We start from the raw sequence: 72,089 nt of genomic DNA, 5'->3' as shown, positions 1-72,089 counted from the left end.
GTGCTGGAATTCCCTCTCCTCGGCAGCCTCATCAGCATTCGTTCATTTTTGCCTTTTCAATAATAACCATTCTAACCGGCATGAGAGGAGACCTCACTGTGGCTTTGATTTGCATTTCTCTCATGATTAGTGATATTAGGCAATTTGTCATATACTTGTATTTCTAATTCGACACTATTTTCAAATCTGGATATTTTAATAAACTCTTCTCAAATTTGAATATTTCCCAATTTTACTATTGTATAAAACTCAGCAGATCCTGGACCTCTAAGAAATATTCCTTTCATATGTCATCATGACTTAGGACTCTGTGACATTTGAAAGTCATCACAAGATGGGTCACATTTCCTGTTTGTACGCAGACTTGTTCTATGTCACAGACTCGGCTTCTGTGTATGACTTTTAAAAATAGACCTTTCTGGTTCCCAGCCTGAGCTAGCTCATCACTGCTCTGCCTTCCCTTGGAGAAGTTCCCAGGCCCAGGGCCAGTGGGGACACAGAGGAGCTGGGGAACCGTCCAAGCAGAAGGGCCCCAGGCTTAGGAGCCCGCCGGGACCCAGAAGTCATTGGATCTGCTTTTGCTGCCACCTGTGAAGTCTTTCTGTGACAGTGTTGCCACTTAGGAGCCTGTCCCTGAATCCAGGGATGGACTGATGCGTTCTGAGGCTCTTCCGCCTAGGAGATGGAGGAGCAAAGCTGACCCTCCATGCTGGCAAGTGGCCGGCCACAGCCCAGGGCCGCTCCCTTCCTGAATTTGCCCTCCTTTCTTGCTGTCCTCTCCCAGAGCCCTTGGGGCCTGACCCTTCCACCTTCAACAAGACAGAGGGAAGGACAGGGGAGGGAAGACCTTTCTATCTCCCCAGGTGCAATTCCCCAACGCCCATCTGGGAGGGGAGGGACAGCGAAGAGAAGGGGAGGCCATGCCCCCTCCCTTTGGGTCCCCCGACATCCTCCACTGAGACCACAGCTTCCTCCATCCGCACAATCTCAGAGGTCATTTTCAAGCCCCAACAGGTGCCAGGCTTTGCTGGCCATTAAGGGGTGCAGAAGAGGAGAAGGTGAGAACCCTGTGTTACAGGCTGTTTGTAACCTACTTGGCAGGAAAGAGTAAGCAAAGCCAGCTATTACATGAAAGTCTTCAAACACAGGAATGGAGAAAGACTTTAAGGACCCCCCTCCCACACCATCCCAGATCCCAGCACCTTGTGCTGGATGAGCCCAGGAAAAGCCCCAGGGGTACCAGCAAAACAGACAGCAATGTAGCCTTCTGTGGGTGGGGACCAAGTCTGTGTGTCAGATGGGTTGAGAGAGAGGACATAGATCAGCCAGGAAATAATTCTATCTATTAGGATTTTAAAAGCCACTGTGTAGTGGTTTGGGGACCTAATTGCTGTGCATAACAGCGTTTTAAGGACAAACACAGTTTGTTTTCTAACAGACTTAAAAGTGAGCCTTGGGGACACAGCCTTTCCCAAAGTCAGGGTCTGCCTGTGTTTTATGCCATCAACTACAACTAGCTTAGGCAGGGAGGCTGAAAATAGAAGCCACTGCCATCTAGACTTGGCAAGGAAGCTTTGCTCAAAGATATCTCCCCTCTGTGTTGTGTGAAATGCCACTTGGGTTATCAGATTCCTGGAGCGGGGGTGTGTTAGTCTGCTAGGGCTGCCGTTACCACAGACAGGGGGCTTCAGCTACAGAAATTGATTGTCTCACCATTCCGAAAGCTGAAAGTCCAAGATCAAGGCATTGGCAGGGTTGGCTTTTTCTGAGGCCTCTCTCCTTAGCGTCCTCCTATGTCCTCCTAATTACCTCTTATGATAAGGACACCAGTCACACTGGGTTAGGGTCCACCCCAATGGCCTTGTTTAACCTTAATTACTTCTTTAAAGGCCCTATTTCCAAGTGCAGTCACCTTCTGAAGCACTGGAGGTTAGGGCGTCAATATATGAATTTAGAGGGGGCACAATTCAGCCCTGAACAGGGGACATTCTGTGTGTGTGTCTTGGAGGGACACAGCATTTCCCTTACCCCCAGTCCATGCTTATTTAAACCCAGTTGAATGATCCAAATAATCCCGCACTCCTGGGAGACCACAGGTAACTGAGGAAGGGGAGGCAAGGGCATCTCAGGGACAAGCAAAGCTCTTGACTGGTGGTACAAGAGTGATCATGTCCCAGATCAGAGCATGTAAGTGGTCCGGGGACAAGCAGAACCCAACGTGGAGGAGGCCTGCAGGAGGGAGGGACACAGGGGACCACAGAGCAGCCTTGCCAGTGGGTCCCACCCACATCTCATGCAGCCAGAAGCTGGCTTTGGGGTTGGGAGTCAGCAGCCAGTTCAGCACGCACCCTTGACGAGAGTGACATGAGTGATATTGATCAAAAAGGACCTGGCTCTCAGCTTACTCAAGTAGCTCCTCCACCTCTCGAAACCCTTTAGAAAATATATATATCTTTGCAAATGCGCTGCCCTGCAATACAACCTTCTATATTCTAAATTCCTCTAGCTGATAACCAAAGGGCTGTTTACATAATGAGTTTGAAAATAAAAGGAAAATATTAGAAGGCATTCCTCATGAATTCTGATAAGGATATTATTCTGTTCAGAGGCATCCTAATTATAAAACTACACAATAAACCTCAGTTCCAACAGAGTTATTCTTCTCTATCGGGCAGATGGTAATTGCTTTTAAAATATATATATGTACAACTTGTGTCTTATCTGTTTTGAGAAAGTAATATCTATCTTTTTAAATTGCCTAATTTTTTATTCTGCAGAGGCTAACTCTGAATAAATCTCTCTTCAAAAAGAATTGCCAGCCTAGGCAAAAAAGCAGCACTTAAAAAATAGAATATTTTCTCAGAAAAGATGAGATTGCAAAGTGATAAGACTCAGAGAGAAGTATTATAAGCTTTTCTGCAGCTACTTGTGAATGCAAAGTGCAAAATGAAGTTTTCTGGCTGTTCTGCCCACACATGCCCACAGGGTAGGTTAGGACTGGGTGAGCTCCAGGCTGACTCACACCCCAGTGGGCAAGGAGCGGGAAGGCTCCGAACGGTTTAGGAATAACTGAGGGTGATGACTCCTGAAGTCGTACTAGGTCCACTCCCTTTCTTTAAAAGATGGCTTCGTCTCGAGTGTTCCAGTCATAGCCCAGAATACTGCTTTCCTACCTAGCAAAGCTTTCGATGAAACAAATATTTTGTGGTGTGTGCAGGGAGAGAAGGTTCTATTTTATCAGCAGAAGATGATACACAGTAGAATTTTAACACTGCAAATCAAAGCGTATTTGAAAGAAGTGAAATCAATTTAGCATTTTTTTTTTTTTTTTTTTTTTGAGATGGAGTTTAGCTCTGTCGCCCAGGCTGGAGTGCAGTGGTACCATCTTGGCTCACTGAAACCTCTGCCTCCAGGGTTCAAGCAATTCTCTTGCCTCAGCCTCCCGAATAGCTGGGATTACAGGCATGCGCCATGACGCCCGGCTAATTTTTGTAATTTTAGTAGAGACGGGGTTTCACCATGTTGGCCAGGCTGGTCACAAACTCCTGACCTCAAGTGATCCGCCTGCCTTGGCATCCCAAAATGATGGGATTACAGGCATGAGCCACTGCGCCCGGCCCAATTTAGCATTTTCTAAAAAATGAAATACTAGAATATCCTAGACTGGATTAGATAGGAGAAATGAGGAAATATCCCAGTGCTGTGCACATAGGAAGGGTAAATAACGTGTAAAACTTGAACTCTTTCAGGGTCAAAGAGCAGTTACTCTGTCGTTCACTCACCCATCCATCACCCACCCTCTTGACAGAAAGGGTTAATGCTGCCCTGGTGGCATTTTATGCTAAGAGAGAACACACAGGGAAGATCTGGAGAGTGACTCACATGAGCAAGTGTGACATCCCAGGGAGGACTGGGAAGCTCTATGGGATGGGAGGACCGTGATCAGATGGTAACACCACAGTATCTCTCCTTGGGTACCCAGAGAGCAACAAACAGGCCAATCTAGTTGCTTGTTGTCTCATGAGCTGATTTCAATAAAGATGCAACCAGAGACAAAGAGGAAAGGAACGTCACAGTATCAATGTGCACTGAAGCAGCCCACCTTTTCCAATGTGAAAATGGAACGTTTTAGACATTTTCAAAAACAGTTGATTTACTTCTAGTAAAGTACTATAGATTTTTCTTGTGATTGTGCCTGTGTGCGTGAAAGTCCACCCACATATCTCATGCGTCCAAAACACATACACTTTTTGCAGAAATAGTTATAATTAAAATGTATGTTTTAAACAAAAGACAAAGTAAAACACAAATACGGGTATAGAGGTATAGAGACAACTCAGACCAAAAATATCACTGACCCTAAAATAAATATCTGGAGTCCCTAATCAGCAGTGCCTACCATCCCCCATATCTAGCTTTCTTTCAGCTAAATTAATACTCTTGCACTTCAGAATAGTATCAGATCCTAAAGCCATGATGGGATGGGAAGAGAGCACACCTTAGTTATTACTCTGCATTCCCTTGAAATCGCTATCATGTTTGACACATTACATTTTTCCTATCTTTTTTTTCCTAGTAAACAACCTAAATTAAGCTAAAATATCACTTATTGTTTTCTAACTGCAGCCTGTTCCTTCCATTTGAAAGAAGTCTGTGCCGCAGCTCTCCTGTGGATGAATGTATCTCACACACTAATGATAAAACCCTTCCCTGAGCCCCATGTCAGGGATTCTGAGCTCAGGGCAGATGCGTCGTCCTCATGGTCTTTGCTGCAGTCACAACTCCTTCCACCGTGGGGACCAATCAGTGGTGGTTTCTCTTCCACGTATTGCCTGACTGTCTGTGCACTCACATCTCTCAAAGCAATGTGGGACTTTGCCAGAGCCAGCTGCCTGAAATGTTCTTCCTCCCTATCTGTAGTACCTGGATCCTCACGAGAAAACCTGCACAAATATGTTTCTGGAAAGGCGGTATCACCAGTGGAGATTGCTTTGATTAGGGCACAAACTTTTCCATCTAAATATCCATTTCTGGACTAATTTATTTATGCACATATTCTATCATTCAGTAAAACTGAATTCAGAAATCTATGCACTGAGAGAGACTACATTTATCTCATATATCTCTTGAAGACATTCATTATATATATTTCTCTCTCGTTCTTTTAACTTTGTTTCCTCAGGTGTTAATTCTTTGCTTAAGTTTGCTTTTCATCAAACGTTTCATTGAGAATGAGGTACACACTTCCAGAAGGAAGGAACTGGTACTTGTCATCAAGGTGACCAGCTCCCAGCTCATCCTGTGGGGTCCCTGGCTGCATCCAGCTTTTGTCCTAAGCCTGGGTGCTTCTCCCAATGCTGCCTCCTGCTGGCACAGCCAGGTTCACCATGATGAGGATCTGCGGTCCGTGCCCTGCTCTTCATTCCTGCTTCCTCCGGAACAGCTCCAAGCTCTGTGTCAGGACACACCTGCTGTGGATATTCTGGGCTACCCTGTCTGCCCATCTGCTTCTATCTACTGTCGTCTTTCAGGGATTTCTCCCAATTCCAGGTCCACTGGTGGTTCTTCTTCTCATTTTCTAAGTTTTACAGGTGGGAGTGTAAAATGGTGCAGCCAGCTTAGAAAAGAGTTGGGGAGTTTCTTACAGATTTAAACATATACCTAGCCTTTGATGCAATAAGTCCACTCCTTGGCATTTACCCAAAGCAGATGAAAATAAGTGTCTACAAAGACTTGCACACAAGTGTTCATTGTTCATCTGCACAATGGCCAGAACCAAAGCAACCCAAATGCTTTCCAAAAGGAGGATGGATAAACAGATGGTGGAATATCCATACAATAAATACTACTGGCCAATAAAAACGAACTACTGACCTATGCAACAGCATGGGCCAATCTCACCATGAGATTACATGTGGATTAGTGGAAGCCAGATATGAGTACGTACTGTATCATTCCATTCATGCAAAGTTCAGAAATCAGCAAAACTCGTTTTTGATGAGAGAAATCAAAACAGAGGGTGCCTCTGGTGGATGGGTGGGGTGAGCATGACCAGAAAGGAACATGGGGGAACTTTCTAGAGTGATGGAAATATCCCATGTCTTAATTGGGGTAAGTTACACAGGTGAGAACCATTTTTTAAAACCCACTGAGTTGTACAACTAAGATGTGTGCACTTCACTGTATGTAAATTAATTCTCTATTTAAATAGTTTTTAAAATCAGATACTATCTTTTTTTCTTTTTGAGATGGAGTCTCACTCTGTTGCCCACGCTGGAGTGCAGTGGTGCAATCTCAATTCACTGCAACCTCCACCTACCATGTTCAAGCAATTCTCTTGCCTCAGCCTCCCAAGTAAGTGAGACTACAGGTGCACGCCAACATGCCTGGTTAATTTTTTGTATTTTTAGTAGAGATGGGGCTTCTTCACGTTGTCCAGGCTGGTCTCGAACTCCTGTTCTCAAGTGATCTGCCTGCCTTGGCCTCCCAAAGTGCTGGGATTGCAGGCGTGAGCCACTGCACCCAGCCTAATTATATTTTTCTAGGTTGACATGGGAGCAAGAAGGCATTTACTGTCATAAACTGCTGGCAAAAAGATTCAAAAGATTTCATTACATTCTAATGCTTTAAAAATGCTTACTATAAATATAATACATGCTCTCAATTTCGACTAATTATACTATTTCACTCACCACCCCACAGCCATGTCAGGAAGCAGAATTGACTTTTTCTTTCTCAGAATACTATATTTGGACCTATATTTAGACCTAATATTTAAGGTAGCATTGAATACAGACGCTACCTTGACATGCAATATCAGCTGTCATTTTACACTTCCACACAACCAGAAAGTAACTGCCTTTGCCTCAAGCAAAGATGAAAGGGACAGGAAAAATTAGATTATTATCTCTGGAAATCTCTTTAGGACCAAGCAGTTTCTTCTTCAGAAAGGAATGCATGACTCATTTCATCACTCAAGAATTCCTTCAACTGCCAGAGAAAATCTATACTCCATAATTACAAAAGCCATCTCAGGTTCCTTCTCTGCTGCAAAAGCTAAGAACAGTATAGGCCAAGAGGAATCGTTCAGAGATTTTCACAAAGACGGTTCCAGGCAGTCTACAAACCCACTGTGTTGGATTTGAACACTGGACATTTGGAGGTCAAAATTCACAAACAAGTTATAATGTTACGCCAGTTCCTGGCAGTTGCTGCCATGATCATGGAGGTGAAGCCACTGTGGGTTTCAGCAGTCCATGTTGACAACACCTCTGCAGCCATGCTAGTACCAAACCAGCACAGCTCCAGGGGTAAGCTCGTGCTCCGAAGCCTCAGGCTAGTGCCCCATTTCTTCTTCTGTTCCTTGAACATTTCCTCATCTTTATAACCAATTATCTGAATTAAATGTTTTCTATTAGCTGAGCGTGGTGGCTTGAGGCTGTAGTTCCAGCTATTCAGGAAGCTGAGGCAGGAGGATTGCTTTAGCCCAGGCTGTAGTGAGCTATGATGGTGCCACTGCACTCCAGTCTGGGCAAGAAAGTAAGACCCTGTCTCTCTCTCTCGCTTTTTTTTTTAATTTTGAAATTAAAAAGAGTAAGAACAGGTGAAACTCACTCTGTCACCCAGGCTAGAGTGCAATGGCATGATCTCGGCTCACTGCAACCTCCGCCTCCCAGGTTCAAGCAATTCTCCTGCCTCAGCCTCCCGAGTAGCTGAGATTACAGGCATGTGCCACCACACCCGGCTAATTTTTGTACTTTTTTTTAGTAGAGATGGGGTTTCACCATGTTGGCCATGCTGGTCTTAAACTCCTGACCTCAAATGATCCACCCGCCTCGGCCTCCCAAAGTGCTGGGATTACAGGCATGAGCCACTGCGCCCAGCCGATCCTGTCTCTTAAAAACAACAACAACAGGCCGGGCGTGGTGGCTCACGCTTGTAATCCCAGCACTTTGGGAGGCCAAGGCGGGCAGATCACGAGGTCAGATCGAGACCACGGTGAAACCCCGTCTCTACTAAAAAAATACAAAAAATTAGCCGGGCATGGTGGCGGGCGCCTGTAGTCCCAGCTACTCGGAGAGGCTGAGGCAGGAGAATGGCGTGAACCCGGGAGGCGGAGCTTGCAGTGAGCCGAGATTGCGCCACTGCACTCCAGCCTGGGCGACAGAGCGAGACTCCGTCTCAAAAAAAAAAAGAGGTTGTTTTTCTCTTATAGATTTAAGTTCCTTATAGATGCTGAATATTAGACCTTTGTCAGATACATAGTTTGCATATATTTTCTCCCATTCTGTAGGTTGTCTATTTACTCTGTTGATAGTTTCTTTTGCTCTGCAGAAGTTCTTAATTTTCCTATGTCCAGAATGGCATTGCCTAGGTTATGTTCCAAGGTTTTTATAGTTTTTGGGTTTCACCTTTAAGTCTTTAAGCCATCTTGAGTTAACTTTTGTATATGCTGTAAGAAAAGGGTCCAGTTTCAATCTTCCGCACATGGCTAGCCTGTTATCCCAGCACCATTTATTAAATAGGGAGTCATTTCCCCATTGCTTGTTTTTGTCAGCTTTGTTGAAGATCCTATGGCCATAGGTGTACAGCCTTATGTCTGGACTCTGTATTCTGTTCCATTGGTCTATGTGTCAGTTTTTTCTACCAGTGCCATACTCGAGCCCTGTAGTATAGTTTGAAGTCAGGTAATGTGACACTTCTACCATTGTTCATTTTGCTTAGGATCGCCTTGGCTATTCAGGCTCTTTTTGGTTCTGTATGAATTTTAAAATAATTTTTTCTAGTTCTGTAAAGAATGTCATTGGTAGTTTGATAGGAATAGCACTGAATCTGTAAATTGCTTTGAGAAGTATGACCATTTTAATGATATTGGTTCTTCCTATCCATGAACATGGGATGTTTCTTCATTTGCTTGTGTTATCTCTGGTTTCTTTGAGCAGCGTTTTGTAATGCTCATTGTAGAGATCTTTCACTTCCTGGTTAGCTGTATTCCTAGGCATTTCATTCTTTTTGTGGTAATTGTGAATGGGATTGCATTCCTGATTTGGCTCTTGGCTTGATGGTGGTTGGTGTATAGGAATGCTAGTGATTTTTGTACATTGATTTTGCATCCTGAAACTTTGCTGAAGTTGTTTAATCAGCTGAAGGAGCTTTTGGGCCAAGACTATGGGGTTTTCTAGATATAGAATCATGTCATCTGCAAACAGGGATAGTTTGACTTCCTCTCTTCCTATTTGTATGCTTTTTATTTCTTTCTCTTGCCTGATCTAAATCTGCAATATTCTCTTTGATCTCTCACAGTATCTGTAGGTGAGGAATTCAGTCAGGGCACAGTGAGAATGAATTGCTTCTGCTCTATAATGACTGGGACCTCAGCTGTAAGACTCAAAGACTGAGGTCCAGAATCAGCTGAGGACCCACTCACTCACATGTCTGGTGGGTACTGCTGGCTGTCTGCAAAGACCTCAACTGGGCTGATGGCTGGAAAACCCACACATGCAGCTGCTCCATGTGGCTTGGGCTTCCTCTCACCACGGTGTCTGGGTCTCCCTGGAAACATCCTGAGAGAAAGCTGAGGAAAGCAGTGTCCTACGATGACCTAGTCTTGGAAGTCACATGGCTTCCATGTGTCCCGACACTGTCAGAGCAGTCTGAGCCACTGCTCAGATTCAGTGCCACAGAACGTAGAGCCCAGCCTTCCATGAGAGGAGGCCAATCAAAGTCAGCTTGGCCATCTTTGGAAAATACAATCTGTCTCAGGAGAGAAATTCTGCAAGCACAGGAAGGGTGTGCCAACGGTGCCAGAGGACGACAAGCACGACAGAAGTCCTCGCCACCCATGTCAGGTTGCAGCACTTGCCTGACCTCCTGCCCTGCCACCCTTTCCCCTTTTCGGGCCCTCTTCACCTTCCTCTCTTCCTTCCCTTCTGCCCTTCCCCCCATAGAGGCCCAGCAGCCTGTGCACTGTGGCACCATGAGAATAGCCTTGGACAAGGTATCAGGATCAGGGACCCAGCTTCCTCTTTCACAACCTCCTGCGTGACTCTGGGCAAGACTCACTGCTGGGACCTCAGACGTCTGTGCTGCGAAATAAAGATTGGGTTGGGTTTTCAATTCAACAACAAAAATGTGTGTGCACCCATGTGTCTTGAGCAAATGCAGAGGTGAGCCTGAGGCATTCCTTGACATCCCCAAGCTCTTTCCTTCAACATCTGGAGCCATTTGCTGCAGAGTGATTAGAGAATGAGAAAGGCGTCCTCCTAGCGCCCCAGCTGCAGGAGGCTAGGATCTCTTCATTGCTGTCTCTACAGCAACTGCATGCAGTGAGTGCCCTTGAGCAGTGGCCACAAGCTCTGTCTGGAGCCAAAGCTGGGTCTGAATCCGTGCTCCACTGACTGTTCACTGCATTATTTTGAGCCAGTTGCTTAACTTCTCCCTGCTTCAGTTTACTCATCTATAAAGTAAGGATAAGCACAGTACCTTCTTAATAGGGCTGTCACAAAGATTTAATGGGTGCATACATGTAAAGTGCTTGGGATGGCGCTCAAGATATGTAAGTGCCATTTAAGTGCCAGGCTTGGTGATGGGAAGTGAATGGCATAAAAGGACACATGACCTGTAACATCACAGACCCACACTGTGCTCCCTCGCAGTGAATTATTTTAGCAGAAAGTGTTTTTTTAATTTTGGCAGTGATATTAACACCTTAGTTCAGGAGAGTAAATAACCTGTACACATTTAGGGCAGGTATTTTGAGGCAATGTCTTGGTGACTTTAGGAGACTGGGGCTCATGAGGAAATAGGACCAACTGAAAAACTGGGAGGCAGGTTTTGAGACAGGTAATAAATGGGCAAACCACAGCTCTTCATGTCTTCATAAAAGCTGCAGCTGGAGACAGCGGCACCTGGGACCACTGGATGAATGTTCATGGAGGAGTCATTGACAGATAGGACTTATTCTCAGATGATGGGCCTCTTGTGATGACCAGCATCGCTCTCTCCCTTCCTTTCTTCCCTTCATGCTAGACTGCTGCAGGCTGTCTGCAGATTCCCTAACCACTCCCCTTCCCCACCCCTCAGTGGCTTGGGTTTCCTCTCAACATGGTGTCTGGCTGTCTGCAGATTCCCTAACCACTCCCCTTCCCCACCCCTCAGTACTCAACAACATAGCAGGAGCTAGATACCCACAGTTGTCCTTAGAAATTATTTTATTTAACTATGATAAATGCGCTTAATTCAACTGTCTCAATATTATAAGTCTAATCTTCAATAAAATGACAACATTCGGTAATAATTTTTTTTCATTTTTACTGGTATACATTCCATTTTAGAATATTTGAAAATCAAAATGGAATAACCACAACACAATGTAACCTCTACACACTGCTGGGCTGGGTAAATATCTGTTCATGCCAGGGGTAAAGCAGAACTTTCTAGAATCTTCTGGGATGGAAGAAGGAGGGAAGTTTACAAACCACACAGGCCCTTCTGCCCACCCCTGACCTGACCATCCTGTCACTGAAGGAAATGTTTGGATCCATGGGCTGGAGAACTGAGGAAGGACTAAATTGAGATGCTCTACCTGTACTAACATGATAATAGTGATAACATCATTCAAAATTTATCCTTCTAGTCTTTTTTCCTGTGCATAGTTATATGTAGTTGTAGCTGCCATGTGGATATAATTTTGCACTCTACTTTCTCACTTAAAATTATTATGTAGATCATGAATATTTCCATTTTGTGATATAATCTTGATAACTGTAACGTTCTTGCTGCAAAATATATTCTAAGTGGATTCAGTATGATTTACTTAACACTTTCCTTCCTATTGTAAATTTAGGTTGTTTCCAATCTTTAACTAACCTTCAGCTCTAGCCTTTTTAAGAGTTGATCCAAGTTGCTCTAAGTGTGAGGGACAGGAACAAGGGAGGTGATGACCATCTCCATGCCAGCCTGTTCTGGCTTGGCCTCTTGTCTCAGCAAAAGTTTCTTTTCTTTTTTCTTTTTTTTTTTTTTTTTTTTTTTTTGAGACAGGATCTTGTTCTGCCACCCTAGGCTGGAGTGCAGTGGCCCAATCTCAGCTCACTGCAGCCTCCACCTCCTGGGTTCAAGTGATTCTCCTGCCTCAGCCTACCAAGTAGCTGGGGTTACAGTTGTGTACCACCACGCTTGGGTAATTTTTGTATTTTTAGTAGAGATGGGGTTTCACCATGTTGGCCAGGCTGGTCTCAAACTCCTGACCTCAAGTGATCTGCCCACCTTGGCCTCCCGAAGTGCTAAGATTACAGGCATGAGCCCAGACCCAGCATCAATATTAATTGTGATCCTTCCACTTACAAAATAAATATCACAACAAGACAGTAAGGTATTTGATCTCCTAGCAATAACTCCGTTCAGAAACAGGCCTCACAGAGAGCTGCCTGCAATTTCAGCTAAACCATTCCCAAACCACATCTGATGACGTGTCTGCTTCAAGTAGGATCAGTTGCTGTCACTGCTACAAAGAGTTTCTGAAGCCTCGGCCCAGGTCAGCGGGTTCTGAAACCCGGACAATCAAGCCCAGGAGACGTTTTCTCACCTCCCAGGGCAGGACGGAGACCGCACCTGCGTCTGAGACCCAGCAGTGCAGCCGGCGTGGGGCATCAGGTAGAGAAGCACGGAGCTGGCGTAGGGGGTCCCCGCTGAGTGTGGACTCCAGCTGGGCTTCCCAGCACGTGGCTGAGCTGGAGAAGCTGCTGGGCCTCCCTGAGACTCCGTTTCTACACCAATGAAAGGGGTCAGACGAAACCTGAGAGGGCCTCTGTGGAAGTTAAATCAAACACGTAGAGCCTGCCGACCTGCCCGTTCCCTCATGTTAGATGAGCTCACAGGACTTTACAGACAGACACTGTCATCCTTCTCGCCTTATCTTAAAAACACATACATACATACATACATACATACATACATACATACATACAAAAAACCCAAAAAAACACAAACAAAAAAAAAAACAGGGCTGGATAGAGCAAGGTCTCAAAACAAAATCAACCATGAAACCAGGGCAAATAGGCCCTCCCGTCGCAGCCGAGATACCCACTGCCAGGGCACCCACCTGACAGCACAGGCCCCCAGGCCTCCGCAGACGCACCTGTCTGCCGGTCGCCTCTCGGGGACCCAGGCGTGCAGGCACCCCTGCTCTTTTAGCTCACGCTGTCAACTGGCTCTCCCGCAGACAACCCAAATCACCCGACCCCAAACCCTTCAGGCCTGAAACGGTTTCCACAGTGGCCAGAAGAGTTATTTTTCAGTGAAAATTTCTAATAACTTAGAAAAGGTAAAAATAGTAAAAGAAGTTAAAAACAAGAAGTCACCATGACGGCACCCAGAGTAAAGGGCTTTCCTGGAGAACTCGGACGCTCCTCAAGTTCAAAGCCAAACCGCCAGCAGCAGCGGGAGCAAAGTTTACAATCCTAAACCATGCAGGCTTCCGGGGTAATCGCTCCTGCACTTCACCATCACTACAGCCTCACCGCTGGGCAGCTCGGCCGCACACACACACCACACACACCACACACTCACAGACACGCCACACACTCACACACACCACACACCACACACACACACACCACACACACATCACACACACCACAAACATCACACACTCATACCACACACATCACACACACACCACACACACCACACACATCACACACTCACAGACACGCCACACACACACACCACACACCACACACACACACCACACACATCACACACTCACAGACACGCCACACACACACCACACACACACCACACACACATCACACACACCGCAAACATCACACACACCACAAATATCACACACTCATACCACACACATCACACACACACACCACAAACATCACACAGACACACCACACACGCACACCACACACACACTCACACACCACAAACATCACACACTCATACCACACACATCACACACACACCACACACATCACACAGACACACCACACACCACACACACATCACACACACCACAAACATCATACACTCATACCACACACATCACACACACACACCACACACATCACACACTCACAGACACACCACACACACCACACACTGCACACACTACATACGCACACACACCACACACACGCACACACTACACACATTCACACATCCCACACTCATACACCACACACACCCCCCCACACACACCACACACGCACCCCACACACACCACACACACATCACAGTCACACACGACACACACAAACACCACACACACGCACACACTACACACACATCACACACTCATACACCATGCTCACACCCCCAACACACACCACACATATCATGCATTCACACACACCACACGCACAAATCACACACACCACACACAAGCACACACATGCACACACACTACACACACACCACACACTCATACACCACACACACCCCACACACACCACACACATCACACATTCACACACACTACACACTCATACACTGTGCTCACACACACCATGCAAACACCACACCCACACACCACACATTCACACAAAGCACACCACACTCACACACCACACACACACCACACACACTATTCTCACACACCACACACACACCACACACATCACCCTCACACACACCACCCTCACACACACATTACACACACACCACACACACACCACCCTCACGCACACCACATACACATTCCACACACACCACACACATTCCACACACACCACATCACAGTCACACACCACACACACACACTAACACCACACACACGCACACACACTACACACCCACATCACATACTCATACACCAGGCTCACACACCCCACACACACACACCACACGTATCACGCATTCACACACATCACACATACCACATACAAGCACACACATGCACACACACTACACACACACCACACACTCATACACCACACTCACACACCCCCCACACTCACCACACACACATCACACATTCACACACACGACACACTCATACACTATGCTCACACACACCATGCAAACACCACACACTACACACCACACTCACACACACACCACACCCATACACACACCACACTCACACACACAACACAGACACATACCACACTCCCACATACCCCACACTCACACACACACCACTCACACACACACCACACTCACACACACCACACATACACACACATCACACACCACACTCACACACACCACACCACATGCACACACACACCACACAGTGCAGAGCAGGATGCTTCCAGCAAACATGGAAGCTACGCGGTTCCCAGTCCTTCCAGCTCCTGGGGATCTAAACTTGGTTTTTGCTTGAAATTTCGCCAGATTAATAAAAAGAGGGAGAGAGAGTTTAATGGGTTCGAGGAAGAAAGGGAGGCGCGGATGCAAGCATCCCAGTGGAAGGCAGACCGACCCCGTGCCGCGGGCACTCCGGGGTCCGCAGAGGGGGTGCCCTGCCCCCGAGCCCCGACCGCCCGCGCTGGGCGCGCTTCTCCGCAGCCTTCAGAAAGGAGTCACCAGGCAGCGCTCCACGGGCCCGTCCTCCCGGGACCCCTCTTGGGAACGCGGAGGCCCTGGGCGCGGCAGGCGGAAGGGGAGCGGGGTCGGCGAGGAGAGGTGAACTGGCGAAACAAAGTCGGGACTCAGGGGGCTTCTCTTCGGGGATCGCGGCGGGCACGCTCCGGGCATCCCATTCCGCGGCCCCGATTCTTGGATCGGTCCTCAAGAAAGCGGCCCCCGCGAGCCCCGAGCTGTGCAGAAACGCCAGGCTCCTTCCGACCCGAAGGCATCTGTAGGCTGCCTCCCAACCTTACCCAGATCGCGCTAACGGGGTTAAGTGGGGTCTGAGGCTCGGGCTGGGGGCCGCGGCGACCCGAGATCAGGGCAGGAGGGTCCCGTGCCTGAGACCCCCGCGAGAGCGCCAGGCTCACCCCCCGCGCCCCGCCCCCGCCCGGCTTCCCCGGCCTGGCCTGCGGCCCCAGCAGCCCCCAGCCCGGCCGGCCCGGCGCGCACCGCGGTCTCCCCCAAGCGGCCGCGCGCGTGTCGCCGCGGGAGCGGGCGGCGGGGGCGGCTCGGCGCAGGCAAGCCGGCGGCTCCGCCCCGCGCCCCCCCTCCCGGCCAGCAGGGCCGCCCCCTCCGCGCCTCGCTCGGCTCAGACGGAGCAGCAGCCTCTGCAATGTCAGCAGCCGCAGCGGCGGCGGCGACGCGAGCGGCAGCGGCCCGGGCCCCGCGGTAGCCGCCAGCGCGGCACGGCCCGCAGGAGCGCCAGGCGCGAGCCCGCGGCCACTCGCTGCCTCCGGGGCACTGCGAGAGGCTTTGCGCTCTCTGGCGCGGCGTTCGGACTCGGGGCCAGCGCGGCCACCGCCGCGCACAAAGGACAGCAGACGCCGGGACTCGGGGGCTGTGCCCAGGGACCGGCCCGGGGACCCCCGCCCGCGCTGCGTCCACTCCACGCCTCCCCTCCCCGGGCGGCCAGAGCGCGAGCCGGAGCGGGCCCCGTCATATGACAGCGGCGACGCCGCAGCCGGCAAGCGCGCGTGCTGCCTGCTCCGCTGCGCCACGGCCGCCGGCGCCTGGGGTGGCCCTTGCCTCGCCCCGCTGAGCGGTCGCCTGTCGCCGCCGCCCCGCGCCCCCCGCGCCCGGGCTCGCGGGCTCCGGGGGAGGAGCCGAGGGGAGCCCCCAGCCGCCGCGGAGCCTAAAATGGCCACGCTGCTGCGGAAGATCGGGCTCATCCGCCTGCATAACCGGGACACCGAGGACCCCAAGCACCACCACAACCACCGCGGCGGCGGCCAGCAGAGCGCGTCTCTGCGCGGCAAGGGCGGCGCCAAGAGCGGCGGCCACAAGCAACAGCAGCCGCAGCAGCAGCAGCAGCAGCAGCACCCCGGGGGCGCGGGCGACGCCAGCCCGGGACCCGGCAAGGGCAAGGGCAAGCGCGCGGCGGAGCTGGCCCCGCGCGACAAGGCGCCGGCGGCTGCGGCGGCGGCGGCGGTGGCCGGGGGCCCCCGCGAGAGGGCAGCGGGCGCCAGGGCGGGGCCGGGCCCGGCGGTGGCGGCGGCGGCGGGCGGCAGCCTGGTCCCCGCGGCGCGCCAGCAGCACTGCACGCAGGTGCGCAGCCGGCGGCTCATGAAGGAGCTGCAGGACATCGCGCGCCTTAGCGACCGCTTCATCTCCGTGGAGCTGGTGGACGAGAGCCTGTTCGACTGGAACGTGAAGCTGCACCAGGTGGACAAGGACTCGGTGCTGTGGCAGGACATGAAGGAGACCAACACCGAGTTCATCCTGCTCAACCTCACCTTCCCCGACAACTTCCCCTTCTCGCCGCCCTTCATGCGGGTGCTCAGCCCGCGCCTGGAGAACGGCTACGTGCTGGACGGCGGCGCCATCTGCATGGAGCTGCTCACGCCGCGCGGCTGGTCCAGCGCCTACACCGTGGAGGCCGTCATGCGCCAGTTCGCAGCCAGCCTGGTCAAAGGCCAGGTAAGGCGCGCGCGCCGGAGCTGCGGGGCTGGGGGCGCGGGGCCGAGATCGGGTCTGCAGCGCCGCCGGGCGCTCGGGCCCCGAGGTGAGGGCCAGCGCCGGCCCCTCCGGCCATCTCGCTCCTGGCTCTGTCTACACCAGCGCCCCACGGGGATGCTCCGAGCGCCTCCACCTCTTTTCCCTGAGCGTTTTCTTCCTGCCCCTGCTTTCCGTCCCGTCTCTCCCGTCCCCGTCTGGTCTCCGTCTCTGCCCGTCTCTCTGGTCTCGGTCTCTGCCGTCTGGTCTCTCTACCTTGCTCATTCTCTCCTCATCCCTCCATAATTCTCTTCCTTCCCTCTTCCTTAGCCTCCCTCTCCCATACCCTCCTCTCCCTTTCCTCCTGGACTCTTTCTCCTCTCATCCCTTTCTCTGTCCCCCCATCTATTCCCACCCCCATTCCTTTTTCATTTTTTCCTTCTCCACCCTCCCTGGCTCCCCTACTCTTCTTTCTCCTCCGTCTCACCTTTTCTCGCCCCTCCCTTGTCTGCTCCTCAATCTCCTGTCCCTATAATCTCTATGAAGGTGAGAACTTTTCCTGGACCTCAGGATTTAAGTGTCCAACTCAGCTGATCTCCCCCCCCCACCCCCCCCCCACACACACAAGGCTCCTCCGCAGGGGACTCAGGTGGGAGGTCTACAGGTGGGTGCCCTGGGGAGGGACAGCTGCCTGCTTGTAAATCCGCCCCCTGCCTTCTTCTGGGCTGCCTCTCCTGGAAAGGTGGAAATTTTGCTCCTGGGAGCGCACTCTAGAGAGGCGGAGGTGTGGTTTGGGCATTCCCTTAAGGGACAAGACCAGACCCCGCCACGGCAATGCCTGTTTTTCCCCTCAGAGCACCCCCTTCCTTCCCCGAACCCCTTAGGACCACCATCTCTGGGGTAGACGTTCCAGGTCTTGGTCTCTTTCAGACCTGCTTCTTTTTCCTCATCCTCTCACCCCACTGCCCCAAGCAGTTAAATCCTTTATCAGGGCTAAAGATTTTAACGAAATATCAAACTAAGGGCCAAACAGTTCTCCTGAGCCTTCTCACCTATTGCATCAGATGGCAGCTTTACGCAAAGAAACCCCAAAGTACTTGCGAGCAGGGTGAATGCGTGATGGTGTTATCTGCTCGACTTATATGCTGTCGACTGCGGTTGAGTTCTCTGGTGTTTTTCTGAATCAATATTAAGCATTACTTAAGAAAATTACATTGCTGTGTGGGCATCTTTTAGATTTATGAAAAATCATTGTTTTCTTTAAAAGACCCCAAATGACCTCGGCTTGATCTTTCTACAGGCGGCCTATCAGAAGCCATCACTTCTTCCCTGCCTGGCACTTTCACTGCAGGCTCTTTCACACTCATCAAATAATGCTTGTTCTGCCAATTTCACTAAAGCTGGAACCCCTGGGATTCCAAACAAATAGCATCCTAACTCCAGCAGAGAAGGTCAGGTAATTCCTGACCCATCCTGCCAGTCCCTCTTTTCTAAGGTTTCGGTTCCACATATTTCCCGAGTTAGACATAGCATGGTGTAACAACTCTAGAAAAACATCTTCAGCTGAGGGAGGCTTAGTGCTTTAATATCAGAGGTTTGTTTTCCATCCTGCAGTTAAATGTTGAGTCTGACGAAAGGTTCATGTGATAGAATGCAAGCCTGGGGGGTAGGGGATCTCAGTTTTATTTTTCAAGCAGGATTTATACAAATGATGTGGCAGAATTCTTTGCAGAAATGCCTTGGTTATTTGCTTCTTGAATCACTGCTAATCACAATTCTTTGGAACAGTCTGTTATTGTTTTTCATTCTTCGCAGTGAAGATGACATTGAGGATCAGGGGAAGAGGAATGTGTATTCCCTTCTGGGATCACAGAGTCCTAACATTTTAGACTTGGAAGAGATCTTAGAGATGAACTGGACCACTGCCTATATTTTGAAGGATGCAAGAAAATAAAGGTTTGAAATGAGAAATAGGGAATTTTTTTTTTTAAGAGAGAGAGGGGCCTCAGGAAATTAAATGTTTCCCATTTTTACATTAATGCTGTGTATAATAATAATTCCTTTGGTGCCCATATGCCAAGCGGCAGTATATCAATGGGCAATATATAAAATACACAGATCCTTGTAAGTATATTTTCTTTTCTCTGTATTTAAAATTGAGATTCTCATGTACAGTTTGCAAGTGAGAGATTTCCTTATTGAAAGTAATTATCAACTTTTTCATTTCTTACTTTGATAAAATCCTAATTGAACCCATTGCCCTCCACCTAGCATATCGTGTTATATTGTCTATTCCACATCTAAAATAGAGGCGAAATATCAGCACTTTTAAAAGTACAAGTTCAATTTCTTTGCATTTTTTCATGCTGCTTCCAACATACAGCTAAGAAAGGGTAATGTGTGGCATGCATAAAATATTCAAAATGCAATGAAAGAAAGGAAGAAATGAATAGTCATTAATGTTTTAGGATTCTGTGCACAAAAGGATTCTGATGGTGTTTCAGGTAACCTGAGGTTGATTGTCTCTTTATGTACTTTTGCAAATTCACTACCTACTGGTTGTTCAGAGCACATATGGTAGTTACCAAATTATTTCCTCATTTAGAGGTAATATGCTTTGGGAAAGCAATCAAAATACCTGATTAGGAGAACTGGGACAGCTACCAAACCGATAATTACTTTAAAAGGGGGAGTAGTTATATTCTAGTTATGTTCTGATACCTTTCGGGATTTCTTTTTTAGGATTCATTTTCGTAAGCTGCAGAGTTAGAAAAAGCTGGTTTGCTTCTTTTATAGAGGAAAATATTCACTGCTCAGCTGAACTTTCTGAATTGAGGATACGCTGTTTCTATACTTCTAGAGAAATTGTAAAACAATTTTAAGAGTTTTGTGTGTAACATAAAAATATCTCCTTAACAGTTTTGTGTACAATAAAAAGCTTAAGTTTATCACATCATATGATAAATTCAGTCATTCCGTGAGGCTTTTAAGTGACTCTCTGGCCTGTGTTACCAAAATCTCTTGCATGTTGCTGTATGAATTGTGGTTGTCTTAAATTGAATTAATATATAAATTTCCTATATGATATATTCTATGTGGAAATAATGATATACATATCTTCCCCTTTTGTCTATTACTAAACCCTCTTTTGACTAGAGACATTTTTAGGTAACTCTTAGTTTTTTATAATTGGATTTTAAAACTCTGTACTTTTAGAATTAACTGGTGAAAATGTTAAAAGTATACTTTTAGATAATTATTTGCATCCTTTATTAGTTACTGAACCAAAAGAATACAACCCACAGCTCCAGTGTAAGATTTTTGGCATTCAAAAGCTGGAAGATGTTGGTTTTGAAATGAAAGTAGCCTGTAATCCCAGCACAGTGCTTGCACCTAGTAGGTAGCTTAACCTACAAAAACTGCATTTTCGGACTCTGTAAACCTAGACAAAGTAGCATCAACATTGGGGAATGCTGGCCATGAAGAGTGCCAGAGTTTACTGGCTTCCACTCCAGGCTTGGAGCATGGGACGATGGTGTGACTGGCCAGGGAACTTGTTCTGGCAGTTGTGTGTGCAGCAGGGTCCCTAAAAGCTGCTTGATGGTTCACTGACTCAGAGCCCTGCTTTCACTGTGGCTCACCTCCTGAGTGTCCCCTTTTTAGTTAATTAGGCATCGCCAGGGGCAGGGAACCAAATGGCAATTGAGTGACAATTCCTCACTCCTCTCCTGGCCCCTCGGAGCCAACCATACAATTCGGCATGCACACGGTGTTGATAATAATAACTGCGGCAGCAGCAGCAGGAAGCATTTCCTACTTGCTTGTGCCAAACTCTGGGCCAGCAGAGAACATAGGATGTTTGAGGATGTGTGAACCTCCCGGGTTCTGCTCCTTTGATGGTCGTTGTACAGGTGAGGAAACCATAGTTTCACAGAGTCAGGTGGAGATTATACAGCCGCATGCTCTCATAACAGCTCATGAGTGGCAAGGCTCTGAAATTTCATCAGCATGAGTAAAAGCTGTTGGAAATGGCAGTCGGGCCAGGTGCCATCCAAGCACCTTGCTGTTTCCAGGCAGTCGTTTATTAACTGTGACCATTGTGGTAATCCTTTCTGTCCACAGAGAAGAGCTGCTCAGCCAGCCATCCGCAGAAGATTCACAGAACATCAGGACTAAAGCATCCTTGAGTCTTACTGTTTGAACTTAAAATTAGAAAGCAATTGCAGGACAAGTTCTGTTTGCCTGACGGTTTCTGGATGTTTTTTAATAAAGGAAACTTGTCTAAGTGTAAGGAAAGAGTAAAGGGCTCTGCAGCTCAGCTTTGTGAAATGATATGCAGTGATGTCACTAAAATCCACCTTGGGTCTGAAAGGGGGCTACACCGTGGTGTCACTGGGAAACCCAAGTGCACACACACGTGCACACACACACAGAGACATACATAAAGCCCATCTTCCAAAGTAGTAGGCCTAGAAATAGCACTTCACTTATGACTGTAAAACCAGCAGTCTCATCAGAAAGAATGAACAGCCCATTGGGCTCCTAAAATCTGTGGGCTTCTAACATGCTATAACACAGAGATTTTTTTGAGACAGGATCCCCTCTCTCACCCAGGCTGGAATGCAGTGGCGTGATCGTTGTTCACTGTAATCTTTAATTCCTGGGCTCAAGCGATCCTCCCATCTCAGCCTCCCAAGTAGTTGGGACTACAGGTGCACACCACCTTGCCCAGCTAATTTTGTTTATTTTTTGTAGAGATGTAGGTCTCACTATGTTGCCCAGCTGGTCTCAAATTCCTGGGCTCAAGCAGTCCTCCCACCTCGGCCTCCCAGAATATTGGGATTACAGGCGTGAGCCGCTTTGCCCAGCTGTACAACACACAAAATGTTTAAAGGCCCTGTATTAGGTTGGGCTGTATTAGGCCATGTATGGTAGCTGGGGCTGCCATAACAGAGGCAGGAAGTCCAAGATCAAGGTGTCAGCAGGGCTAATTTCTCCAGAGTCCTGCCTGCTTGGCTTGTAGATGCTGTGTCCTCCCTGTATCCTCACATGACCTTCCTTCTGTGTGTGTCTGTGTCCTAATCTCCTCTTCGTGTAAGAACACAGTCAGATTGGATTAGGGCCCATCCTCCTGACCTGACTTTAACTTAATTACCTCTTAAAAACCCTATCTCCAAATAAGGTCACACTGTGAGGTGCTGTGGGTTAGGGGTTCACCATGTACCTTGGTGATTGGAGGAGAAACAATTCAGCCCATAACGAAACCAAATAGGAATTTCTTAACCAGTTGCTCATCTTGTTTCTGCAGCTGCTGTGCTAGTTTGAAAAGCAATAGATGAAGCCACATGCAGGGAGGCACTGGATGGAGAATGTTGCCTGCAGCTTTGAGCAGAGAAATGGCTGCACACCCAGAGGGAAGCTAGAACAACCTAGAGCAAAAATAGTGACCGGCAGGGGTGGGTAACGCCATCTGATTTGTCCAGGGAGACGTGGATTTTTGGTAGCGTGCTTATGAGTCACTGTGTTATGTCCTGTGCTGTGTACAGGGGACGGAGATTATTGCCACCACCGATGACTCTGCAGCTTGAGGTATCGATATGCTGGACTGTTCAGAGGAAAAAATATCTACTTGTTCTTCTATCAAGTAGGGCAGGCAGGAGGACACAGGCAGGACTGCATCCTAAGAATAGTCCCACACCCACTGGGAGAGCTCCGGCAGCTCAGCCCAGGGTGCATGGGGCAGCTCCTGGTAGAAGCTACTTTTACTTCACTATGAGACTTTGAGAATCTGAACTTGCAGGAAGAGGGCCGTAGTGTATTTTCGTATACTTTTCTGATTTCCCTTAAGCGATGGGGGAGATTTGGTTTTCTCTGTAAGGACAGTGTAGGTTCATGGCTGTTTCTTAGTGGAATGTGCCCACGTGGACACTGAGCTGAAGTCTGAATGAAAGCCTGGCACCCACAACCTGATCAGTGTCTCCCTTCTCATTGCCAGGAAGAGACTCATCCACACCCAGGTTTAGAAGGAAGGCAGCCTCACTAGTACCATGTCAGAGGCAGATAAGACACCAGCAGAAATGGCTTTTATAGTTCAGGAAACAAAACAGACACTTGTGGCAGGGTTTTTGAGCCACACTTTGGAGCTCCTAGAATCAGAGATTGTTGCTGCCCTAGATGTGCTGATGTGGTAGTCAGGAGGGGAGAGGATGGCTGGCCACAAGTGTTAGTCCTTTCTTTGCCAGTGGTTCCCAACCCTGGCAGCACATTAGATGCCCTGAGGAGTGTGCAAATTATTTCAGTACCAGGGCTGTCCCCTCAAAGACTCAGACTTTGTGGTCTAGGATCAGGCCCTGGCAGAGGCTGGTCCGAAGAGCTCCTCATGATTCTAATGGGCAGCCCAGGTTAGAAAAGCTGCCTGACGCTGGCCATGGTCCACCTCCTCCCTCTCCACCCATCTGGCAGACACAGCCTCACCCACCAGTAACCACAGCCCAGAGCTTCAGAAGTGGTGATAATTAATCCCCCCAACCTCCCCACCCCACCTGGCTCAGACTCCCTGTCCTAGGTCAACCCTGACTCAGCACCTTCAAAGCCCGACTTCTGTAGAGATGCCATCCTAAAGCCAGCCTTCCTCCCTGGACTGCTTGTGTAGACTACGAGGGAGTGTAAACCCTGAAAAAGGAAATGTAGGGATGATTCACTCCACCCTCGATGAGACGCAGCTGCGGAGGGTGGTGTGAGCAGACCCTCCAGAGCCGTGGCTGACTAATTAATACAGCACGGGAATCGAGTGCCTCCCATCATGCAGGAACTTCCTAGGCGTCATTGGTGGATCAGATACACATCAAGTGCCTGCCACAGGGAACGTACCCTCTAATGGAGAGAAGACAAAACCCTTCACATTTGCTTTTGACATGCCAAGTGGCTTCACAAGTATTTTTTGTTAATATTTAGGAAATATCTATGGATCTGACAATAGACAGTGGCCGGGGTATATAATGAGGACATGCGCACAGTGGGGTCCTGGGGTCAGCAGGGTCTTCAGAAATTCCAGGTGATGTTCTTAGAGAAAACACTCTACTTAAGGGTGATTGAGACTCGACATTAACATGGGGCATTAGTCACTCAGTGTTTTTTGGAATATGGTTTCATTGCTGATAAATGGAAAGGCCAGGCATGCCCCTACACCGACCAAGAAGTTGTAGTAATGGCAGAAACGTTTCCAGTAATGTCTACACTTTCCTACTCAGTAAGTCGGCAAGCTAAGCTAAGGTTTAATTGTTCGGTTATTTTCTCATTGTTACACACGTCATTCATTCATTCACAGAGCACTGTAGTGACATTGCCCTTGGCATTCCCATGATGACCCTTCCCCATTCTGCATAACGTCTGTGACACTCCCCTGGTCCTCTCCCTGGCCTGCTAATCCCACAAGGCTAGGAGGAAACCAGCTGAGTGGGAGGACCAAGGACACCAGACTGGGAGAGCAGATTTGGGACCAATCAGGTGGCAAAGGATTGGGAGATGAGAGCAGGTGTGTCTGCAGAAGTCAGAAGAAGCTGCCCGACCTTGCCCCTTACCTGGCCAGCAGGGCTGGGCATGGTCAGGGAGCCGCACTCACCGAGCCTCTTCTGTTCCTATTCTTCAGTGCTAGGCTGTCCTCTCCCGCTGTCCTCCTCTCCAGCCCTGTGTTCCTGCCTCGTGGGTGCCTGTCCACTGCTTGGATTCCTGCAGTGCCCCCATCCAGTCTCTCTGTCCCTGTCCATCCTCCCTGATGCTACCTGCATGGCTCCTCTAAAATGTAGACCTAGCTTTATCACATCTTGTTATGAACCTTATGAAATAGAGCTCAAGTTTCCCAGCACTGTGCAGCCATGATGGCATTCCTCCATCCGCCACAGCCCCCACTGAGGCCTCTCTTCCACCAGCCCCTCCTGCCTGGAAGCCCCTCTTGCCCATGGTCACCAGGTGAGTCCCTGGCCATCCTTAAAAACCCTGCCCAGATGCCCCAACTTCTCTGCAAACAGCTCCTCAACCACTCGTTCAATAAAAGCGATGACTTCCCCTCTGAACTGCGGAGGAGGAAGCTCGGCATTGTTCAGAAAAAAATTCATTTCTGTGCTTATCCTGCCAGTTTACATAATTACAACTGTATTGCCCCTTCTCTTTGCTAAATATCCAACACCTTGTGTGTGCAAAATAAATGTTTGCCACAAGATCTGTTTCCCTGAGCAGACTCCCCATCCTCATCATTTTGCCCCTTCTTGCGATGCAACGTAAGTGCTTACTGTGGGTCCGTCAGCTGCTGTGCAGAATGCTTTATGTGAATGATTTGGTTAAATCCTTATAGCGGCCTATGAGGTAGGTGCTGTTGTTATTCCCATTTTACAGAGGAAGAAACTGAGGCTTGCTGAGGTTGAATCATGCACAGAGCTGAGCTGCCACCAGGCAACCAGCCCAGTGCCAGAGCCACCTGGTCCTGAGGAGGTGTCTAGTTGGCAAGTACCACGTGTGGTATTATTGTTCCTCATGGCACATATGGATGTTAGGAATGCCTTTGCAGTTCCATGGTGCATGGTTTTCCTACAATACTCAGAATCAATCCACGAGAGGACGGATGGTGCATCCATCAAGTCTGACATGTGGTACGGAATTATCAGCAACGTTGGACAAATTATCGGCCCAGATTCATCATAAGCTCCTTGTATTGATTGAGCAAAATGGATGAATGTGTTAATTGCCTGAAACCATAGGAGAAAGATAATTATTACAGCTTTATTTATTCTGTATACGAAAGGGAAAGGCATTTTAGAGATTCTGAAAATAACTCAAGAAAGAAGTGCTTTTTGAACATAATTGTTACATTGGTAAAATCACTCAGATTGAAGTTATGGCTACCTTAAAATAATTTCTCTAACGTAAGTACTAATTCTTCATCACAGTATTTGGCAGGCATTCTCAAGGTGTTTCACTGAGTTCTTTGATGAAGGAGCTAAGGAAATACTGTCTGGTAAAGGATCAGTTACACGTAAAAAAGTTGAATTGTCCTCAGCTCACTTGGAAATTGAAGGGAAAATTTCCAGAAAAATATTTTAAGGGTAATTCTCATTTTTTGATCTTGAAGATCAGACATTTGCAAATATCAGAATATGGAGTTACAGAAGTTATTGTATTTTGGTTCTAATAAAAAGCTGTGATTAAAATCTTATGAATTTGGACCTTTTGGGCACAAAATTATTAAACCAATTATTTTTGCCTTACCGATCAATATGTATGTATTAGGGTGATTGATTACGTAGTGTCAGATTGGGTGCCCATATTGCTTCCCATAAGATGTCTGTCAGGAATTGGATATAACTGTACCAAGTAAAGATTAATTGCTGCAAGGATTAATTTGTGCTGGAGTCCTTCATGATTAGTGGCATACGGTACTCAACTCTGCTTCTCAGCCAAGGAAAAATAAAAATACCATAGTGGAAACTTCACCAGAATTGAGTGAGTTACAAGCTTAAATTAACTGTAACTAGTTGAGTATTATAGAAGCCTTTAAAATGTAACTTTTTAAGAGTCATCAAAATACTAAATGAATCATAATGTATTTAACCTGGCTTTGTGCAAGGAGGCTGTTCTTCATCAGAGCCCTCTCCTGCAGCACACATGTGCCTGCGTCTGACAGCGTCTCTAGGGTGGGAGCCCTTCCTCCTCCAGGTTGGGTGGGAAAGAAGAGCACAGCAAAGCCAGGGGCCTTGTCCACAGTAGCGGGTTGGGATCCTCCAGGGGAAGTGCCTTCATCCAATGTGAACAATGCCTAAAACGAATGCAGGAGAGCTGCAGAGACTGGTGGCTGTGACCCCACCCCTCCAGAGCCCTGCTGACTTCCTTTGATCTCTTTTATAATGTACATGATGAAACATCATTATCTTAGAGAACTCATACAAGACTGCTACTCTAACTATAAAGATAAAAATTTCACAACACTTAAAGGACATTACCATAATTCACAAATAAAACTGATCTAATAAAAAGTGAGTTTGAACTGAATTGAAGTGCTTATTTGATTAGTAATTTCATTTAAAAGGGTATCCTGGCATCTGCCTTTTCATAAGAGAGATAGAGGGCTCTTGGTTATTCTTGATGATCGGTCAAAGAGAAACAGGCAACCAACCACAGGAGTCCCCTCCTGCTGCCCCAGACCCCTTGAAGCCACCTGGAGGACTGCATGGCCTCGAGGCGTCTGGGGACACTTGCGGACTCCTCCCCAGAATAATGTCTTTAGTTGCACAAAACAAAATGCATAGGATTTCAAAGGAAATCAATTATACTTAAATACAGTTATCAGAACATGTTTTTAAAACACAAACTAAAATAAATTAAAAAGCACTTTATTAACATATTAAATATTAAGACCTAGAGGCAGGTCTAACACTCTCCTAATCTGACAATAATGAACATCAATGACATTTCAAAATATCTACAACAATATCACAACTGTAATGCGATTTTAAAACATTTGTCTATTGGTGACAAAGCCAAGGCATTGCTAATACTGCTGTGGTTTCTTAACTTTCAATCCTAATTATAAAAAGTGCTGAATTGCAGTTCAAAGTTAGTGAAACTGGAGACATTTTTCCCATCCAAATTTATATACCCCGAGGAGTGCATGGGCCCCAGGTAGTATGTGGCTCTAGGTGGTGATGGCTGTCTTGGGAAAGATCCGAAACCTTATTCTGCAGCTCAGGGCCGGAGCAATTGGGATCAAGATTTAGGAGCCCAACAGGTGTCTCAGTTCTCCCATGTTATTGGTGGCTGGGGCTGGGATAAAGCTGGGGATCTGCAGGCAGAGGCAAGGCTCCAGCCCCTTCCCCCTGCTAAGTGTGGCTCACTCCTGGGCAGGCACCCACCTCCCTGAGCATCAGAGGCCTCCCCTAAAGGCAAGGAGCATAAACCCAACTGCTCATATGAATGATGAGGATCAAAGGAAATGATGACACGTGTTCCTTGCATAGAGAAGGTGATCAATAGATGTTCCTGCTTCTAAAGAAGAAGGAGATTTATTGAATTAAATGCATAGAAATGTATGGCCAAGACACGGCAGCATCCAATGCACACAGAGATCTGCTTTCATAACGATGAGCGTTTCATGGCAATATTCACCTCCAGGTGCCTCAGGTGTTTCTGTCCATGACTGTATTGTTACCGAGATTCACAGGAAACTCAGAAGAGCCTCCTTTTTGCCCTCATAAATCTACTGCTGTGAATGCTTGCTGTTGCCTTTGCTGACTTTCCATCATCAAATGATTTTGCACCATTGGGGGTGATTTATGGGATTATGTTATTGTCCTAGCACAGATTGATATCTGGGTTTTTTCACCTCTTCAACTTTGGTATCATAAGAATTCCATTACATTGGTAGCATCTTTAAATTAGCTTGATTTCTTTTGCTGGTGTTAAGTTAGAAAATTACATAGAAGAATATTCTTATTTAAAACATTTACCTATATGCTCCCTAAATGCACACCAAATGTCCCTGTTAGCCATTAAATGTTGTTGATATTCATTCTTTGTTACAGAATGCAATGCCCACTTGAAAACTTCTTGACTACCATTTTGCTTCAAGGTGAAAAACCGGTTCATAAATCAAATTTTAAAATTTGTATAAAGTTGTGGACTCCTGCAGTTATCACAAGTCATACAGAATGAACATCAACTGTTTCAGTACAACTGAAATAGAATTTCCCTGTAGTCGATTACGTGGATCCTTTCTAATATTAATACATTTAGGAAAGACCCTTTCTTTAGTAGAATTTAAGAGAAACCTAGCTGAAATATTCGACCTGCAGGAATAGCCGAGTTTCCCAGAAACACCTGTGATATGACATATGGTCTTACTGCAATTGGAGGCTATTCAACAGTGGAATACCAATGCCTGCCTCACATTCTCTTAACTGATCAGTCAACTGAGACCTTGAGCATTGGCCCAAAATCTAGGGTGAGGCTTTCTGCATTTGGGAATAGACTGACTAGCTATCTCTAGGGTTCTCCCCCAGTCTGAAGACTGAAGTGGGCAGATTCTGCATTCTCATGGGACAGGATGTGGGATACAGTTAATTGATCCTCCAGGATTTCTACGCTGTTTTTGTCGTATTCCCAGTGATTTTCCCATAGTTTAGAAATATTGAAATGTCCTCATCTGAGATCATTACAGGCAGAAAGCATCCTCCTGCCCCATTGTTTTTCATCACCCCCTGCATATCATTCTAGGAAGGAATATTATCCTTTATGTGGAAATGGAGCCTGCAATGATATCTAAATCAGTTCCTGGGCCTGGGTGGTGTTGCCATAACTACTGATCTAGGTTTGTAATATCAGCAAATAGAAACAGACCTGCCCTACAGTGCTCAGACCATTTGTTCATATTTATTTATGTCTCCTTTTTGCTCCTGTTAAACACATTATTTAGCTGTCACGTAATCTTTTAGCGAGATGATTCTGATCACCCTATCCTCAGAAAAATCTTAAAGGCCCTCCATCCCCACCTTGACTCCAGCCACACACCGTTTAGAGGTCTCAGGGTCCCATTGGTTTCCCAGCTCCACCGAAAGTCCCGTTTGGATAAGCCGCAGGCTCTCTCAGCCCTCGGGGTCCCAAGCTTTGTTGGAAAGGTGAACACAGCAGGCTTTGCAGCAGCTGTTGGTCAGCACTTGACCTTATTGGCCCTGATGAAGGCCAGTAGTCTGGACAAGCCCAAGCGAGGGTGATGGTCATTTAACCTCTACAGGCCTTTCAGACCACCCCATGCTGTCTCTGTGCCCAGAAGATGCTCCAAGACTTCAGAACTGGGTCTTGGTCAGGACTCGACCAGGAAAGACAATCTCAACCTAGGACTCAAGACCCAGATGTGGGAGGAGGCTTATGAAGAAAGCAGCCAATGGGCTACCCTGAGTCAGGGACCTGGCGTCAAGAAAGGAGGGGGATCTGCTGGCAGCTGCAGGGCCACCATTGAGGGTAAGGGCAAGAGAAAAGCAGGGCCCCCACCCCATGATTTGCATTCAGCTCTCCAGTGGACGGGGCATGCGAGCTTTCCCAGAAGCCCAGGCAACAGAGGGATCCTGGACCGAGGAGTGAGGCCAGTTCCTGTGTTCTCAAGCTCCCGAGGGTGGCGTGGCAGAAGCAGACCAGTGCTCCTCAAGGAGCTGCCAGGGCCCAGCTCCTCCTGCTCCTGCTTAGTGAGAATTGCCCGGGGGCATCTTCCCTGTGCTGCCTCATGTGGAAGCATCATCAAGGAGGAGTTGTCAAGTGCCAGGTATGAGAGGCCACTAACTGCAGGGCTTGACAGAACGATCTGCTGAAGGGCTCGAGGAAGAAAAAGGCCACCCTCACTCAGCATGCACTTAGGGCAGAATAAGCCTCACCCAAAATCCCCGTGGGACTTTCCCCATAGAATTCTATGGAAACTTCCACACATCACCATTAAATTAAGTTGCCCAGGGAGATTGAGGGAAATGTAAGATTTCTGCTGCAGGAAAAGGAATCTGACATTTCCGACTTCTGAACCAAGCGCGAAAAGCTGATTTGTAATTTGTTTGGTCTTAACGAAATAATATTGCGCAATTAACTAGTCTTAGGCGTCAAGCACAGTTTGAGTGAATGATAAATGGAAGGCAGCATTTTCCATAAGTAAAAGCTTTCAGAGTGTGCATCTCTAAATCATCCATTTCTCTGCTACTGACTCTTTTCCTTTCTTTTGATATTGTTATTTTCTTGACATAATTACAGTAAAGATTGGTACATTGCACCCAGTCTTAATTGTATCTCCCTTCAGTCTCATTTATTTCATTATTACCTGCTATTCCTTTAAATTAGTAAGTCATGATATTTACAGATTGGTAGTATTCTTAAAAATATTTCAAATTGTGCTAGAAGTTTTCACCCTGAAATGGGGCGAGTAAATTCTTTTATTTATTCTAGAGCTTGCAAACATGTTTTAAGTGTATAATACAGTGATCCTAAAGAGAGGCTGGGGAAAGAATTCGAGTTTGGAGGATGGCAGTGAAAAGAGGGCCATGTGAACAGGTGAAGTGGAGCCTGGCATGTCTTTGGTGCAGGGGCCTTGGGTGAGGAAGGTGTTAAGGAACGGGGTGGTGGCTTCACTTTTCTGCGTGGTGCAGACTGCAAACGCCCTTGATTTTGTGACCACCACCCCCTCTCCACATTCTGTGAGCAGCAGGACCAGGAGCCAGACCTTGGTCTGAAGTTCTCCCAAAACCCAGGTAGGCTTATTATTTGTGCTGTTATTTTATTTTATTTTTTTTGAGGCAGAGTCTTGCTCTGTTGCCCAGGCTGGAGTGCAGTGGCGCAATCTCGGCTCACTGCAAGCTCTGCCTCTCGAGTTCACGCCATTCTCCTCCCGAGTAGCTGGGACTACAGGCGCCTGCCACCAGGCCTGGCTAATTTTTTGTATTTTTAGTAGAGACGGGGTTTCACCATGTTAGCCAGGATGGTCTCGATCTCCTGACCTCATGATCCATCCGCCTCGGCCTCCCAGAGTGCTGGGATTACAGGCATGAGCCACCACGCCCGGCCTGTGCTGTTATTTTGCACCAAATTTTTGTTCCAGATTATTCTAAGGGCTCTTTTTTTTTTTTAATTTGAGACAGAGTTTCACTCTTTTTGCCCAGGGTGGAGTGCAATGGCGTGATCTTGGCTCACTGCAACCTCTGCCTCCCAGGTTCAAGTGATTCTCCTGTCTTCTAAGGGCTTTTTTAAAACCACAAACACAAATATTGAGAATTACGTAATTAAGTAGAATTGGGAAACAGGCCTAGCAAACAAGGTCAGTTGTAAACCAAGACCTCAGTGATGCTTTTGAGCTGCTGAGTGATGTTTTGAGCTACATTTGGCACCTGCTAACCGCTCAGAGAAAATTATCTTCCTAATACATGAGTGTTTTAGGTCCTGCAGTAGGGACAATGAAACTGCAAAAGATTTACAACCCCATATCAAAACACAATTCCAAATTCAAGATGACAAGATGTCTCACAAGTGGAAAAGGAACAGGAAATAGCTCCCAGTGCGTTCCCATAGACTCATAGCACATACGTTGTGGTTTTGTTTGTTCCTGTGTCTGATTAGGTTCTGAAGGTCTTTATCAGAAGTAGCTGATTTCACTGCCTTGTAGTTGAGGGTTCTTGGCCACTGCTGGCTGCACTTCTTAGAGGAACTTGAAGAGTTTGTGGAGGTTGGAAAGAAAAAACAAGGAGATGACTTACAGAGCTCAGAGCCAGTAACATGCTGGCAGCCAGCAGGCCTGAAAGGGGCAGCAGGGAGGGCTGTGTCTGCCTTCTCTGGGCTTCAATGGTGGGTGACACTGAGTGCCTCAGGTCACCCTCGGAAGAATTTTAAATGCCTTAATGATGTTTCAAAAATAGAGATTCATTTGGACTTAGAGTGCAGCTAATTTCTGCTCCGGGCATTTTAACCTCTTGCAGTCAACAGCATTCATAGCTCTGCAGGGCCATCTGTGCTGGTCCCTGGATAAGAAGTTACAATTCAATGGATTACCAATAGCACCCTCATGTATGACTACAGAGGCACTGTCGCCACGCTCAGGCACTTTTTAACTATAACTAGCATTTTAGTTTTCTTTTCTTTTTTTTTTTTTTTTTTTGAGACTGAGTCTCACTCTGCCAACCAGACTGGAGTGCAGTGGCACAATCTCGGCTCACTGCAACCTCTGCCTCCTGGGTTTTAGCGATTTTCAAGCCTCAGCCTCCCGAGTGTCTGGGGCCACAGGTGTGTGCCACCATGCATGGCTAATTTTTGTATTTTTAGTAGAGATGGGGTTTCACCACATTGGCTAGGCTGGTCTCAAACCTTTGACCTCAAATGATCTACTGTCCTTGGTCTCCCAAAGTGCTGGGATAACAAGCATGCGCCACCACGCACAGTCAGCATTTTAGTTTTCTTAGACCTTTAAAAGAAACAACAAATATTTAGAATTACGTCATTAAGCAGAGTTGGGAAACAGCTGGAAAACATTTAGTTTTCTTAAACTTTTTCTTAATGGATTGCAGAGCCAAGTGCAGTGGCAGACAGTAATGAGACTGAGTCTAAATAGGAGTGAATATTTTAATTTCATAACAGAAAACTGGGAGATGAGCAAAAAGTAACTTTCTCCAAGACCCAATCTCAGGATCCAGAGGTTCTCAGCCTCAGTTTCCACTCCCCAGTGCCTGGGGGTGGAGGGCGCTTTGCGCCTCGTTTCAACAGGGACTCTGTGGGGCTTTGGGATGCTTCGGGGTGCCCCTCTCCACCCCCAGCAATTCAGACACAGCTGCTCTGTGTCCTGGAGAGGAAAGAGCCCCCCCCGGGATGACGCCTCGCTCACTTCCTGAGTGGGAATCACTGCTGGAAATGGACCCTGACGGTCTGGGCTTCCTGAGGCCAGCTCCAGGGCGCAGCGGAAGAGCTACTGCCTCACCTTAAACCTGCCTCCGCGAGGATGGAACCTGGACTCCTCGCCATTTCCGCATTTCCACGTTTGCTTTTTACCCCGCACAAAGCCTTTCCACTTTCTCTTCTCAGTGTATTTGCTCGCTTCCTTCCCCCTGACTACCAGCCCGTCTCCCTGTGCTGCCCAGGGCCCCAGGCAGCCTCTCTCCCCTCACACTCCCCTTGCACCCTCTGTCCTCCCTTCCTGCCCCCCCTCTTCCTTCCCTCTGCCCCTGCCCTCCCTCTTCCTTCCCTCTGCCCCTGCCACCCTCCCAGGGCCCTGAGCAGTGCCGGGAGGCATGGAGGGGCTGAGGCCTCCCCACTGACTCCGCAGCCAGGGCGGTGCAGTGCCCAGCGTCTTCACAGTGGAACTAGCCACTTCTTCCCCTCCCTGTTTCCTCTTCCAAAAACTGGAAGCAGGGTCACCTTCAGTCCTTGTCAGCACCAGGCAGCCATCATGGGGAGCGAACCGCTCAGCACTCAGGAAGTGTGAGCTGCCCACGAGCCCCTCACACCCCAAGGCCAGGTGTCCTGTTGGAGTGCCCCCGACCCATCCACCTCCTCCCACAGCCGCTCCCCTTCCACACCTGAAAGCATGCCACCTGCAGCTGGCTGTGGCCCGTGGGCCTCCTGGGGGGCTGTGTCCTGTCTCCTAATCTGGGGCTGGATGCTCCCCCAGGTGGGGCTGGGCAGTGTGGCCCCTGGCGGGCAGCAACATGGGGCCTGCCGGACCAGCCCAGCCTTGCACCTAGTAAGCGCTCAGCACCTATTGTAGAATGCGGTTGAGTTAATGTCCTTCAGGCACGGCAAGATCATGAACCATCAGAGAAAGATGAAAGGTGTGGAGTGCACCGTAATTGTAGTGTCAGGAAAGTGGACATTTTTAGCCACAAAGCCAGGGCCGTCAAAGGGCTTTCTGGTGATGCTGACTGCCAAAGGCATGTCACTCTGGTCCTACATCATGTGAATTATCTTTCTCTAAACACCGAATTTATTGGTCAGAGTGTTTTAGTGTGTGAGAATAAGCTTTATGGGGTTTTGTTTGTAATCGCATGCCCTTGAAATGTCATCATACCATTCGCCAGAAAATACAGCAGGCAGGACGTTTGAGACAGGTTTGTATTTTGAGTCAAGAGGCAGTAAGTGGAGGAGTCTGCTCGCTGTTCTGGGCCTGGGACTGTCACCCGGCAGGCATATGAGGCTTTGCTGTTTATTTCGTTAAGTAACTTAATGTTAAGGGTGTCATTTAAATAACTTCTCTGTAAACATCTTTTCTTTTATTTCATTATAGTCCTTCCCTGATTGAAGATTTCTATGCTACTGTGTAAATTCATTCTCTTCCCACAATCTCTCTCTCTCTCTCTCTCTCTCTCCCCCCCTCTCCCTCCCTCTCCTCCCCTTTCCTCCTTCCATTCAGCTGTGACTTTTATTCTTGGAGCCTGCATTAGCCTACATTATTTCAGAGCTGCTAAAACAAAGTCCCCACAGGCTGGGGGCTTCAACGACAGAAATGCATTCTCTTGCAGACTTCCTGGAGAGGGGAAGTCTGAGATCCAGGTGTGGGCAGGGCTGGATCCTGAGGCTGCCGCTTGGCTTGTAGATGTCATCTTCTCCCTGTGTCCTCACGGGATCTGTCTCCTCTACCTGTGTCTGAATTTCCTCTTCCTAGAGGGACACCAGTCCTATTGGATTAGGCCCCAACCTGATTACCTCATTTTAAGGTAATTATCTCTATAAAGATTTCTATTTCCAAATACAGTCTCGTTCTGAGGTGCTGAGGGCTGAGACTTCAGCATAGGAATTTGAGAGGACACAGCTCAGCCCACAGGAGAGCCTTGCTTTCCAAGCACATAGGAGTTTGTGTCATTTGTCTTCTTTCCTGCAGCTTTTGCCTCTCAGATGTCCTCCTGTTTGTCTTTGCCGGGAGTCTCTGCCCTGCGGGCCCCACTGCCCCAGCCTCTCCACCCGCGGCCCCCAGACTGTGTTCTTTCCCAGCCCCCTTTGTTCCTAAAGCATCGACACATCCCTCCTCACAAACTTTAGGTTTTGCAGGTTTATCTGTTTTTCTTAGCTGTCCCAGAATTTTTTCTTTCTTCCTTTTTCAGATCACTGTATCGCCTTTATCTCTTATGCCTGACTTTTCCCTCTCTCTTCAGGATTCTTCCTGCCTTGTCTGCTGGGCCTCTCTCGTTGCTCTCATCAGATCAATGAACAGGGACTCGATCCATCTTCTCTGGCACTTTTCCCATTTCCCTGTGATCCCTGGATGACACTATTTTTTGTCTCACTTTACCTTGTCACCGTCTCTATAAACCTCCCCCGTCCGCGTTCTCATGCTGCTCCTCTGCACGTGTCCAAGGTTAACAGTGTTCCTTTCTCTCCTTCCTTTCCAGCCACTGCCGTCTTGAAAATGTCTTGTCCTGGCTGAGCGAGCCCCCTGCCCTGTTCCCTCGCTCTGGTTCAGAGCATCGCCTCACCACTGCTAACTGCTCATCCTCCCTGGAGCTGGAGCAGGGGGCGGGGTGGGTGAAGGGATGCTCCTGCTGTGTGCACTGGCCTGAGGGCAGAGAAAGAGGGCACCCGGCAAAGTGAGAGTGTTGGAGGGGTGGAGTCAGGCAGGCGGTGTAGACACTCAGGTGGGACAACAGACACGGGCTGACTGGTGGATCCTTATTTTAAACAGCCGCCTGGAGCATCAGTGAGACTTGAAGGTGGCTCTCCAGTGAGGAGCTGAGGCTGAAATGATCATGGGGAATCTTTTCATTCCATTGGTTTTGATGCTGATGTACCAAGTTGATGCTTTTTCTTAATCACCATTTTCATCATTTTAAATGTTTTACCAAATTTAGATGGAAGATACTTTCTGAAAGCCTTCAATTCTACTTTTTAAAAGAATTTTACTCATTTAACTTGTAGTTACTTCTGGAAATGATTATTAGTTGTTAATTTTATTCATCAAATTGTTTGAAACAAGCACCTACCAAGAGTTTGGGGGATACACCAGACCAGTCACGAGGCACATCAGAGAGAACAGTTATGTTCCATCATTTGCACTTTACGTGCATTCTTATTTTACTCAAAAGTAGACAAATTCATTAAAATATCCTCATTTATCACCACCAGTCTGCCACAAGACTTGAGAAGAGGGTAGAATGGCCTTCTTCATGATTCCTGCAGAGGCTGACAGACTTGTGCGTGCAACCAGCCCACCGCCTCTGCATCTCTTCGCGTTCTTGTTTGCCCAGCCTCCTGTCTCTTTCCTTCTTGGAATCTTGACCGCTGCAAGAGCAGGGCCGACTTGCTTTCCTCCACCAGCATTGATGGAGGGCAGCAAATCTGCCTGAGCTTTGGCTGCGTCTTCTCCAGATCAATTGTTATCTTCATGTGTCCAGATGCACAGCTGGGCAGGTAACACAAAGCATCATTTCCATGCTCAGGCACCCAGGCCAATCCATTCCAGATGCTTCACGAGTTGAGGGATTTTCCATAAACTTCAGAGATGTCAGAGTCCACCAAAATATTATAAGGCTGGGTTCTTTATATATGTATATAAACATAATCTATATTTTATATATTTATATCTAAATATTTTGATCTGTACATATTTATATAATCTAAGGCTTATATATATAAGCTATGGTGTTGAGCTATAGTGTTCAGATTATATATATTTTATATATATGTAATTATGTATGTATATATCCTTAGATTTATACATATAAATACATATATTATATATGTATATACACACACACTAAGGCTCTTTGTAAAACGAAAATGTATGTTTAAAGTAGTTATATAAATTTTTTTATTCAAACAGTATACACTTATATGTTTACATTTCAATTTCAGGATGACACCCCTGACTTTCACAATGTCATAATTTAAATGATCTGTAGGGATTTTTTTTCTTCCTCTAAGTGCACTTAACCCAAAAAAGCCAGTTAAATGGAGAACAATATAAATAGATTTTCTCTGTTGCTGCCAACTTTGATCTGCCCTCATGATGATAACAATTTATTAGAGAAGGAGATGGCTCTAATTTGGTTCAGTTTAACAAATGTTACTCTGTTGGAATCAGACGCCCCTCCATGAGGAGAGTGAACACAGAGGACATTCGGTGATAGTGCCGGGCGGGACCCTGCAGTGGTCTGTGGCAATTATGAGACAACAGCGATGCCGGAGCCACGGTGTTCAGAGCCCAGCGGCGGCTCTGTTGTGTGGACCAGCACTGAACGCAGAGCTCCTCTAAAGCCTCATGGTTATTTAGAGAGCAGAACATGGTGTGACGACTTTGACCTCTAAATGAAGGATGGACCCGCGGAATCCTGGTGCTCCCCAGAGGGCTTGTGCCTTTGTGCACCTCCAGGTGATCCATGTGTGTCCTGGCCTGCAACTAGCCAATTATATAATGTTATGATTGCTCTTACTAGTGTCATTTTACAGTGCTTTGGTATTTCATGAAGAGGCCAGAAAAAGCATGGATTATGTGATCGTGCACAGAATTATAATGGTATATGTTGTCTAACCTGTAAAACTCTTAAGAATTTTTTTTCTGATTATAGAAAATAGTACATGCTAAGGTAGAGAATGAAAAGTTTCATGATTCCACCTGTTAGAGATACTGGCTGTTTTTCTGCACCTGTGAACACACACACATGCACACACACATGTGCACACACACACCCTGTCAGGTGACAGTTAGGAGGCCTCCAGTTCTTCCCTCCCTAAACAACCCACGGGGACCGTCCCGTATATCATGTTTGCTCCTTGTACCCTAATTACCATAGGGAAGCTCCCAGAAATAGGATACTGGATCAAAGAGCGGGAACACTCTCCATATTGATTGGATACAGTGCTGCCAAATTGCCCTTCAGAAAGGTTACCCCAGGTTACAGTCCTGCCAGCAGCAGAAGGCTGGAAACCTCCCAGGCCTCTCCAACCCTGATGATTTCACTACTTCCTAATCTCACTGGCAAAGCATATCTCATCGTTTTTGGCTTACATATTTTCTATTTTATTCAGGTGTAATATCTTTCATACAGTTGGGTTTTTGTATTTTTGGGGGGGGAGGGATTTAGGGGATGGGTTTTGGCCGCTTGACTTTCTCATTTTGCCCTTGGTCCATTTTTCATTTGATTGTTATTTATCTTATTATCTTTAGGAATTTTTTGTCAAGTTGATTCCCAGCCCTCAGCATTTGTTATCTCTTGCAGCATAGCCCATTATCCTAAAACTCAGTGTCTTGAAGACACCAACATCTCTTCTCTCCTAGTTTCTGTAGTTGAGGAATCTGAGTGCTGCATGCCTGGGTGCCTCTGGCTCTGGGTCTGTCATAGAGCTGCAGGGGAACTGCAGGCCAGGGCTGCTGTCTCATCTGGAGGTCTGACTGGGGAGGATTGGCCCCCATGAGCACTCGTGTGCTGGCAGCAGGATGCAGTTCCTGGGTGGTGTTGGCTGAAGGCCTCAGTTCCTTGCCTGCGGGCCTCTCCATGGGGCAGCTCACAGCATGGCAGCTGGCCTCCCTCACAGGGAGCTAGGGAGAAAGAGAGAGGGCACCCAGGACCAAAGCTGCAGTCTTTTGTGGCTTACTCTCAGAAGTGACTTTCCATCACTCTGCCGTCCTCTGTGCAATAAAAGCAAGCTCAGGTCCCTCACACTCGGGCAGGAGGTCAAATAGGGAGTGAACACCAGGAATCAGAGATCGTTTTGGGACAGCTTAGGGGCTGCCTGATATAGGAGCATAATATTTCCTGATTCCGTGGTAAGATCTTGTTTTCATTGTATGTTCAAATCAGTTATGGATGTATATATAAACTATCACATTTTTACACATACATAATAAATTCTGGCATACACGTTCATGTAAACCACATTTTTATTGTGACTTTCACTTTTCATCTCAGGCGTAGGGAGAGGTTAATGATAGCCCGCCAATCCATCCATGCAAGGCCCACGGGAGCCCATTCTGTTTCTAGCACATATTATTAAATACACTTCATCCTGTCAGGTGTGTCATGTCATTCTGTGCATATGTGTGTTTCATCAGCCCAGCCAGTGCCGTCCTCTGTGCCTTGCTCTGAACCTTAGTTATCTCACCCAGAACTTGGGCTGGTGGGCTGGCTATGTCACTGTTTGTGTGTCCGGCCCATTGCTTTTCACACCTGCATATTTTTCCAAGAAGTGAATTGATCACATTTTGCTCATCCACTCCCCTGGAGATGCCAGCAATCTCCCACCTCCCTGTGGTTGCAGGAACACGGCTACTCACCTGCAAGCGGATCTTCTGGGCTTGATGCCCAGCTGTGAGCTCACAAGTGCACGAGCCTCAGTATGTGGATTGTCTTGAGGTATTGCCAGAAACTTCCAGAATGCCTTTGACATTCTGGAAGTGGCCGATCAACACACTTCCCTGCAAACACCTGGCATCATCCTCCTTTCTGTTTTGCCCCTTGACAGGACCCTAGGGGCATCTAACTGCTGCTTTCCTTGTGCTTTCCTGATGACTTGGATCTAGACATCGCGCTGCATCCTTGTCAGCCATCCAGGTGTCTTCTTTAGACATCTGCTGATCTTCTTTCCCTTCCCTATGTTGTGTCCGGGTTGTCTAGCTTTTTCTTCTCAATTTTCAGAAGATTTTTCTTTTTTCCAGGTATTAATTTTTTGTGCAAGTGTTAGACATCACAAATATTTTCTCCCCAAATTTCCTTTATCTTCTTCTCTTTCTCATCTTTTATTGTGGAAAAAAAACCGTCCCTAATTTTGAAGAAGTTACATTATGATCGAGGCTGTTTGGGAAGACCATTTCCCCACCGTCCCATCACGAAGCATCCTCCTGAGCCTCCTCCTCCCACTGGCTTTAGAGCTTTTCCTTTCACATTTTGGATTTCATCCATCTCGAGCCCTTCTCCATGCGAGCTGCCAGGTAGACATCCAGCTTCCTTTCTCTGCAGTAAACACTTTCCTTGGCCCCATTGCCTGAGCCACCTGGTCTTTTCCCACGGCTTTCTGCTGCCATTGTTATCCCATGTCAGTCCCAAGTAAATGCGATTCTCTCTTCTGCTCAGTTCCCCGATTTTCCTGCTCCTGTACAAATATTACACTGTCTTTAGGAATGCGGCCTCCTAGTCCAACAGCCAACAGACTACGACCCCCTCTGCTCTTCCTTTTCAAAATCATCTTAGCATTCTGTGGACCTTGTAATTTTTCAATTATTTGTCAAGAATTTTACTCTGATCGGTGAACTCTCGTTTCCACACAAGAGCGTACCCTGAAATCTCAGCAGTTTAATACAGGAAAAGCATATTCTGGCACAGAGTCTAATAAGGGCCGGTGTCTGCTCTCTATCTGGAGCACACAGCCTCCAAGTTCACAGCAGCAGTGGGTGAGAGCAGGGTGAGGGGAGCATGTCGGCATCAGCGCCCGAATGTCTCCACCCAGAACACATATGCCTCCTTCTGCTCACCACCCACTGGCCAGAACTGGCCACATGGCCCCCATCTGACTGCAAGGGATGCAGAAATGTAACGACCCACATGGCTATTTGTGGAGCATTAACGCTCTCTAACAAATCCAGTTCCTCAAAAATAGCTGAGCCTTTAGGATTTTCTATGTAGGCAATTCTAGCATCTACAAATAACGAGGTCAACAGAAAGTCACATCCCAGTGACGCAGAAAAACTCAGTACCATGAGAGCCAGGCAACCAAAGCCAGCACAAAACTTATTTTTGCTGCTTCAAATATGGAGATTGAAGAAGCTTGATTTCTTGCTACCTTTGAATCTTACCACAAGCCAATGTAAATATCACAATAACAAAGCCAGGAAAATTAATCTGTAAAATTGTTCTTATGCCATTTAAAATATCACAAAATACACCTGGGATTAACTTTTCCATTACTAGGAAAAGGGCAATTTTGATGACTTACTTCTTAGCTCCCTTTGACATCTGATTTAGTGCCTTCCACAATAGGCCCTCAGAAAATTATTGGCTGCAAACGTGACGTATTGCATACAGCCTTTTCAGTAAAATTAAAAGATTTTACCTTGAAAGTCCAGTTTTCTGAAAACATTTACCTTCTAAAAGATACTTATTGGGAAGCTGAGATCAGAATTTGAGTGCTGGCAGAAGCTTTAAGCCTGTAGGGCTAAAATGATGTTGCCTGTGCACGTGGCGTGTAGTGGTACAGCCTGAGGGCTGGCAAACCACAGTCTGTGCCTGCATGTAGATCTCCCATCCAGCATGGAGCACCCATGCTTAGGAGGTTAACAACCAGGAGTACATGCATGGCCTGGGAGGAGGGCATGCTATAGCTGGAGAAGGTTGGGAATTCCTGGCTTAGGAGGCGTTATTGAAAAATTCCCAGAGCCAGCAGGGTGCTGGTATTTCTTGCCAATGCTCAGACATCACAGGGCTCCAACTCCAGTTCCAGGATGAGGCTTGGGTTGGTGAGGCACTGACTGCCTCTTCCTGCCTCTACTTCCGCAGAGAAGTTCCTTGCTCCTTCATTCTTCACTCAATCATTTGAAAAATCCCAAGTGCATCTCCCTCCTGGGTGAGAATTAGATGACATAGTGTGTAAAATACTGTGTGGGACACATTTTGGAAAATGGCAACATGCGTACCATCCTTTCTTTGGGATTCTAACTGTGGCATGCGGGGGCCTTCAGACTCATAGTGATAACCCCACAGGCTTCATCATTCATTCCTCAGTAAATAAGCTTGAGCACCTGAGAAGGGCAATGAGCACCTGAGTACTGGGATAATGCGTGGTGGGGCACCACCTGGAGGTTCCGTCATCACACGTGGTGAGAAGGGGCTGTGAGCGCAGTCTCCAGAACCCAGCTGGAGTCCCACCAGGTCACAACCCACCTCCAGCGCCTACCAGCTGCATGGCATTGTGCAGTTTACATCTGTGCCTCCGTTTCTCCGTCGTGAGGAGAGGCTGGAGCAGTCTTTCCCCGATGAGGACTGAGCGTGTGTGTGCATGTGAAGTCCTTGAGGCAGTGACTGGCGCAGCTTTCCCTATATTCTGTCATAAAATAAACAGTGAAGATTTCAAGTGACGCTTGTAAAAATCACCGATCGAGTTATTTTCTTTAGCTATTATGATTCTTAATCAAAAAGCCAAGATTGTATTGCAATGCCCTTATACAAATAAAAGAATTAAAATCAGAACATCTCCCAAAGTAATGACCTAAAAGTAATAATAGCCATCCTAGTTGCTTATAGAAAATCTCTTGTTAATTTTATTAGGTCAATCAAAAGCAGTCCCTTAGTTTTCTAAGCTTTTCAACCAGAGACTAGGAATTTGAATTTAGAATCAACTTCTTCTCTTGATTACATTCTGAAGACTCTTTTATGATAATAGAACCCAGCATTTTCCACAGAGATCCCCAACTTGCTTTGTCTACACTGACTAAGCTATCTTATGCGTATCTTTGTCCCCTGTTTCCTTGCAAACATAAAGTGTGCTGGGTTTCATTTACACTGGAACCATCACCTGTATAACACCAGCCAGTCTGGAAAGGTGGAATGATATTGTGTAGCCCTGAAATGGCTTCAGTACATTCCTTTTATCCAGTATTTGTAGCACACTGCTGGGTGGAGTCTCACTGAGAGCTCTTAATTTAACAAGAAACCAGTGTGACTCGAGGGCAGGGGTAGGAAGGCAGGGCCGGATGATGGGGAAGTGTGAGCGTGGGGGTTGGGGGGCGGTGCTGGAGGAGGCAGGGGCATGGTAAAGGGAGCATTAGACTTTGGCCTTGAAGCCAAAGCTCTGCCAGGTACTGGAAGGGAACTGGCCCTCCAGCCTGCAGCTGGAGAGGACCCCGCCCACCAGACAAGCCCCGCCCCTGTGGAGCAAGCTGGAGAACCAGATAGAGCAATGATGTTCTGTCCCAGAAACGCACAGGCTCTCCAGGGCCTGGCCCCTGCTAATAGGTGCTGGATTTGACCCCAAGACCTGTCGGAAAGAATGCTTTATGAAATGCACTTACTTTTTAAAGTATATTAGGATAACTTGTGGTAAGTTCATCACACCCATTGAAATGGCTCAGAACAGTTTCGGGACTTCAAAATCAGGGTGGGGTATGCCTGCTTAGTCATGGATGAGTATCTGGAAAGCTCAGGGAGCCAGTGGCACTGGGGCTCCCTTCTTCCTAGCAGGCGGGGCCTGAGCAGGGAGGGGGTGGGGTCCCAATGTTTGTGCAGAGGAGACACCTCTGCTGCCTCTGCAGAGCCTGCACCTCAGCAGCACCTCAGGAGCAGCCAAGGCACAAAGCAGTCAACGCAGTGCCCTCAGGGCAAATGCACCAAGCATGGTTCCAGTTTATTATGAGGCGTTTGGTTATTAAAAGTTTTTCAGCACTTAAAGGGAAAACATCCCATTTTAAGAATGTGTTTGGAGTTTGCCCTCTGGGTCACGGAGCTGCTGGATCAGGGTTGCTGCAGGAAGAAGCTTTGCTAGGGCTGTGCTGTCCTGACTCAATGAGACAATGACCTCATAAAACTGAAACATCTGGGGGGCCCGGTTAAAGAGCCACATGTGACACCCCTCAGATGTACGCTATTTTACCTGCTCCTAAGCTTACTATATAATATTTGTGAACTGCTGCAGAAAGCAAAGCACACTCTGTGAATACGTGGCAGGTTTGGGGCAGTACCTTTTGGTTCCTTTCATTGCTTGGAGTGACCTTTGGTCACATCACATGAGAGATGCCCACTTGCTAATTAATGGGTTTCCTCACAGGAAAATATAGTTGAGATTTATAAAAACAAACGGCGTTATCTTCACTGGACACTAGCTGCCACCAATAATGATTTGCCATTCGCAAGGACAGGAGTGGCCCCCTCTTGGCATAGAGAGAGTGGAAACATCCCCTTCCCCTTGGAAACCAGATCCCAACTCCAGGGACCCCGAAATTCCCACCTTCACCCCATCCTTCCCAGGATGGCTCACATGGGAGCCCACAGACCACCAGCCCACATCAGTGCTGGAGGTCCACAGTCACATGAGGGTGCCCTGGGGAGGGACGGGGCAGCAAGTAGGACCCTCTACACACCCCCATGCCTACACCAGCGCCCACACTCTCAGGGCCAGTGATCACCATGACACTGTCTCAAACAGCCCCCCTTGTGTGCTTCTCCATCCTGACCTCCACATGCCCCCCCAGGCCTCGCTGGGCCTCACAAACTGACTTGGGCCTGGCTGTGACCTCTTCCCAGTCACCCTGCCACTATTGCAGACAAGTCGCCATTTTAGTTATGCCAAAGATTCTTGGTGAATTGCACCCGAAGCACAACCCCTTGCACTGAAGGTCTGCCTGCTGAGGACAGGTGTGCCCCGAGGTCAGCCTGCTGAGGACAGGTGTACCCGGAGGTCAGCTTGCTGAGGACAGGTGCGCCCGGAGGTCAGTCTGCTAAGGACAGGTGTGCCCAGAGGTCAGCCTGCTGACAGGTGCGCCTGGAGGTCAGCCTGCTGAGGACAGGTGCGCCCGGAGTCCCTACAACCACCACCCCCACCTCCAAAACCCAAGAGGCTGGACCTGGGCTTTTGGTGACATTCCAGACTTTAAGGAGCTGGTTGACTAGAAGTCAGCGGGGCTTTATTCAAAATAAAGAGGTTAAAAGAGAGACCATTTAGGCAGAAAGTTGATGAGCTGGATCTCACAACATCCACATGGAGACAGCAGCTGCTGGCCTGGTGGAAGTGTCCAGCAGGACGTGGGTGTGTGGAACTGGCATTTGGGTGGCAGGGAGAGGCTGCAGGTGGGAATTTCAAGAGTTACCCCATGTGGCACGTGTAAGCCAAAGGCCAAGTGGACTGTTGACCAAATCTGGGTGGTTCTTTGGAAACAAATTGTATATGCAAGGCTGTTTCAGGAGGTTTCATCCATATCCCATATCGCACAAGTTGCAGCTTCACTCAGTGCCTCAAGAAAGCAATCCAGACAAAAGACAGACCTGGTGTCTCCCCAGAAACCACCCTCCTAGAACAAAGTCAAATACCTGCTTGGCAGGTATGGGGGTCTCTAGGGGCATAAATTAAATCTCACATCTTTATGAGCACAATTCTTTCTTTTAAAAATCAGAAAAGTAACAAAGTAGGTGAAGTAAATAATCCATGTAGAGTCTCACTATTGCTGTGTTTTATTGCAAAAACAGACTATTTGAAAAAGTAACCTATCTTTTATAGAATTTGTGCCCAAATCATAATATTTTCACCTGAAATTTTACCTGAAAATGTATCTGAAAACTTCCAGTGGTTCCAAAATCTCATTTTTTTTGACATTGCTGAATTTCCTTCTGCATTGTGAGACTCCAGTGCTGCGCATGCTGTGTGACATGAGCTTTCTCTGTCATTGTAAGTAACATGGCTTGGAAAGAGAGCGCAGCCGTGAACTGCCACCGTCAAGCGCAAAGCCTCCCTGAAGCCACCTCAGCAGTGAAAGCACCAGGCGCCGTTTACCTGGGTTGCCTGTGAAAATCATGCGTTCTTTCTTGATGCAGTATTTCTAGAACAACTAAGTTTGGGCTTTTTGGTCAAAATTGTGAAGCTCCTGCTAGCAGGGGCAGACAGCGAATGGTGGCTGCCTCTGTTTTGACAAATTCATTCCCAGGCTCTGATTCCTGTCACATTTCCTAGTGACATTCTTGGTCTCCTTCATTTTTTTTTTTTTTTGGACTTTTCCCTTTAACAGCATTGCCGTACCTACTGTCTGTGCTGAGAGAACTGTTCCACAGCAAGGCTGGGCCATAGCAGTGGTGAAATGAAGTGTCCCGATCACCCAATGGCACAGGTGATCAAAGCCACAGCAGACCACAGGCAAGGGCTTAGGGCCGCAGGTGGATGATCTCCTGTGCACGTGGGAGAGTGATCCTAGGAAGTGCAGATGCATTCTGTCAGGAAACAGGCAAAAGACAGGAGACATGGTGAGTGGGTGCCCATTGGTGCATCTGATCTCCCTGGCACCCCTCCACTCCCCTCTGCTTCCTTCCTGCTCAGGGGCTTCATCCTTCCTGGGAGTGAGGAAGGCCAGGCCTCATGACAGAGCTGCCTGCCCTGGGAGCGTCCCTTCTATCGTGTGCAGCATCAGGAGTGCGTTGGATCCCCAGTGCCTCATCCTGAAATCAGGGAGGCGTGGCAGGGTGGAGGCAGCCGTGGGCATCTAGGGACACACAGCACGGGAGGCCACAGAGCTGAGTGAGCAGAGTCCCACCCGCTGGAATGGGAGGGCGAAAGTGAGAATTAAGCCACCGAGAACGGGTGGGCTGAGACAGCAATGGGGCCCTGGATTGTCTTCCTGTTCGGTATGTGTTCCAAGAAGAAGGAAAAACATGGAACGCTGAGGAAGACCAACTGTGCAGGGAAAAGAGCTGGCCGGATTCTGATCTAAGAGGTCAAGTTGGGTAGGAGAACACCATTGTTTCTTGCAGGTCACTCACTGAGCATAGGAGCAGACAGAGCTGACTTCAACTAGGGGTGACTTCAGTAAGAAAGTGGGGGTCTCTGGGGCTAGTCAGGGAAATGTGTGCCTTAATGGAGCCAAGTCCAAGGAGTAAAATGTTGAAGTAGATGAAGAGGTGCTGATGTCTGTATCCTCCGTTGAGTCTGTCCATCATAACAAGGGCAGAGGCTGTGCTCATTAAGACTTTTCCAGAATCCTCTGTGAAGACAGCTGGAATGATCTCACAAGGAGAAAACACAGACCGGCGGGCGGGGCGGCGGTGGGGGGTCTGCTTTGTGCTGAGTAAGTGCTTCAGCCTTGAGAGTGGAGTGCAGCAGCCTGGGTGCGGCCCAAGAAAAGCAGCTTCCTTTTGCACTCTGGACCTGGCCAAAATGACAAACACAGACTGCCCCCATCATCTCGGAACAGAGACTCACGGGGGAGGTCACCCGCCCTGTTCACCACGTCAGGCAGATAGCGTGTGCCGAAGCCCTCACATGTGCTGCAAAGACCAGAATCTACGTAGTAAAGGTAGACTCAGGGCCCTGATCATCTTGGGGCTTACATAAACCGTGTGGCAAACGACAGGATGGCTGGCCAGGAGCTCCCTGTTGAGATGACAGTGAGAGAGACACAGGTAAGTGGTGACCAAGGAGCGTCCCGTGCCAGGGGGCACAGCCAGGCGGGTCACGTTTTTTTGTTTGTTTGTTTTTTGAGTGAATGGTCAGTATCTTGTTTGCCTTCTCTTAACTCCGTGACCCTTCTCCACGTTTCTGAGAGCTGGCCTGGCCTTGGGGTTCAGAGTGTGGCCTCCGAAGCCAGGAATTCCTGCACTAGGATCCTGGCCCTTGGCCATTTCCTAGCTGAGTGACTCCAAGCACCTTATTGATCTGTGTGTCTCCATTTTCTCGTCCATAAAATAGAGCTGATGACAGCAGAGCCCACCTGTTGGAGTGTCTCGGCATGGTTTAGTGAGAGCATTTGCCCCATCCTGAGAACAGGGCCTGGCTCAGACAGCCCTCGACACAGCCACCACGATGCCACTGATGAGCATATCTGTCACTTACCTGTCTTAAAGTGCACATTAATGAAACCCACTGGGATCCGGCTGCCTATGCAAAAGTATAAGTATTAGTGGGATCTCCAAAAAATAACCTTGAGAGGATTATCTCATATCATTACATTTTTAGCAAAAAGTTCCTTTTTCTACGCTTGCTTCCTCCAAGAAAGTACCATCTGTTTCAAAACAGATTCAGTAATTGCTAGAACTTTCTTTAAAATGTAGAGGCAAGTGCCGCTTCTGTTTTGTAAGCGCCCATGAACTGTGCCTTTGGTGCTGCCAGAGCTGGAGAATTTTGTATAATATTAAGTAGAGTGGCTTCGCTTTAATTCCTTACAAGTATCACCAAAGTGTACACGAAACTGATGCTGGCTTTGTCATCCTGAGAGGTTTCACAGTTTTAAGAAAGAGTTTCTGAGTGCCGGCATTACCTAATACCCCGCTTGAAGTCTGTGGGGTGGCAAGCATGTCATAAACCTCTGGGGGTCATGGCTAAGCTACACTTTTTTAAAGAAGCAGATTTTTCTTCATGTGCAAAGAGTGCTAAAAAATAAGGTCAAAAGGAGTTTTTAAAGTTTTGATGTTATTATAAACCAAGTAACCATCACACATCTCAGATGACTGTTTTCCAAGAGTTGGCCCAGAGCATGCTTCTTGGGCGATTTCACCTGTGCACGCTTCATTGCAGCTGCACCCGCCCTAATCCCCCTTTTCTAGATTTCTTGCTTCTCCTCTTGACTGTCCCCAGCCAAACACCCATCCTCCCAGGACCCCACAGCCTGCTCCTAAGACAGCATCTCTCTGCAGGCCTGGCCCTGGGTCACTTGGCATGGTGGCCCACCACCTCCATCCCATCTCGCCTTGCACGCCAGGTGCTCATTATCCCCATGCAGGAGGTATGGGCAGGTAGTGACACGGGTGCAGTGACTAGGTGCAGGGAGAGTGACCTGCTCACGGGCCTATGGCTAGAGAGCAGAGAGGAGGCACGCTCCCCTCCCCGCACACCTCTCCCTGCAGAACCTCATCATTTAGGTTCCCTGGTGTGAGCTCCCACCACTATACGCAGGAGCCTCCTGCCTGGATTTCTGTGCACACCTCAAAGCCAGCCAACCCAAACAGAACTCAGTATCTTATCCTAAAAACCTGTTCCTCCTGGGTCAGAAGCCTGGAGTGGCTCAGACCTCCCACTGATCCTTCCCCCAGCCCTGCCCACATGGCCTTAGTTGAATTCACTGAGTGGCCTGTGCCAGGCCCTCACCATCTTCTCTGGACCATGACAATAACCTAACTGGACAACACCCCAAAACTGACCACCACACCACCTCCCAAATGACCCATCCACGAGGAAAACGTGGCCCAATGTGCTCCCACCTGCAGAATGGGTGCAAGTGCTGAGGCACAGGTGAAAGGCCTCTCTGTCAGCTTTATGCCTGCCGTGGGCAGAGTTGTGTCCTCCCCAAAATAATTGAAGTCCTACCCCCTGTGGCTGTGAATGTGACCTTATTTGAAAATAGGGCCTTTGCAGAAGTCATTGAGTTGAGACAAGGTCTTGCTGGGTTAGGGTGGTCCCTAATCTAATGACTGGTGTCATTGTAAGAAGAGGGAGATTTGGATACAGAGACAGATTCACAGAGAACACCGTATGGCAATGGAGGCAGAGATTAGAGCGCTGTGCCCACAGGCTGAGGCACACAAGGGTGCTGGCAGCCCCCGAGTGCTGGAACAGAGTCCTGGAGGAACAGAGTCCTGGAGCAGACGCTCCCCCGGGCCCACATCTCCATGTCAGACTTCTGGCAACCTGAACTGTGAGAGAGCACATTTCTGTTGTTTCAAGCCCCCAGTGGGGGTGCTCTGTTCCAGCAGGCCCAAGAAACTAAGGCATCTCTCATCCCTGCCTCGCCCACCTCCACCCCCCAGCAAGCTCCGACTCCCGGAAGCCTCAGGATGCTCACTGCCCACCCTCACGTGGCGTCTACTCCTACTTCCCCCTCTCCTGCTTTCTGATTGGATCATTGCCACTTGTCTTTTGCATTCAGCTCCTGAACCACCTTCCCCTGGAAGTCTCCTCCACCCGTCTGGGCCTCCAGCCCCGTTAGGTGCCCCCTCCTGCACCCCCACACTCCACTCTAGAGCACGACTTCTCCACAGGGCTATTCAGCCCCCTAGGGAGTGCTTGGCAATAGACAGAGACATTTTTGGTTGCCACCACTCGGGAGAGGGGTACTAGTGGCATTCAGAGAATGGAGGCCAGGAGGCTGCTGAACAGCCTCGGTGCACATGGCTGGGAACGACCCAGGGAGGCTGCCGAACACTCTGTGGTTCACATGGTCAGGAATGACCCAGGGAAGCTGCTGAACACTCTTAGTGCACAGGAGCCCCCAAGCCGGGAATGATCCAGCTCCAGCGTCAGCAGGACCCAAGCAGAAGCACTCTCATCTGGAGGACACCTGCTCCTGCAGAGATACCAGATGTTTTCATCGTGTCTCCCAGCTCCAAGTGGGAAAACTGCACATCCATGGTTGTGCACCACCCACCATGCCAGCAAGGCCTTCCTGCTGCGAGTCCAACACTCTCTGATCAGACCGATGCTCTTGTCAGCACCCAAAGAAGAAAAGACATGCTTACCGTATTCTGTACACTCTTCCACATCTTGATAGGCTCAAACACGCCTTCAAAAATGACAGCCCTGGCCGGGCACGGTGGCTCATGCCTGTAATCCCAGCACTTTGGGAGGCCGAGGTGGGTGGATCACTCAAAGTCAGGAGTTCAAGACCCACCTGGCCAACATGGTGAAACCCCGTCTCTACTGAAAATACAAAAAAAATTAGCAGGGCGTGGTGGCACAGGCCTGTAATCCCAGCTACTTGGGAGGCTGAAGTAGGAGAATCACTTGAACCTGGGAGGCGGAGGTTGCAGTGAGCCGAGATCGTGCCATTGCACTCCAGCCTGGGTGACAGAGTGAGACTCTGTCTAAAAAAAAAAAAAAAAAACAAAGAGAAGCCCACAGATGTGATGCTCAGAAGGTGCGTTTGGAGTGAAGGATTGTGTTCCCTGCTTATCAGCAGGGCGCAGCCAGCCTTCTTCCTGAGGACACCGCATCACCTGCTGGGACTCTGCTCGCCTCTCCTGGACATGCACAGCCCTTCCACCCCAGTTCCAGGCTTGGAAACATTCTTGCTAGAGAGAGAAATTTTACTATAATGGGAATGGGTTTCCCAGTGCACTTTTTCTGCAGAAACTACATATCTCTATCGAGGTGGGAACAGGGCCATGGAGGAGAGTGGTCTTTTCCACCTAAAGCCGTGCCAAGGGCTGGTCCCCTTGTGGCTGATCCCTGCAGGGCTGGTCCATGTAGCCCTGTGGCCCCTCGTGCCCTACCACCCAATGCACTGTCTTCTATGCCCTCAGATCGGGTGGGATGTTTTAGTCATCTACTTTGTGAAGGCACTTCTCTGGTCGCCTGTATGTGTTTGGCTTGGGTGTGAGTCAACAGGTCCCTGGGGCAAACAGTGCGTTCTGAAAGTGTAACCGAAAGATCACGTTTATGGCTTCTGAGGTGACTATTTTGAGTTGGCACTTTCCAGAAACCACTCAACACATTTTTTAGCTACCAGATCTAGGAACTAAATCACAACTAGTCATGGGGGGTGCGTATGAATGAGTCTGCTGTTGGTGTCTGAACGATGAAAGGAACCCCAAGCCGTATTGGGCACAAACTTTGAGTGAAACCCAACAGGCCAGGCTTCACGCAGGAAGGTCACGCAGAAGCCTGAGTGGCCCATGTGGGCTTCGGAGGGGCGGCAAGCAGGGAAGTCTGGTCTGCATATTCCAAGTCCTGGTTTCCCGGAGGGAGTTGCCCAGCCTGTGTGGCTCTCCAGCCCTTTCCCTGACCATTCTGGGCCCCCCCCCGCAGGCTCTGGCCCTGAGGCTACCTGTCTTTGGTCTTGCCCCTCAGGGCACCCTCAGCTCACATGCTGCTCTTCTGCGGTGCCTCTGCCTTCAGTCTCTGGAGTCCTTGATTTGAACCCAGCTCTTCTATAGCCCTTGGCAAGTCGGTTAATGGAAGCCCAGTTTCCTACTCATTGCAAAGTTTGCCCAGGTCAACATTTAATGAGATGAGATGTGAAAACAGCCACGCGGCAGCCGCACATCAGAGTCAAGCTGAGCATGGAGCAGTCACCGCGGCACTTGTGGGCGGTGTGGGGACTCGGCAGTCTCTAGAGTTGCCCTTCAGACAAAACCTCGACATGACCTCACTGGCGGCTCATCAGCTCCAACCGCATGTTCCCACCCTGTCCTTTTCCCCCTCCCCTGTTTCTGCTCTCCCAGACCTCTCTGCTTGTCCCCTCCCTGCACTGGTTGGTGCTGGGTGGGGTTCTGACAGATTCAGAGCCTACCAGGCTGAAGCTCTCCCTGTGCAAAGGGACCGCCCATCAAACTGGCTCATGTGGCCTGGGGCTTCCTCCACTCAGCCGAGAGCCTTCCCTCAGGTTACTGTGGGCTCTAGTCAGCAGCCATTCCACAGCAGGGGGCTCACATCGGTCCCTGCAGTTTGAATGTAACCACCATAGCCACCTGCATGTGCATACATGAACACACATGCTCACATGTGACATGATACGTGTGTATAAATACCCACAAACACACAAATGAGCACACGTGCACACATACGCAAATGCACGTGTATGTACATGCACTACTCATGTGCACATGCGCACATATGTGCACATATGCGTACATGCACGCACACACAGCCAGACCCACAGTAAGGGCTACATTCACCTTCTCTGGATCCTTCTGTTTCCTGTCTCATCAGACTAGACCCAGCTGAAGTCCCCTGCCTGTCAGTGGCTTAAGTGTCATTGATCTGACTTGGGAATGTGTTTCTTAGAAGAGTCTGATCTGTTGTAGAGTCTCATTTGTCCTTTAGAAATTTACAAGTTGATTTTTTTCTAGGATTTGCTTTGAACATTAAACCTTAAAAGAAAGGTGAAATCCCCAATGTCTTTCCAAAGCGGACCTCCTTTGAAAGATGCCTGTAAGCATTGGTTTTCCTCAAACCAAGAGACTAGTGACCTTTAATTTTTGCCCCCAGATAGAAGTTTTAGGGGAAGCCTAAAATGAGTCTTGCACACATTTACAACCCATGTCAGGGCGTTCAAGGTTATGAGTGCTTTTAGACTGACAATTACTCCTTCAAAGACTTTAAAAACAAGTAGCAGCTCTGTAATTTTGGCTCAGGAAATGAGTGCAGGAAACTCAAAACTTTACGTAAGCAGTCTGAAAATTTTAACTGTTTTTAGAGGGCAAAAGTCTGTAATTCATAGGCAAATGAAACACAAAAATACCAAGAAAGTATGTTTGCAAAGAAAAGGAATGAGAAGAAAAATCTAATCAAGTAGGAAGTATAGAATTAATGTATTAATGTCAACCTGTTAAGACAGACATAATTCAAAAGGCTAAGAAATTAGCCATGTAAATGCAATATACTGAATTTGCCTGTGGACATTTTTGTGACTGAATAAGTCATAAAATCTACATGAAAAGACAGAAATGTTGTGTGTTCTTTCAAGAGAACCGAATGAAACTATATTTACCAAAGGAGAAGAACTTCTGTGATAGTTGAAAAAATAAGAAGCCCCATTTATTGTGTGCACCCTGTGCCTGGCATTGGGCAAAGCATGTTTTATATCTTAACATATTAAATTCTTATAGAATCCAATGCCACATAATACTATTATAATGCTTATTTTACATATGAGAAAATCGAAATTCAGAGAGGTTAAGTGATTCATCCAAGGTCACACAGCCAGGAAGTATTGGAGCAGGGATTTGAAGCCAGGTCTATTGAATTATACAACTCCTTCCCCACCAAATACACACACAAGTGCACACACACACACACACAAACACACACACTTAAATTCCATGCCCAAGCCTCCCCCTCCCCCAAGCATCTGAGTATAGTGAGCCATTTCACACCTTCAATTTGGGACCCCTTGTCCTCTCCCACCATAGCCTGGTAAACACCTGCCCACCTATGTCTCAAAGCTCAGCTTATGTTATTGTCAATAGAAATCTTTCTGAACACACAAATCACCACTACCACCCCTCTTCTCTCTCCTTTCTTTCTCTCTTCCCCAGTGTAGAATCCATCATACCCTCTGGGCTATAAGTTCCATAAGGACCAGAATTATTATTCTTAGAAAGCTCTGCAGTCCCGGTCACCAGCACAGTTCCTGACACAGGGAAGACCTGCAGCAATCGTCTGCTGAATGAATAAAGAATGAATTGACTCTTCCTGCCTCTGGCTCTTTCAGTTCTACACACCAGTGGTTCTCAATCAGGAGTGATTTCACTCCTGTGGGGACATTTAACAATGTCTGGAAACAATTTCTGTCATTACTTACAGGATGCTACTAGCATCTAGTGGGTAGAGGTCAGGGGTGCTGCTAACTTCCTTCCATGCAGGTATAGCCCCTACAGCAAAGAATTACCTGGCCCAAGATGCCAACAATACCAAGAGTGAGAGACCCTGCCTGCTCCACACCCTCTGTCCCAGCAGCTGCAATATGCCTGGTTATCTGCCCGTAATGGACTCTAAGCCCTAAAGGCAGAGACCTGGCATCACTTTGTCTTGTTAGACCCAGCACCCAACACATTGAATGAATGCATAAATTAATGAATGAGAAACATTAGACAATTGAGGGAGATGCAGACGTGCCAGGCTGAAATTCAAGTACACAGGGGCCGAACTGGGGACTTAAGTTTGGGGCCACTTGTCATCTTATTAGCTGTGTTGAAATGTTTTCATGCTGAATCATTGCTATTGGCCCTCAAAAGGCCATAAGGGAAAAAAAGAATCAAATCAAAGTACCACCTACTGGTTTTGTTTGACAGATGCAGCCCTGGAGAATTGTATTCTCATTAACACTGTTTGACTTCTATATTACAATGAGACTTTTAAGGTGGTGATGGCAAAATCCTGTAGTTGTTCATAAATATACACTTACTGTGTGTGGCTCAGGAAAGAGAGGAAGTGTTACTTATCAAAAGTGTTACTGTAAACTCTGAGTGATAACACAAAGCTGTTGTAGTGGATGAGTGAAGAGTCACATCCATGCCTTTTAACATTAAGTACCAGTAGAGATATTTTAGAAGAAATGAGAATTATTCAAAGGAAATATCTCAGACTAGATTCTTTGATTATTAGTTAAATAGAAACAGACAAGGGAGAAAGGTAAATGTTATGAGAATAAGAAAAACGCTATTAATTGTATGAAGTTCAAAGTCCTCAGTATTTTCAAATGCATTATCTTATTGGATGTTCGTCATGATGCGTGACATGGGTATTGTCTGCACTTGATTCCCAGAAGTTCACATTTCAAGAGACTGTATCCTGGAAGGATGAATAGGAATGCCCAAACACCTGCAACAAGCAGGGAACACGGATGGAGGGGTCCTCCTCTTCTTGGTGCAGTGGGCACAGCAAGGGCATGTCAGAAAAACAGCTCTGTGACCCTGGCAGAGCCAGGAAATAAAGGGGAAATGCAGGGAGTGGCTTCCAAGTCCAGCATTTCACGGTGTCATATTTAAACAGCCAATCAGAAGATGAACCTATGGAAAAAAAACTGTTAATTGTAAATGTGGGTGTAAGAGACAGGAGATGAGATAAGAGCTTCTTATCAACAGTGTAGTGCAATAAATGCTCTGAGCCTCTGACTGGCTCATAATGGGCTCTGTCTCCCAGCTGTGGAATTGACTAAGCACTGGGGTTTCTGTTCATAATTCTTCCAGGGAAGAAAAGGCAACAAAGAGTGGTCTGTTCTTCTGGGGTTTTGTTTGTTGTTTCTTGTAATAATTGAGACTTTCACAAAGAATAGGCAAAGTGTGGGTTCATGCCAAAAGCCACAGAATATTCCAAGATGATTGTGAGCCTCTATTTGTCTAGCTACCTTTAGTTCAGGATTTTCAAATAATACCATAGATTTTCAGTATTGTGGAGAAAAAGGATAGAGATGGTTAAAATATGCATTTTCGCCAAAAAAAAAAAATCAACCCTTGATACTTGCTGTCACTTGATGTAGAAATTGATGCTGGCTGGGCACACTGGCTAATGCCTATAATCCTAACACTTTGAGAGATCAAGGTGGGAGGATTGCTTGAGCCCAGGAGTTCGAGATGAGCGTGGGCAACCAAACGATGCCCTGTCTCTATAAAAATTTTTTCTTAACTGGCTGTATGTGGTGGTGCATGCCTGTTGCACCAACTACCTGGGAGGCTGAGGCAGGAGGATCTCTTGAGCCCAGGAGATCAAGGTTGCACTGAGCTATGATTGTACCACTGCACTCCAGCCTGGATGGATGACAGAGCGAGACTCTGTTCCAAGAAAAAAAAAAGAAGAAATTGATGCTAATATCCTCACAAAGACGTGAAAGATGTGTTTTCATATGTTTAATAAGATAACTTTGGACTTTGATCTCAGCCCACAATGATGATGATTATGAATATATCAGCTCTGAGTGGTCTCTTTTTATCAAGCATAATTACATCGCATAAGCAAATATGCTTGAAGTTATAAAACTCAAAATAGGAGTCAATCCTAGTGAGGCATGGGGATGTTGCTAGCAGTCAATAAATGGCCATTTCCTGTCATCTTTTCCTCCGTTCTTCCTTCATCCTTTTAGCAACTCTTCCTATGTGAGTTATACAGCGTTTTCGAAAAAGTGTGCATGGTGGCACATGCCTATAATCCCAGCACTTTGGGAGGCTGAGGTGGGAGGATCACTTGAGGCCAGGAGTCCAAGACCAGTCTGGGCAATATAGTGAGACCCCATCTCTATAAAAAATAAAAAATTAGATAAGTGTGGTGGCTCACACCTGTAGTCCTAGGTACTCAGGAGGCTGAGGCAGGAGGATTGTTTGAGCCCAGGAGTTTGAAGTTGCGGTGAGATACGATTGCACCACTGCACTCCAGCCTGGATGACAGAGCAAGATCGTGTCTGTAAAAAAAAAAAAAAAAAAAAAAAAAAAAAAAAAAAAAAAAATTTAAAAAGGAAAAGGTTCTGCTGCCCCAGTGACCCAGTGACAGATGCACAAGTGAGGCCAGAGGGATATCCAGAGCGGGCAGAGTTTGGTAACCCTGGACTCCTGACTCGTCAACTACGGATCGGCCTGTGTGTCCACTGTTGAAAAGACAATTATTGAAAAGGAAGCCTAGATAGGCTCTGAATACAGGCATGTGAGATGGCCTCTTCCACTCCACGTTTCAGGTGATTGGGCACTGTCTGCCCAGGAGATTTAGAGGCCATTGCAGCTGCCTTCCTGTTGGAGTTGTCAGTGGGTTATCAGAGAGCCAGGGTCGGGTGGATCGTGCTTGCTGGTGCCCACACAGACCCGTGTGGCTTCTGCCCTCTATGGCTGTCCAAGGCACCTGGCTGCTGTGCGTTGTAGGAGCTGCTGGCGGGGAGGCCTGGTCCCCATTCACATCCTGGTACGTGCCCACAGTTGTGCTGTAGCACCAGTGCCCCGAATTGGGAGTGCGGAGGGTCTGTTCAGAGAGAAATTCTGTTCGCCACGCTTCCTGAACAGCAGGCGATGGTTGGTGATTGTGCGCCTGCCAGTAGATGAAGCTCAGCCAGTTCTTCCCAGGCATTTCTGCCCCATCTGCAAAACATGTACATGGGATGCCCAAGGAGAGGAGCAGATCTTCCGGGAGAGCCTGGGGGAGGCTAAGTGGAAGTAAATGTGCCTCAGAGGCTAAGGGAACGTTTCAGTTGATCCACCATTAAGAGACTTAATGAAGAGTAATTGAGGCTGGAAGAGCGAGAGCTGCCACAGGTCCAACTGAGGCCAGCATCACCTCGAATCCTGGTTGTCTTCCATCTGCTCCTCCCCTCTGATGCCAGATATTCCACATTTTCCAGGGCTTCCCAAGATACCGTCACATGGGCAGTGTTGCCTGGTTTCTTCTTCCGCATAGTCCAGAGCCCTCTTGTGCCATCATAAGATGGGTCAGTCCCTTTTGGCCACTGCAGAGACAAGTGCTCTGTCCTTGGGAGCAGAACACGCCTGGTCACTGTGAGGGGGCGTGGCCCTCTCCACCAGCCCCACCCCCTCCCGGGATCGTGTGACGAAGCACCTGCCCTGACCTCTACCCTCTCTTGGACCTCGAGGATGGGTCTATTCTTCCATGCAAATATCCACCGTCACCTCACAAAATGGTGCTGAAATGACATGAATTCCAATAAATTCACTAATGGCTCTGGAACTTGAATTTAAAAAAATAGAGTTTTTGTATATTAGTGGAAATATACAAATTCACACTCTCTATAAATATATTTATAGAATTTTTATATATTAGTAGAAATATACGAATATACACTCTCTATAAATATATTTATCTTCGCTGTTATGACAGACGAATTTGAAGCGATAATTAAAGGCATTCTTTTGAGGGAGGGAAAGGAAGTTCGAACAGTATATCGCCTCAGGGAGGGAATGCTTGGCTGTGAATTGATGCCCTTTTGGTAAGGCCGGCCCCTCCTGCGTGTCTCAGGAACTGGGGCAGAGATTTCTCTCCAGCACCGTGGAATGAGCAAGTTCAGATTCAGCCAGTGCTGTGTGGGGGTTTGTAAAGACAGCACCCCCCTCCCCTAAAAGGCTGCCAGCCCCAGGCTGCCCCATCTGTTTGGTGCCAAAGCTGAATTGTTCTGCACCTGGGCAGTGAGGCTGCCCCCACCCTGCAGGTGGCCAGTGCATTGCATTGATTCAGACATCAGAAATCCCCACGACTCTGTGTGTTTTTAATAAAGATGGTAGGAAACAATTCCCAGTGACGTTCTAACCTGGTTTTTCTTTTCGTCTCACGCAGGGACGGATCTGTAGAAAAGCTGGCAAATCAAAAAAGTCCTTCAGTCGCAAGGAAGCTGAAGCCACCTTTAAGAGTTTGGTGAAGACGCATGAAAAATATGGTTGGGTGACCCCGCCCGTGTCCGACGGCTGATGTCTGCCGCGTGCAGTAGACGCCCGAGCGCCTGTCCACACACACCAGTACCCTGACATCTCCTTAACGCTGTGCATCCTCCACCCTTTTTTACTCCAGCCAGAACTGCATCCTGAATGCCAAGGAGACGTTTAAGTTATTTATGAAAAGATGTGTTTACAGAGAGGAAGAGGGAGCAAACGCCGTTCGGATTATGTTTCGATTATAAATGAATGATCACCTCGAAGTCACTTTAGAACACATGTTGAGATGGTGACATTTCCCAGCCTGCCTGCCCCTCTGCCCACCCCAGTCACGTTGCCCTGAGCTTCTTTCCATGACAGCAGCTCCGACGAGCCGGCAGGAAACCCAATGCCCCTGCTGGCTCCATTTCCATGTAAATGGCGCCGTTCATATTTCATAGGGACGCCGTGCATCGCCGCCGTGCGTCCCCCGCACGTGTTTGCTGTGCTCTGTATCTCTGTTTTTCTTCCTGGAAGGTCAACATAACTTGAAAATGTGTCTTTCTGTGGCCCATGGTCCGCTGTGGTGACATTTAGACCTCATTTGTGCTATGACCTTTGGCTCATGAAAACACAAATTTAACATTGCCAGGTTCTAGTGATTTCAAACCACAACTGCCCACTTGGTGAAAATGTGCTCTCGATGCTGATTTGTGGTGTGCTGCTGTCCACAGATAAACCAGTGCCATTAGATGGAAGGCAGAGGATACTGCGACCACCCCCGGCAGACGGTGGCGTGGACACCAGGTGCGCCCTCTGGGGCTCAGAGCAACGGATGGTCAGCTGCGAACAGTCTCGTCCGATGTTAGGAAATGGTCCTATGGCCGCGCCTTTGTGTTCCTGTCTTCTCTCCACCACCAAAAGCAAAAGATGATTTCCCATTCACTGCGGTCATCTGACTCGTTTTATTATCTGTGCTAGTGACAATGGATGTCAGAACTGCCAAAGGATACCAAGTGATCATATGATGATTTGCATGATCGGGTCTATTTCACCCAATAGTCACTTGTGTGTCCCCTGAAATTGGGATGGGTGAGCACCCTTGCTGTGGTGTAAACTTCCTGTTATTTAATCTCCCCATGGTTTCATTTTTCTCTTCTGTTAAGTTACTTAGAACTTTCTAAGAAACTCCATGAAATGAGGAAATACTGTTTCTAATAATATGAGGAAAGAGGTAAAAATGTTCATTCCAAGTGGAAAGTCTTATTGGACACATTTTAAATAAAATCATGCATACCTGATACACTGCCTCAAGGATCCAGTCATTGCGGGCTATCGTTCCATTTAAAATATTTCAGATATTCTTAAATTTTTTAAATATTGCAAATACTACAACATGTAATTCCAGAGCAGCATTCTAAGTCAGGTACCAGAAATGAGTCTTAGGAACCCACAGTCTTTGCAAAAATTCAGTAGATTGAAATAGTCCCCAGAAGCAGCCAAGGAGCTGAAGGGATGATTGGATCAAGTTCAGATGTTGCCAATTGTATCTTACCACTGTGAAGGAGGAAAAGTCTTCCGGGATAATATATTCAATTCTTTAGGCAGTTTTGCCTACTTGGGGACCTGCCCATTGGTTCAAGGTTTTCAGAGATCCAAGAGGCCTCGCCTCAAAGAACAAGGATTGGCAGCCTTCAGCACAGCTGGCCATTCACCAAATTTATTGTTACTTTTTTTTTTCTTTACCACTTTCTTATTTGCCCCCAAGTGCACACAGGCAGCTCTGCCAGACCAAAATGACAGTGTATTAAGAATGCAGGGCCTGCTCAGGTTCCCTGTGAGTCATAATAGTCGTGAAACTTGATGACAGTGAACTTACGGTGTTCATTCAACCAAACGTCTATGGTGGCATTCTCCATCCTGGAAACCTGACATTTGGCTGATGGTCTTTGGACCCTGGAGCTATTGGTCATCATGGAATTACACTGTGGGGATTAAAGACCTAGGACAGAAACATCTTGCTAGGGAAAGCGCCTGAGTTTATTGCTTTCTAAATATTTTCCTCTTCTAATGAAAACTAAAAGCAGCTTTACTTTAGGGGGAAAAATATATCCAAAGGCAGATCATTTCAGTAGCATTTATTAGCTGATTGAAAAACAGGTTCACTGTGGTCTCTGAGAACTGCACCAAGGGGTGCAGCCAGGAGACTGGTCTGACCCTGGGTTGGGCTGGGTGACAGCCGGCGACAGAGCAGAGAGACACTCAGCTCAGTGTCGCTCCTTCCATACACTCAGTTCGATTTTTTTGCATGGCATTTCCATTAGGTTTGTTAGAAACTTATAGAAGAAATCAATTCTTTAGTGAACGAAATACCATTTTTCACTTCAATTGGTAAGGATTTCTCATTTTAAAAGCAGTAGGAAGTAATGTAAAACTCGACCATTGCTTGGACTTTTACGAGTGTGGACTCCCTTTCTGGTGGACTCCCTTCGTAGGCAAGCGCGATGGTGCCCAGCCATGGAGGCAACCTTAGGACACTGAGCACAGGCCTGGCTGCCTGTGCCTTGGCCACAGCCTCCTTCCACCCTGCTGAAGTGGACACCTGCCTCTGGAGCCCAGGGTGAGAAGGAGAGGCCTGAACCCTGGGGCCACAGTCCCACACAAGCCAAGAAACCTATTCCTCTTTGGACAGACAGCGAGCGGATCATCACACAGTGGGTGCAAATGTTCATGTCCCAATAGCTCCACACACCCATGTATCTGTGGGAACTCAAACCAAGCCAGAGCCCACAGAGCCAAACAAACAGAAAATCACAAACCCATCTGTCCTCTTCTCAATGCAAAACTCCTTCCCATCCAAAGGTTTTCCTGAACCAATCACCCTTGTTACTGGGTATCTTCTCCACTGCTGGGTAAGGCCTGCACGTGGCCTGTCTGTAACTTTCTAGAAGACTGAGAACTGCTTATGCCTTAGGGAGTTCTATGTGAGCAGCAAAGTTATTCCCCCCAGTTACACACACATGCACAGGCACCAACACTCCTGCAAAGACTTGCTGTTTCTCAAATCCACTACTCAGAAAAACCAGGCTGTCAGCTTAAAGTTTTCAGCTCCATCTGCCAAAATTTGACCTTCTTTAAGAGGAAAATATGTAGACGAGTGAAAAAGACCTGGGATTGAAAGACAAAAAGCCCTGTGTCCGTGCAACCCTGGCCAGTCACTCCACCTGCCTGAGCCTTGGCTTCCTCAGCTGTGTGCTCCTACCAGGTCAGTGTGGGAACTGGCCAAAATGACGCAGCACAAGTGCTTTGGAGAATAAAGATTGTCAATGAAATGTAAGTGTCATTTTCATAGTATTAGGACATTTACATTACAGCAAGCTTTAATTAGAACCCACTGAGATATCGACTCAGAATGATCAATTACAGCGCTTAAAATACACGTACCTGGTTATCATATACTTGCTTTCTGTCCCCAGTTCTTATATTAAGTCAACCAACTGACCCAAAAATCAACCAATAACTAACTGGCCATCTCTCCACTCACTCAGCATTCTCCTCCTAAATGCAGGGCATGCAGAAGATTAAGGTACACCCCCTTCCCTGGATAGGAACTCAAAAGATAGGAAGAGCACACAGGCACCAGCACCAAGCAAGGCAAGTGCCAAATTGCACTGCAGAAATTACAGACATTGTGCAAGTCCAGAGATTTTCTGACTGAAAACCAGAAAGATTTCATGGAGTAAATCAGGTTTGAGCCATGGCTGGGCAAAGGGAAGAAGGGCAGGTGTGGAAGTGGGAGGGGCCAAGGGCACCTTGAAAGGGAGAGTGGACTCTGACTCTGTCCTCTCTGGCCCTGAATGGGAGAACTGGAGTCTCCTTGCCACCTGTCACCTGCAGAGACCCTATTCATGGAGCTGATTTCAGGAAGCAGGACACGGTCCCACCTGACAGCCTAGCCCGGCGTGTGGAGCTTGCCCTGTGCGTAGCAATTATATTTCAGTGTACCCACCCAGCAGCATGCAAAATTTTAATTGAATTTGCTTTCTAAAGGGGCAGAGCTTACTTCCTGACTGTAGTGAGGGTAAAGCCACTGAATCTGGAAGACCACTTAGCCTAATTTTACACCCTCTGCAGTGAAGGAGGCGAGCCCAGAGACTTTGAGGGGCTTGTCCACAGTAGGACAGGAGCCACAAGGCCACTGCCTTACTGTGGCTTTCTGATCCTTTATGTTGCTTCATGAGACCATTAAGCAATTCATGTCGCTGTCATCAAACACACACTCTTCACCCCACCATTGAATCAGTACAGTCACGAGTCTTCCAAGCCAGCTGAGAAACATCCACAGGATCCATTCTGTGCCCAAAGCAAATTGGAGCAAAGGGCAGAAATTCCCTCCAACTGTTTTGGGAAGCTTCTGTAAGGGGCTTGGAGCTCAGCCCATGGGACCGTAGTCAGAACTTTGTAATTTTTTTCTCTGAAGACACTGAAATCATGTACAGTTCTGTTCTTAGTTTTCTGCTAGGTTCTACTTATCCTTCTAATTTTTGCAGCCTCTAGTTCCCATAGTATTGAATATCATTTTTAAGCCCAGGGCCTGTCTGATCCACAGAATGTGGTCAATAAACTGGAAAGGCAAACAAACTCTGTTGACATTCGGGAAAGCAATAAGTGATGTTAGTTTGGTTCCAGAAGAAACACAGGAGCAAAGTGTGCTGGCCAAACAGCAACAATCAAAGCAGAGGGAAGCAAGATTTTCTTTCAAGGTCATGATAAGGCTAGACAAATAGAGTGCAATGAGGGGGTCAGGTGCGAGGCTGTCCTCCCAGGTCAGTAAGGCCGCATGGAAGGATAAAGAGATCCCTGCACTGCCCCCAACCGCCAATTCACCCTGTGTCTCTTGCAGAATTAAAACTAGGAGGTGGCTTTCTCTTTCCTTCTACTGGTGGTAAATTAAGTGACTGTCCTACTTTGTAGACATGCAATCGTTTTGTATCTCTAGATCTTGGGCAATCACTGGTGATGACACTAATTGAACTAACACAGAAACTGCTGTCACCTGCTTGGTTTCATTCCTGCCTGCCTTCTCTACAATGTGACTTCATTTCATGAATGTGGTTGCCATTATGACAGTGCTAGGATGCTGATCTGTATACCAAGAGTGACTGCGAACTTTCAGACTCCCACTGCAATTCATGGGGAGACTTTGGTGTATCCTGTTTCCAGAGTTGTCCTCTTCTGTGATCCTCAAAAGAAGAGAAAAAAATGCATGTGGCAAAACTCAATATGAAAGAAATGTTTACACTGGAAGATGGTGAGTGCCTGAGTCAAATAATCTAGAGGCACTGCCCTAATGAGAAAAAAAAATGATTCTGGAAAATAAAACTTTAAAACCAATAAACGTCTTTACACGGAATGCTTCCTGCGGCGTCCCTGCATGGTCTGTGTTCAGTAATTCTCAGGATTTATCTGGGTCTCCACGTGTGTTCTCCCTGCGGGCCGTGGTGAGTGACTTTCTGTCACTTGGCACCCTCTGATCTTGTGTCCCTTGACTTATTTGTGGTTTGCCAAATGAAAACCTTGAAGCATATCATGTGTATTCTCCATAAAAATCAATGAAATGTAACAACCAAATCTAATTAATCTAATCAGTGTGGTTTAGATTTCTCCTTCAGCTGCCATTTGCATTATAAAGATTCTTAAACATCATTGACAAAGATTTCCATTAAAGTTTCTCAGTGTAAGTGAAATAGTGTGCTTAGCACAAAACTGTAGCCGAAACTACTACTGAACTATAGAGATATTTCTTTGGAGAACTTATAGAGTAACAATTCTGGAAAATGACAATTTTCAAGTGCCCTAAGCACAATTTATTGAAGAGGTACTTCAGCTCACTTTTCACACCAGCATGTATGTTGGTATTCAGTTTTTAAGCCGTTTACCCAAGGAATTTCTCTGTCCTAGTCAATATTCAAGATCATTTTCTAATCAAGAGCATATTTTTAAAAATCTCAAAATGTGGCTATTTTAGTACTGGACAGACCTGGGCTATTGATCAGATCAGAAAATCATGCCTCTTATCACATGTAGATAAGGCACTCAGCCTTACACCCAGACACTTGGCTTCCACTTTCCAAACTGAAATTCTGAAGTGCATATCTACTGTTGAGGGCTGTCGTGACAAGACAGGCAATGTGTGGGAAGCAAGAGCCCAGGGCCTGATGTGTAACTGGAACTCAGTACATTATTTTACAAATAACAATGAGATTGATTTGGCACAGTCAAGTTGACCACTTGAGTTGGCTGTTAGGATCCACTTTCAGGCTGTTCATTTCATCCAGGTGAATTTGCATCCTTTCCTTTGGGTAAAAGCATGAAAGATACACCATCAATAGGGCATTGACTCTGAACTTGTGGGGTGATGGAGATGGAAGTGTGCCAAATCACAAACTCTCCCCAGAGTGCATCCAACCTCAGCTGTGTCAGAGAGTAACAGGCAGTGGTCTGGGTGATCTGTGTCCAGGGACGTATTTTTCTTAAGGCAAAAGTAAAAGACCCAGCAGGATTGAACAGAGCCCTGGCCTTTCACATTGACAATTCAAGCTGTGTTTTGTGTCAGTAGGATAGGGGCAGGGCAGAGCTATATAAAATTCATGCTCTCCAGCTCTTCTTTGCCACTTAGGTGTTTGTCTTAAGAGAGGTCTTGATATAGTTTGGCTCTGTGTCCCCACCCAAATCTCTCTTGAATTATAATAATCCCCACGTGTCAAGGGCAGGACCTGGTGGAGATAATGGAATCATGGGAGCAGTTTCCCCTATGCTGTTCTCGTGATAATGAGTGAGTTCTTATGAGATCTGATGGTTTTAAAAGGGGCATCTCCCTTCCTTTGGCACTCATTCTCTCTCCTGCCACCCTATGAAGAGATGCCTTCCACCATGATTGTAAGTTTCCTGAGGCCTCCCCCAGACATGTGGAACTGTGAGTCAATTAATCCTCTTTTCTTTATAAATTACCCAATCTTGGGTATTTCCTCATAGCAGCATGAGAATGGACTATTGCAGGTCTATTTCCATGCCAGAATAAATGTTATTGGAAACAAGTTATTTTTATTTAAACAAGGGGAAATGATAGAGATATTAAAGTGGACATACACACAAACTGCTTGACAAAATGAAGTTGAAATAGTTCATGCTTCATTTGTTCAACCTTCGAGTGTCGGGATTTTGTGTAACTGTATAGTAGTGAGCCACGATACCAGCAACAAGGTCAGGATACGGTGAGTTTTGAAAGTACAATTTTTTTAAACCCATTACAGAGTATTTTTTGAGTCATTAAAGGTTTTCATATAAATAATTTTGAAGGTAAAATCCAATGGAATAATTATAAGCAGCATAAATAAACTTTCCTATAGGAAAACATCCTTTTTTGTCTTTTCCTACATTTGCAAAGTTTTTAATTTCTCAAAGACCTTTTAAAACTATCTTCTCATTTCATCTCTAGGCAACACTGAGAAGCAGATTTAGTAGGCAATAGTGTGCAGCTTATAGATCAGAAGCAGGCATTAAGTATAATTGATTTTTCTAATCTGATTTTACTTAAACATGGTCAATTACTTTCCTATGTCACTACAACATTACATTAAGTCAATACTAAAACAACTTTGAAGTCTCTAACTTCAAGGATGTTTCTAGCTACAACTTTGCAGTTGTATCATTTAAACCTCTTTTAAATGATTCCCATAATTTTGCATTAGATAGTGTTCCTCGCCTTTATCAAATGCTGTGTATATTCCCACATGTGTGCTTGGTTTCATTCGTGACTTCATTTCATGAATGTGGTTGCCATTATGACAATGCTAGGATGCTAATCTGTATACCGTGAGTGACTGCGAACTTTCAGACTCTCACTGCAATTCATGGGAAGTTTTAAACCCCCATTAATTACATAAACTTGATTTACGTAATCTTATTCTCATTGTTTCAAGGGTTTTCTTCTCACTTTACTCTAGTTTCTTTCTACATGTTATGGTGTTGCCTTTCAATAAAACATGCCAATTTCCAAAACAGCATACAGTTCCTTATAACACTGCCTCCTTTGTTCCCCTCCTTTTCCGTGCTCCTGATTCTCCTGGGGGGCCTCCTTTCTTGCCTGCCAGGGATCTTGTGTCCCTGTCTGATGTCCTCAGAGCCCTGGACCTCATGGCATCCAAGGTTCAGACCTTCTCATATTCAAATGGGAATAGAAGCTGCTTTTGGTAAATGATGTTTTGGAGCTTGTTAAAATTTACTGTAGAAAGATAGCATCAAAAATTAAAGCAAAGCCTATGACTTCTAATTTTCATGCCAATTATTTACTTAATAAATAAATGGAAAGGGCCTCAGGGATTCTTAGGATCAACTCCGTGATTTAATTTGGTTCTGTCTGCCCCAGGCTCAGTCCTCAGCTCAGAGCCTGTTCAAACACACTTCCATGCCTTCACATAGAGGGGTTTAAAACTAGCCTAGTCCAATGACTTCTAAGAGTGAAAGGATTCTTTATGACAAGGGAAGTATAACCCAGGTACCCCATTTTCTGGAAGATTGTTTTAAGGCACAGGAAGTTAAATTCAGAGTCTGGGGGCCTCATCGTAATGTATTACGATGCTGGGACCAGACACGGGGGCCTTGTGACTTAGTCACGCTGCCTGAGAAATATAAAGTGTATCTGCCCACACATGCATAGGATGAATCCAGGAGTGTGGCACTGCCTTGGAACATGGAAAAAGGAAATCGAAGAAACCAACCCTGACAGTGCCTTGATTTGGACTTCTGACCTCAAGAACCATGAGAATAAATTTCTGGGTTGGTTTGTTTGTTTTAATTTGAGACAAAGTCTCGCTGTGTTGCCTGGCTGGAGTGCAGTGGCGTGATCTCGGCTCACCGCAGGCTCCGCCTCCTGGGTTCAAGTGATTCTTCTGCCTCAGCTTCCCAAGTAGCTGGGACTACAGGCGCCTGCCACCACACTCCGCTATTTTTTTTTTTTTTTTTTGTATTTTTAGGAAAGACGGGGTTTCACCATGTTGGCCAGGATGGTCTCGATCTCCTGACTTCATGATCCGCCCGCCTCAGCCTCCCAAAATTCTGGGATTACAGGTGTGAGCCACCATGCCTGGCCAAATTTCTGTTGTTTTAAGCCACCTGATTTGTGTTAATTTGTTAATGCAGCCCTAGGAAAAGAATATAGGTAGAGATAGATAGATATAGATGTAGATATAGAAATAGATATGTACATACATCCCAAATTTATTGTCTTACCTTATGAATGATCCCCCTAAAAGAAAAAAGAATTTCTTCAATTGGGTGAGATTTACTCACTTCAGTCTATATTAGGGCACATAATTTTGTAATCTAACAATGGAGGACACATATTTGTTTAAAATCGGATTTTGTTACTCAGCCACCCAAATTAGAACCATTAGCAACTATATAGGGGTCACAGCAATAGTGTAGGTCATTGTCAGTGGGCCAGAGGATTCCTTACGAAACACAACACACCATTTCAAAAACACCACTGAAACCCGCATCTTTTCAAATAATGTCAATTCCCCCATAAGTTCTAGGCACTAACCTCCAGGGGTGCCAACTTCCCACCCCTCATAGTGAAGGAATACCAATAATGGTCAAGAGAAAAAGCGGATTTTTGGGGGCCAGGTTGCTATAGTGTGAAGCTTTGCATGTAGGGGACAAATAGGTTAAAAGCATGAGCTTCCGAATGAGAGTTTTCTGTTGACTCAGTTTCCTGGAGGTTTCCAGCTCATTTGGTTGTCACTTTGGATTTCTCTTTTTGAACTTACCTTACTTTAGTCTTCTCCCATAGGGCTGGTGAAGTGCAAAGGACTTGGGTGGAAAATGTTAGGCAGAAACCAAGTGGGATGCAGAGGATGGATGGATGAGTGATTGGGTGGATGGGTTGGATGAATTGATGAATGAATGGATAGATGGTTGGAGGGACTGGATGACTGGATGGATGGATGGATGGATGGATGGATGGATGGATGGATGGATGGAAGCATGGACAGATGATCAGATAAATGGATGGACAAATAAATGGATGGAAAAATGGATGGATGGATGGACAAATGGATGGATGTAATGAATGGATAGATGTTGGATGGATGGATAGATAAACGAATAAATAGATTAGATAGTGGATGGTGAATGATTCAGGCCTGCCCTATGGGCCTTACATGGAAATATCATTTTTTTCCCTTGGCATTTTTCCAGGCAAAGATTGTTTCTCCCATAGGGGCTTAGGTTAGACTATGGGGACCCAGGAAAGGAGCCTAAAGAAGCAGTTCATTCTGCTTCTTAGTACCAAAGGCCAGAGGCACACAAAGAGTTCTCCTCCTTTACAGAAGACACAGCCCCTCCCCACCACCCGCCACCAGTGCTCAGGGTTCCTCTGAGCCCAGTGGGGCAAAGCCCAGGCCAGGAACATAGCTTTTACCTGCCAGAGCGTCCTCCAGGCAGACATCGCCCTCAGGTGTCCAGGTGGTCTAGGCCAGAATTTAGGCGCGAGTCCCATCCACCACATGTTAATCACCCAGGACCTCACAGATAAGAGTGCTCTAAGAAATCCTCAGGCTTATGGAAAGTTTTCTCCTGGTTTCCTGCCATGTTAGAATAAGAAATGCAAAGCAGAAATTGCTGGATAATATACTTCTATGCCCATTGGTTCACTACATGTTTTATTTATATTTATTCTTGTTCTTTTGATAAGACCTTCAATGTATCCTTAGTGTCTATTATAACAGAGTTTGGAATTTTTATTTTTTATGCTGCTCCCACTGCCTTTCAGACATACTTCACGAGCACAGAGAATAATATCCTGTACTATGTCCCAGGGAATTTCTCCCTAAGTCCTTAAGATCCTGGACAGAAGGCAGCAAGTTAAAACTCGATGTTTTTCCTGGCTTTTTCCAAACTATCCGCCTTCAGAGAAGCCTTTCGGAGGCCTCTGGCACTTGGCAGTCTGAAGTGGTCCTGTCCCTGCAGGATGCTCTGGACCGTATGTGCAAGTGCGTGGGACGTTGTGGGCCAGATTCATTACCTTTCTTCTCAAACCTCATCAGGCCAGGGCTAAATGAAACACAGAGTCATGCATGTTTCATGGGAAATGGGTGGCGTCTGGCCTCTGTTGCCCTCTGTATCAAAGCATCCTGCAGGGACAGAACCACTTCAGACAGGGCTGCAGGTCATGGAGCGGCCAGGCATTGGGAGTCCCTGCAAGACACTAGACTCAGAGCTGGACACCCATGGTCCCATTTACGTTCGTCTGATGTCATGTTAGTGTCAGCATTTGAGGGAATGTTAGTGTTCACAGTTTAGGGAAAAGAGACACCAAAGAGCTGAAGCAACCCACTCATAGCCACACTCTGATGAGCAGAATGGAATATAGAATAAATTCCGCAGGATTCCTCCTTCGTGGGTGGCAGATTATTGGATTCACTGAAAGCCATCCCTTTGAGTTTCTATCTTTCAGAAAATTCAAGTGCCAAGGCCTCAGTGCCATCAATACTTTGTCCCACTGGGAGGAAAGAGCAAAGATCCCAGCAGTGCATGGGTGCTGGGCTTCAGGTGAGGAAGGAAAGGAGCTAGGAAGAAATCAGAAGCTTGAAAGAAGAGCAAGGAAAAAAGTCCCTGCAGGTGAGCCAGCCACACTTGGAGGTGACCTCCCCAATGAGTCATATCCACATCATCCCCTGCCCTGAAGAGGGGAAACCAATAGAATACGGCAAAGGAAATGGAATATCACCCCATGATTATGTTACATTATATGGCAAAGATGAAGAGGTTTTTGAAGATGTAATTAAGGGCCCTAATCAGCTGAGTTCCATTTATTGAAAGGGACATTAACATGGGTGGATCTGACCTAATCAGCTGAGCCCTTAAATGCGAACCTACGCTATCTCTGAAAAGAAAGATCCTCCTGAAGGCCTTGAAATAAGATGCCAAATTGTGAGGGGGCTACAGGGGAGGGCACTGTATGTGCCTCTTGGTGCTAAAAGTGGCCCCTGCTGACAACCCACAGTAGACAGGGACCTCGGTCCTTCAGCTGCAAGGGTCTAAATTCTGCTAACAACCTCCTGAGCCTGGAAGACCCCCAACGCCCAGAAAGAGACACAGCCCAGCCAACTCCTTGATTGCAAATTTGTGAGGCCTTGCGTAAAGGACCCAGCTAGGCCATGTGCCTGGACTCTCAACCTATGCAAATTGGGAGATAATAGATGGGTTTTTTAAAAATTGGGGGGGTTTTTGTTTGAATATTATTATTATTTCAATAGTTTTTGGGGATCAGGTGGTGCTTGGTTACAAGGATAAGTTCTTTAGTGGTGATTTCTGAGATTTTGATGCACCCGTCAGTGTACACTGTACCCAGTGTGTAGTCTTTTATCCCTCACCCCCTCCCCAACACTTTCCCCCAAGTCCCCAGAGTCCATTATGTCATTCTTATGCCTTTAGGTCCTTACAGCTTAGCTCCCACTTACAAGTGAGAACGTAGAATGTTTGGTTTTCCATTCCTGAGTTACTTCACCCAGAATAATGGTCTCCAACTCCCCTCAGGTTGATAATAAATAGGTGTTTTTTTCAATT

General features: G+C 47.1%; 1 protein-coding gene across 1 annotated transcript; it reads left to right on the top strand.

Annotated features, from left to right (window-relative positions):
- Window positions 1-16,022: 16,022 nt before the first annotated feature.
- UBE2QL1 (ubiquitin conjugating enzyme E2 QL1) lies at window positions 16,023-60,760 on the top strand. The gene is made up of 2 exons (XM_055245833.1): window positions 16,023-17,499; window positions 59,386-60,760. Exons 1-2 carry the CDS (start codon window positions 16,720-16,722, stop codon window positions 59,515-59,517), a joined length of 912 nt encoding a protein of 303 aa, XP_055101808.1. The 5' UTR covers window positions 16,023-16,719; the 3' UTR covers window positions 59,518-60,760.
- Window positions 60,761-72,089: the final 11,329 nt, after the last annotated feature.

The sequence above is a fragment of the Symphalangus syndactylus genome, chromosome 16 (assembly GCF_028878055.3).
Source record: "Symphalangus syndactylus isolate Jambi chromosome 16, NHGRI_mSymSyn1-v2.1_pri, whole genome shotgun sequence".
Lineage (NCBI taxonomy): Eukaryota > Metazoa > Chordata > Mammalia > Primates > Hylobatidae > Symphalangus > Symphalangus syndactylus.
This window is presented reverse-complemented; position numbering and strand designations above follow the sequence as displayed.

Excerpts from the sequence above, each read along its gene's own strand:
- UBE2QL1 (XM_055245833.1), top strand. The coding sequence starts at position 16,720 with ATGGCCACGCTGCTGCGGAAGATCGGGCTCATCCGCCTGCATAACCGG. Across the intron at positions 17,500-59,385 it reads CCAGCCTGGTCAAAGGCCAG|GGACGGATCTGTAGAAAAGC; the intron begins GTAAGGCGCGCG and ends CGTCTCACGCAG.